We start from the raw sequence: 69,890 nt of genomic DNA on the forward strand, positions 1-69,890 counted from the left end.
TATTGGGTGAACCAATACCCAATAACCATTTAGACAGCCCTACCCTCGGTAATGTCTAATATTAGGGCACGCGTAACCTCCTTTTTTCAGTTCTGCGCAAAACAGATCCCCCCACCCCCCGCCGCTTCTGCTGCTGCCTGCTGCTGCCACCAGCCGACCACCGCCGCCGAACCCCGCCGCCGACCGCCGCCGTGCCCAGCCGCCCGGTAACTCTCTTTCTCTCTCTCTCTCTCTAGATATCATTTAATTTTAATTATATATATATATATATATATATATATAATTTTTAAATTTAATTTGACTTATATTCTTTATTTTAGTTCGACGATTTCGTTTCGCCTCTTTCTTCACGACACTCGCCGGAAACCACCACCGTACGTACGCTTCTCTTGTTTAATTATTTATTTATGAATTTTTTTATGTATTTATATGTTAATTAAATAGATTTATTTGTTATATATAGTTAATAATTAATTTATAATTAGCTTTGTTTATAAATAAATTATATGAAGCATGAATAATTTTAAATTATATCAATTGAAGCATGATTAATTTTAAATTATATATATTAATCAATTAGTATATGTTGTTAGTTTAATTTTAAATTATGAAGCATGATTAATTTTAAATTATATTTTAAGTTGTTAATTTGTTAGAATAATTTATATATGTTGGATAATTTTGTTAAATTAAATGTTATGTGCTATGTGTTTATGAAATGTTATATTATTATATATATATATATATTGTGGGATAGATTTAATCAATTTCTTAAGGATCTTCTCCCTTTGGGATAGAAATTGATTATTTCTTAAGGATCTTCTCCCTACAAATGATTGTTTTTAATTTAATTACCATGATTTTTATTGCTTTTATTTGTATTGTATTATTGCTTCGACATTGGGGGGTCGGGTAGACCTAGTATAGGCTTAGTAAATTAGGACCACTATGGTCACTATAGTTGCTGGTAGAGTCGAGCACTTGGTAGTTAGGATAGTGGGGTTATGCTGTCGAAATTTTGTTAGATTTCAAGTAATTTATTATGTTTTATTTGTTTTTTTCAATTAGAATTTGCAAGAATGAGTGATAATCGTACGTGGATGTACGCGAGATACAATGATCGTACCGCATTTGAAACGGGGCTTGAGTTTTTCCTTGAGTGGGCGTTCAATCAAACGGCGTACACAGATGGACAAGGTAACATTAGGTGCCCGTGTAAGAAGTGAAAGAATCAAGCGTATTTAGATGTACCTACGGTCAGAGAACATGTTAGTAGGCGTGGATTTGTCCTGAATTACAAAGTTTGGGTTTGTCACGGGGAAGCACCGCTGTCTATGCCGATAGAACATGCTATAATGAATGAGGATGATGGATTATACAATAACTACGAAAGGATGGTGCATGACCATGCTGGACCTAGTAATTATCAAGATCCTCCAAATCTGGAGCAGCCGCCCAATAATGACGCTCAACAGATTTATAACATGTTGGATGCAGCGGATACTCCATTGTACACAGGATGTGACACGTACTCACAATTAAGTTGGATGACTCAATTCATGAGCATAAAGACTGAAAGCCACATGTCAGAGAAGACTTACAATCAGATGTCTTCGATGATGAAAGCTGCTTTACCAGAGGGTAACAACTGTCCAGAAGACTTCTATAGTACGAAAAGAAATCTACGTGGTTTGGGTTTGCCAGTAGAGAAGATCGATTGCTGTGTTAATAACTGCATGTTGTATTGGGGGGAAACTAGTGAGCTACATAGTTGTATGTTCTGTGACCAATCACGATATAAGGACAACTTGCGTGCATCTGGGAGTCGCAGAAAGAAACAAGTGCCCGCTAAACAGATGCACTATTTTCCCTTGACGCCCCGATTGCAGAGATTGTTTGCATCTCCTGCAACTGCTGAACATATGCGGTGGCATGCGACCTCCACAGACGATGGGATAATGCGCCACCCGGCCGACTCTCCGGCATGGAAACATTTGAATTCAGTCTTTCCTGGATTCGCCGATGAGATTAGAAATGTGAGATTGGGCCTCTCTACAGATGGTTTTGCCCCATTTGCACAATCAGGGCGTCAATATTCTTCTTGGCCAGTTATTGTCACGCCGTATAACCTGCCTCCGTGGTTGTGCATGAAAGAACAATTCATGTTCCTCACAGTCCTCGTGCCTGGCCCATCAAACCCAAAGATGAAGTTGGACGTATTCTTACAGCCATTGATACACGAGTTAAAATCTCTGTGGGAGGTTGGTGTGAACACTTACGACATATCGTTGAAGCAAAATTTCCAGATGCGAGCAGCTCTGATATGGACTATCAGTGATTTTCCAGCGTACGCTATGTTGTCTGGGTGGGGTACAGCTGGGAAATTGGCATGTCCACATTGCATGGAGAATACAGAAGCATTCACTTTGCCGATGAGTGGAAAACAATCGTGGTTTGATAATCATCGGAAGTTCTTACCTCCTAACCATGTGTTTAGGAGAAACAAAACTTCATTCTTGAGGAATAAGACATGCAATGTTGGTCCACCAGAACAAAGATCAGGAATACAAATCTTGAATCAAATCGAGGGGTTAGGCTTCGTGAAGGTTACCGAAGACTTCGATGGCAGGAACGCTCAACTCGCCAAATATCAAGATGTAGGGTGGAAAAAGAAAAGCATATTTTGGGATCTACCCTATTGGAGATATCTTTTGATTCGACATAATCTGGATGTCATGCACATTGAGAAAAATGTGTTTGATAACGTGTTTAATACTGTCCTGAATGTGAAGGGGAAGACAAAAGATACAGAAAAATCTTATAAAAAACAAAGCCAAGGTTGAGGCGTCCATCGCCAATGCATACTTACTTGCAGAAATGTCAACCTTCTCTTCGTTTTACTTTGAAGATCAAATATCTACAAAGTGGACAACTTTGCCTCGCAATATTGAGATGCCCGTTGCTGAAAATGATGATCCTCTTTGTCTCGCCATATTCAAACCTATTGGGCGTTCACTTGGCCGAGGGACGAAGAGATACATGGATGAGCGCGAATGGCATGCTGCACACATGTATATTTTGAGCAATTGTGCAGAGGTTGCAGAGACATATAGCAAGTGAGTATTCTCGTTCAATTTACGTATAAGAAGTGTTCATCATATATAGGTGTTAACATATTTATTTGATTCTTTGTATCCAAGGATCTTCAAGGAGGAAAAACGATATGCAAATCCTTACATGACTGATGTAGAGTTTGAAGTCGTGTTTCACAACGAGTTTATTCTGTGGTTTAACCATTACGTAAGAGACGATAAATTTATGTTAAATATACATTTACTTACTCTAAAATTGGCTAGCAAACTTAAATGATATTTGTGTGAAACAGGTTTGTCGTCCTTGTAACGACGAGTTGAACCCTTATATTAGGTCGCTTGCAGCTGGACCATTAAGGGAGATTGAAACATACTCCGGCTATTTCGTGAATGGCTACAGGTTTCACACAACTGATCATGATAGAGAGAGTGCGACTGTGAACAGTGGCGTTTGCATAAAAGGTTCGGTCTATGGTAGTGATAGAGATGTGCTAGACTTTTATGGGCGTCTGCAAGAGGTTTGCGTGCTGGAGTATCCGGGGTATCCAATTAAGCAGACAGTCTTGTTCAACTGTGAATGGTTTGACTTGTCGGCTCAGGGAACTTCTATTGATACAGACTTCAAGTTAGTTTCACTGAACCACACACGAAGATATAAGAAGTATGATCCCTTTGTTTTGGCGAGTCAAGTAGTTCAAGTGTTTTACTGTCCCTATCCCAGTACGAACCAATCAAAGAAAAATTGGTGGTCAGCATGCAAAGTCAACGCAAGATCTAAGGTTGAAGTGTCTACTGCAGCATCTACATCAACATTAGATCAACCATTTCAAGAAGAAGTGGTTACTATTATGCCTACTCACACAAGTGTAGGCATTGAACAACCACTTCTCCTTCATCCCCTCGGTGGAGTCGTTGAGATTGAAGATGACGATGAAGCAGAAGACGATGATTCCCCGTTGACATCTAACGATAATGATGATGATAGTAGTGATGCTTATGAATAAATGTAAATGCACATTTTGGTTGAATTTGATTGCAAATTTGTTATGTTTGTTAGTTACTGTTAATGTTACGTTTCGCTATATATTTGTTAATTTAATTGTATGCAACAGGCATCATGTCTACCTCTCGAGATTTCTTGGGATTTGGGAGGCGATCTGGCGTTAATGCGCCAGAAGCTACAGCAGATACATCTGATGGGTCTGGGACGCATATTTCTGGGACTCCCGAGACTCCCAATGCTTCTAGTAGTTCATGGGCTAGAAGGCCTAGGGGCCCTACAGCTGCCGCTATCAGAGAGAGAGAGGTTAAGGCACCTGATGGGAGGACGGTATTTCAGAGGCATCCTGAGACTGGGTAAGTACATTAGTTAAAATTACTGTTTCTCGTACACCATGATTAAGTGACAAAATTACTTGTACACAGTGTTTTGTTGGAGCCCACTGGCCTGTCCAAAGCTTGCACGTGCACATTTAAGATGTTTGAAAACCCAGGCGGGTACACATGGAAGTTGACGCCCCCGGCGATGAAGGATAAATTTTTTGATGAATTACAGGTACAATTAAATTTATAATACATATAAATATATCATATTAAATTGTTAAAATGTTTGATATTAAATTAATTCTCTTTCTTTCAACAGAAAGAGTTTACGTGGCAGCCCGATGATGAGCATGACGTGAGGATCATGTGGGAGACAAAAGCCCGCAAAAGGTACTCCGACATGATGAGCGACTACAAGACAACTCTCAAGCAGTGTATCAGCCAAGGGAGAGAGATATCTAGGCCCGTCTGGATGACTCCCGATTTCTAGACTGGACTCCGGGATTACTGGCATCAGCCCGAGGTTGAGGCTGTTTCAACTCGAGCTCGTGCCAACCGGATGTCCGAGCCCGATGGGGAGGGTACAGGGATCAGTAGGCACGTGGGCGGGTCCCAGTCGACTCGTATCCTGCAGCAGTATATGGTATGTAATTAACAAATAATTAAGTATATAAATTAAATTAATATATTGACTAATATAACTTATTTATCTTATATAAATGCATCTACAGAGCTTGGATCCTGGTACTCCCCAGGATGCACCGAACTATGCCACCTTCCTCCGCCTCCACACGTACGCCGACGGAAGTTATACGTCGGAGAGAGATGCTAGAATTGACGTAAGTGTTTAAGTTTATTCAAATATTTAGTGAATGTATTTATTTTCTAACAATTATGCATTGTTATGTATGTATTAGGCCGAGGTTCATCGACTGGCCGCTGCCACAGGACGACAGGAGCGGCTAGACGAGGTGTATTTGGAGGTGGTGCAAATTGATAGGTCACGGATCTACGGCGTCGGGAGTGCCGGGCAGAGTCAGGCTAGTAGGGGGTCTATCCGCAGCACGGACAGTTCTGCGGTGTCTCAGCAGCTTTATGAGACACGGATCTCCACGCTGGAGGAGCGATTGGCGGCAGAGCAAGCACAACGCCAACAGATAGAGGAGCGCATGGCGGCAGAGCAAGCAGAACGCCAACAGATGCAGGACCGCGTGGCTCAATTGGAGGCGTTTATGAGGATGTATAATGCTCAGCCACCTCCACACCCTGATGCCGATGATGATGATGATGATGATGCTTAGACTTATGTTTATGTTTTCAAACAAAATTACATTTGCACTTTCTTTTCAAATTTATGTTTTATTGAACTATATATTTCAAGTGCTTTAATTATTAAAACTATAAATGTTTTATATATTTATGGCAAGGATGATGATGATTGCATTTAACATAAACAAATAAATTCAAATCACATTATAATAACCAAATTAAAACACTTTTGGTGTATTAATGTTAAAAAAAAAATTAATTAATTAATTAATTAATTAATTAATTATTAAATATTAATTAAATATTTTACCGACGATAAAAATAAGGACCGAAACGAACTCGCTCACTAATTAACAACATATTTAAGGTATTATCTCCACATATTCAAAGATTATAATTATATGAGTGAGTATATAGCATTTAAATGAATTAATAGATGTAGATATATCAATAATACGAGTGTTCTGTACTGGTGATCACTCGAAAAGAATTTCAAAGTTAAGCGTGCTTGACACATAGCACAAGCAAGATGGGTGACCCACTGGGAAGTCGGGTCGCCGACTGGGAAGTTCGTCTAAAGTATACAATACCGTATAAATACGGAAATAAATTGTGGATATACAATATACAATAAAATAAATAAATAAATAAATAAATAAATAAAATAAAATAAAAAAATATAAAAAAAAAACATTACCGTGGGCAAAACGCCGTCGCTAGTTACCGACGGCAATTTCCCCTCGGTAAATACCCGGCCATCCTCCGGCATGATCCACCGGCCGGCGGTAGCTTGTTACCGACGGCGATTCGCCGCCGCTAGTTAGCGGCGGTAATCGCCGTCGGTAGTTTTCCGGCAGGGTCAGTCGGACTCCGGTGGCTCTCTATACCGACGGCAAAATAGCCCTCGGTAACTAGCGGCGGTGTCTGCCGCCGCTAATTCTCCGGCTAGGCTCCGCCGTTTAACGGCGATAATTCCGGCGGCATCGCCGCCGTTAACTGCCGACGGCGGATGTTCGCCGCCGTTATTGTCGTTGCCGACGAACTGTTTAGCGGCGGGAGTTTGCCGCCGTTATCGCCGCCGGTAACACTATTTACCGGCGGCCGTCTTTTTTTACCGACGGCATTTAGCCGTCGGTAATCAACGCTTTTTTTGTAGTGTAAGTTTTAGTGTCAAATTTCGAGCCAATGTTATAAATAGAATATATTCGGGAACTGACAAATGTTGAGGAAAAAATTACTAAAACAAATCTGTAAGAAAATAGATTGAAATATAATGTCGTAATTATGACTCGTACCAACAGATGATAACAATTACTAGTAGTATTTATTTCGAGAATATTTTATGACATGTGTAGAGTACTAACATGCTACAAGTTCATATGTGGTATTTTTAGTACACGTAGCATCTTATCCTCTATATATATGTCAACAACCCCTAAATTCGAGGTCTTGTGTATCAATCAGGGATGTCTATATTTAAGAAATCAATAATGATTTTGAGACACCTAAGTGTCTAGACACCTAGGTGTTAACCGGGTTTTTTGTGATTTTTTAATTGAACCGATTTTTTGTTAATTGATGATTTTACTAAAGTATCCAACCTAATTTTACTCTATTTTTTTTCGGTTGTTTTCCAGCTTTTTCGTTTTTAATTGTTTCCTTAATTATAGGTTTTGTTGTTACCTTATTTATCTATTATTTATTTTCAAAAATTTTATAAATCATATAATAAATTCGAATTTATGAGTTTTAATTGCAGATTTTTTTTATTTATTTGTTTCAAGATTTTATTATTTAGTTTTCGAAATTAATTTTGTTTTTCGAAATTAATATTTATTTGTTTCAAATTTTTAGTATTATTTATTTTTCGGATTTGTTTTTTTTTTTGCAATTGATATTTTTTCGAAATTAATATTTATTATTATTTTTCGAAAATTATGTTATTTTTATTTATTTTCACTAATTTAGAGATTATCCTAAAATAATCCTAGATTTGATTCCACTAATTTAGAGATTTTAATTTCTCCAAATAATAATCTCAGATTTGATTCCACTAATTTAGGGATTCTCCTAAAATAATCCTAGATTTGTTTTCATTTATATATTTTTTTTCGAATATTAAAAAAAACATTTCGAAAATGATTTAAAAAACAAAGAACCAAAATAACAAGAAAAAGGTGTTTCATTTATAAATTTTTTTCGAATATTTAAAAAAAAAATCGTTTTCATTTATATAATTTTTTTGAATATTTAAAAAAAATTCGTTTTCATTTGTATAATTTTTTCGAATATTTAAAAAAAATCGAAAATGATTTAAAAAACAAAGAACCAAAATAACAAGAAAAAGGTGTTTCATTTATAAATTTGTTTCAATTTTTTTTTAAAATCGTTTTCATTTATATAATTTTTTCGAATTAAAAAAAATAGAAATAACAAGAAAAAGGGTGCTTGGGGGGATTTGAACCTGAGACCTCAATAATATGTGAGTGATACTTTGCCACCTTCTCCGATAGTGGCAACCGCATTACTCAACCGTCAGAAATAATAATAAACTAAATCATACAAAGGGGCATTGCTCGAAAGAATAAATAACATATAATTTACTAAACGTGATATAATAATTATAAACTGAATCATACAAAGGTTATATTTGTCTTTTACTATTTACTTAATTAAACCTAGATGATTAGTTAGTCGTGTGTTAATAATTCCTTTATTATTTACAAGTATTAATCGTACTTAATTATTAGTGGAGAAAAATTAAAAAATCACCATTTTTGAAAAAAATAAATAATAGAATTTTCAAGAAAAATAATACATATGGAAAACAATCTACAATTATTTTTAAGAGAATCCTAAAATAAATGTAAAAAAATGAATAAAATATAGTCGAAAAATATAAATAATATAAATTTTGGAACATATAATATGTGTGGAAACAAATTTAATTGTTTTGTAGGAGAATCCTCATATTAAAGGGAAAAAAAAAATAATACTCCCTTCGTCTCACAAAAATATGAACATTTTGTTATTTTGGGGTGTCTCACAAAAACATGAACATTTTCATTTTTATACATTATTTCCTTATTTTTTATCCATCCTTTTCATACTTATTCACAAAAAAACCATCATGGCCCACCACTACTTTTCCTCAATTAACTTATTACTCTCAAAACACATTATAAAGTAGGACTCATTTTCCATTCACAATAATATTTAACTAACATTTCTTAAGACCCGTGCCACTTCCATTTGTTCATGTTTTTGTGAGACGGAAGGAGTAATACAATTTTTGAAAAAACAAAATAAAATTACAGAAGAAAAAATAACAGAAAGAATTAAAATCGAATATAATACTAAAAAACGGATAAGATCATTTTGGAAAGGATATTCTAATGGAAACAAATCAAAAAGATTAAAACAATTTTCGGAAGAAAAAAAAAATTGGCTGAAAATAGAACCCTCAACAATCGAACAAATTTAAAAGAAAACATAGTCAATTCATAAATTTTCGAAAAAAATAAAATAAAATTCGAAAAACAAATGATATAAATTAAAAAAAAAATTCGAATTTTTTTTTATTTTCTGAACAATAAAAAATAATATATGCAAAAATAATTACTATAGGATTATGTTTACAACAATTCATAATTTCATTGAAAAAAATAAATCTCAGAAAGAAATAAATAAATAATAATTTGAAAAAAATAATAAAATTTTCATTTTTCAGAAAAAAACAATTTTCGAATAAACAAAAAAATAGGGAAAAAAACTAAAATACTAAATAAATAGGATAAGATTAGAAGTAGTTGAGGAATTTAAAAAATGATATTTTAATATAAAAATAACAAAATTCGAAAAAAAACAATTAAAATAATATATATTTTTCAAGAAAAAAAATTTGGCAAAAAAAAAAACGGCAAACAATACTGAAAAAAACAAAAATACAAAAAAAAATTAGAGTAGATTATAAATATTTGAGAAATATAAGGAAAGAATATTTTAGTAAAACCATAAATTAGCAAAAAATCGGTTCAATCAAAAATCCACATAAAAACCGGTTAAAACCTAGGTGTCTAGACACCTTGGTGTCTAAAAATCACTACTCTTAAGAAATTAGTTTTAATAGATAAAATTAATTACCTCAAAATTCTTGATTATTTAAATTATTTTTATTCATATTTCATTGAAAAGGTTTGATGATAAAATACTCAGTAATTAATGATATAAAAAAAAAAAACTCAATCCTATGAGATTTTTCCAGTACCATGCACCGTATTATTTGATGAATTGAACAATATTAAAGATTATTTGATTATATAATTCTTTAAATACGATCCGTCATATTATTGCATTAATCCAATCTATTAACCAGTCGGCCCTAGATTCCAAATTCTAAAAACATCGTTAACGTATCGTCCACAATATATATTTCAAGTAATTAATTCATGATAATTTATTAATAATATTGTGTCTTATAATTAAGTTTATATATATGGATTTGAAAAAAATATTGCAGAATCTAATCGAAGCCTTTACGAGTCTTGATAAAAGTCCCGAATTTAGTTAGCGGCAAAAAAGTCTAATTAAGCAATTCTTTGGGATAATACGTATCTACATTTTAGTGGCAATTGAATGTGAATGTAGAATATGCAATGCAGGGGTCGTGGTCGGTGGGGGCAAATGACTTTCGTTGACACTTCTTCAAACATAAATAGAATCTTAAAATTGCACTTTAATTTTTTAATAATATATACCGTATTATATTGCTAGATTTAGACTTGGTAACTGTATTTCAGGCCTAATTCCAGAGAATTTCATTTTCATTAGATAATGTCAATGCATACGTGCAATATGCAACAAAATATCATAGCAAAATTAGTCAAATCCAGAGAAAATAAATTAAGATTCTCCTTATACTTTGATTCCGTTCAAGGAGGTCGGCTACCAATGAATCTTGATTGCTGTAATGAAACTTAGTACACTCAACATCTTATTTCTTTTTCTTTGTTAAACTATTTGATGCCAAATAAATCGTAAAATATTCATGAGTTTCCAACTAATTTGTTTACTCCATGGGAGATAACTTTTGTGTGTAAAAAATAGGAATAAAATTCAGGTACTTTAATTTGCTCTAGAAATATATTTGAAGAGACAAGTATTTACCCTTATATAAAATAAATAACTCAAAATCAGTTTCATGAAGGCTACATGGATGAAGCTACTAATTGGCAGTATTTATTTTTTAATGCTAAACTGCAGAAGGAAAAGGTTCAAGTGGAAAAGTGAAATAAGAAAAAGCTGGAAAGTTTTGGGGTGTGGATATATATATAAATTAATTAATTTGTATCTACCACCCAAAAAGTTAATGAATTATTGTAAGTGCTCCAATAAATTGAAAACATAAAAACATTGTCGATAGATGCATGCCACATCTTGTGGAGAGATAACTATTTAATTAGTGGCCATGCATATCCAACCCCCTCTCACTATTTTCCACAAAATAAATAAAAAAATAACTAAATAAAATTAGAAAAAGAAAAAGAGAAATTATCCCACCGCCCAAATCAACCAAATTGTGACAAATGGACAAATTTTAGTTGTAAACATCAGCTCATTTCAGGTGCACAAGTCACTACCAACTCCTCCATTTCAATTTTTTCTTTATTTACAGATGGTCACCTTCGAAACCCTAGATTGCTTACACTGCCACGTGTCCAAACAATCGCACGACAACGTGGCGCCAAAACATCGCATCGTAATTAATATCACATGCAAACAGTCATCGTTTATTAATTAATTAACATTTTTTTATCCCTCCGGTTGCCTTAAATACGAAGTAAATTAATTTTTGTTTAGTCAAACTAATCCTACCTTTCGGAAACCGATTGATTGAATAACGCAGAGATTCCAAAGATGATTTCGTTTTCCGTCATCGTCAAAGTTGATTAAATCGCCTTCTTAAAAATTCCATTCATCAGAGATAATTAAGTATATATATATCTACATTATCATGGAAATATAATTATTTTATCTTCATTGGAATTGATTGGAAGTGTTTGCCTCCACGTTGAGCGTAATCAAAAGTGGATGCATGAAAATATTCGGGGAAGTGATAATAATTTTTTTTATAAAATAACAAATACTATAATATGATTTAAAAAAAAAAAAAATTGGTTGGAGGTGATGAAGCTTGTTTGCATTTCCTGAATCTCACATGAGGTTCTCTGCTCTATATTTAGCTAGTGTCTTACTATTTTTTAATAATTTTGATTTTTTTTCTTTGATTTTACTTTATTATGGTTTAGAATAATTTTAAGATAATTAATTAAGGTTCACTGATCTAATTGAAAAAATTTATAATTATTTTTTATATTTATTTTCTAATTTTTAATTAATAATTAATTATTAGAGTTAATTAATGTAAATGATGGTATATTCATTTTATAATAATTAAGATTCATTAAATAACGATATATTATTGTATTTTTTATAATAAATAGTAATTATAAATAATAAAATTACTATCAGGATATTATTGAACACAATAAAATACGGAACAAAGAATTCCATCCGCTTATAGAGATATGTTTAGTAGCGACGACGTGAAAGTTGATGCAAACATTGTTATATGCATTAAGCTCCAATGAAAAGTTGAAGTACTCAAAAACTCTCTTACCTTGGGTTTAATCTCGTCTACGTACGGTGTAGTTTTTTCACTTTTGTATGGTATAAAGGTCCCACCTGCGTGCGGTGTAAATATTTCTCATATTTGTGTGATGCAGAGGTCCCGCCTGAGTGCGTGTAATGACTTATTTGACTATATAATACATATATAGATACTACATAGTCGATATCTCTTGTAATTTAAAAAAAGATATTGTATATATATTTATGCATTGGAATAATAGGATGATGCATATAATATGTAAAAAATGACAAATTAGTTAGGCGCGAGATGATTAAGGAGCAAAGTTAGGAGGTTGCTGTCTCAATTAAGAATAAGATATTTACCTTTTTAAAATTAGTTTTATTTATCCTTTCCGTGTCAATGAAACACTACCAAAGTCACGAAAAAAATTAAAGGAAAATCACAATAACGTAACTAAAGCAATTTACGCTTCTATATATATGAGGCCAGCTTGTTCGTAACTTAAAAACATTAGACGCTCTAGAAAGAAATATGATCAAAAGTCTTGGGAAATAGAAAATCGGTTATAAATTTGGTTTCTTGTGTTTTTTCTTAGCTACTAATTGAAGAAAATCCCATGATTTGAGAAGTTTCTAGCACTCAACCCAACCCAACCCCACTCCATTATTATTTTCCACTATTTCTACCTCTCATATTTTCCCCTTCACTCAAAATTCATGCAACCCTCACCACACACACACGTACATACATTATATATATTGTATATCATGAGTTTCCCTACCTATCCTTCCACAAATAATTCTTTCTAGAATCCTCAGCTCTCAATTTACGATCGAACTCAATAAAACAACATTCCATTACCTTTTGTCTCCTGTTTAATATTTTCAACCAAACCTCTCCCACACGCACTCACTCACTCACTTACACACACACACACACACACACACACTACTTGAAGATGGGAGTTGCAGGAACTATGGAATACTTGTCAGATTTGCTAAGCAGCACCAAGAAGAAGAAAAAGAAGCAGCTAAACACTGTAGCTGTAAAAATCAGAATGGATTGCGAGGGCTGCGCACTCAAAGTCAAGAAAGCACTCTCCGGCGTCAAAGGTAATTAACAACTTAATTATATAAATAAGGCACGCAAACGAGCACGTGACATTCAGTGGATGATGAATCTATATATCGACATGCAGGTGCGAAATCGGTGGATATCGACATGAAGCAGCAGAAGGCGACGGTGTACGGCTTCGTAGACGCTAAGAAGGTTCTGGCAGCTGCTAAGTCGACTGGCAAGAAGGCCGAGCCCTGGCCGTACGTGCCCTATACGATGGTGGCGCATCCCTACGTGGCCGGCGTCTACGACAAGAAGGCGCCGCCCAATTTCGTCCGGGCCACCACCGACCCGGAGGTGGTCGCCTTGAACCCGGTCGAGGAGAAGTATACGCTCATGTTTAGCGATGAGAATCCTAATGCTTGCTCTATTATGTGAATTTTGTTGATTCCAGATGCATTATATATATACTTCAACTGTAATATCAAATTATGAGTGCTACTTCTTTTTGTACTGTGCATTAATAAATAGAGTTATATATCAACGTATACATTTTGCTACTGTGAAGATAAATAATACACCCTCCATCTTATACGAATGTACATGATTATTGGTAGTAAGAGTTTTATTCAATGTTAGGTGAATATGTTATCAATGAAAGAAATGACCCGCTTTTATTAGTGGAACAAGAGATCTAAAAAAAACACACACGCACTCTTGTGGAACGTACCGACATGGTAAAATATAACACCATTATAAGAAGATTTGTGATGTGAATTGTAGACAAAATATGATTAATTTATATTTTTAAAAAGACTTACAATAAATTATAGATAAAATGGGATCAATACACGATTAGAGGCATATTTTTGTCGTGTATTGTATCAAAATAAGGTCAATTACCAACTAAAAAGCATCGACTTGTGAATTATAAAAAACAAAGTTAAAATTGTAAGAGTAATTAATTTTTCTCCTTTTTATTTTAGTGGTATTTTTAACTTTACAATAATATAAAATTGATGTTTTATTTGTTCACGTTTAATAAATATATTTTATGTGATATGATGATCTTCGTATTTTTTTTTAATTTAAACTTTTTGTGAGAATTAATCTACTGGGGCATATTGATGGATCAGTTAATTAATCGGTTCAGTTGTTTAAGTAATGACGTATGTTTCAAATTTTGTGGGCGATAAGCTGTTCGTTATTAATTGGTACGTGTCTAATTAATTAACAGATACTCCATCTTTCATTCGTGCATCAAAAGTATGACATTAATTTTGTATGAACGCATGTTTTAAGAAAATTGGTGATGATTTTTAAGTAATAGAATAAAGGTCCCACCAAAAATAAAAATATCAACCATACTTTAATCTAATTTTTTTAAAAGTATACACCATACTTTTGAATTTATCAAATATCAACCTATTATTAACTAATAAAAGTATAAATAAATAATAAAATAATTACATATCCAAATTATATGGAACAAATCATAGTTAATAATCATAAAATTAAATTAAAACACAAAAAAATTAAAATTAAATTAGAAAATAAATAAAATTAAAAATATAATATAAAATAGGACATCAAATATAACACACACTGTAATCACAATTTTAATAAAAATGTCTTGACTTCAATTTCTGTCGAGACACGGGATACGCGGCTCAATTCTTAAATTTATGACTTTTGACGGTGTCCCAATTTCAAACTCCCAATTTCGGGGTTCTAACTTGGTATTAGTGAAATAAGAGCATTTTCAATGGGAGGTACTTAAGGTGGTGTTTAAATGGGAATAAGATTCAATGTACCATATTTTATGTCTCACTTTCAATTTTGTTTAATTTTATGTATATATTTTCTTCAATTTCAACTTTTTATGCTTTAGTTTAATTTTGTGATTATTAACTAGGGTTTATTTCATCAATTTAGGGTATATAATTATTTTTTTATCATTTAATTTCACTTTTATTAGCTAATAATAGGTTGATAAATTCAAAGTCATGGTATATGCTTTTTAAAAAATTTAATTTTTTCAAATAAAAATTAAATATAATTCATAGTATTATAATAAATTTTATTTTTATAAAAAATATTTTTAAAATAATAGATATAAGCATGGGACACAGTGGCACACATAAGATTGTGGGACACTGGATCTCTTCCCACTTAAATGGTGGTCCCCACCTTAAGCATCTCTTCTCTCCAATGCCACAAATATTCCTGTGCAACCGGTTGCACCGTGCAACTGGTTTTCAGAATGACACTACTTCATTCGGAAAATGACACTTGAACATTTTCGAATGACACTACGTCAACATACAAATGACACTTGAGATCATCAAGTGTCATTTGTATGTTGAAGTAGTGTCATTCAGAGACCAGTTGCACGAGAGAGTGCCTCCTCCAATGCATAGGTGCTTATGGAGGTGCTTAAATCTCCATTTCCATTTAATTCCAATTCTACACTTCTATTTAAAATTCCAAATTTTCATTAAAAATATAATTCAACAATACAATAATTAAAATAAAATTAAAGAAAAAAATACAATAATAAAAATAAAAATTACACTAATTTTTTAGGGCTCAATCGGACCAAAACGAGACCAAATGTGCTCCTTCAAATCTAAAGTGAGACAAGCATGCATCTCCGCGTCTCGCATAAATGCTTGTCATGCCACATGCACGAAATTCCAGCGGAGCAGCGGTGCGAGGACGAGCTGCGGTAGAGCTACTCAAAGCTTAGTCGGTGACATTTTCTTCTCATTCCGTTGCGTGCTCACCTTCGTCTTTGATGATCATATTGTGTAAAATGATACACGTGAACATGATGTCGCTCAACTTCTCCTTGCTCCAAAGACGCGTTGAAGCACGCCGAAAGCTCGTTCGATATCCTTGCGAGCCGCTTCCTGCATCAACTTGAATCACTTACTCTTTGCATCTGTCGGATGTGTAGGACGCTTCACCAAAACAGGCCAATTAGGGTAGATATCGTCGGTCAAGTAGTACCTACTCTTGTAGTAGGAGTTGTTGACTTGATATGTGATCAGTGGAACCCTTCCTTCTAGTCGATCGTTAAACAACGTCAATGAGTTGAGCACGTTGATGTCGTTGTTTGAACCAGAAGTCCTAAAAAATACATGCCAGATCCATAGATCTTGGGATGCATGCATCAGCTTCAAGGATGATGGTTGGCTTCCCCTGATCGCCTCGAGTGTATGCTCCTTGCTACACCGTTGGACAATTCTTCCATGCCCAATGCATGTAATCGATGCTTCCTAGCATTCTCGGGAAGCCGTGCTTCTCCTCGTGCATTGCTAGAAGCCTTTGGCAGTCGGCGGAAGTCGACCTCCTCAAGTATTCCGCGCCGAAGAGTTGGTTGATGATTCGACAAAATATGCGCAGGTATTCCAATGAGGTGGACTCCGCAATCCGTAGATACCTGTCGTACTCGTTAGCTGCACCTCAATTTGCTAGTTGACAAATAGCAACCGTGCATTTCTGCAACGGTGTGAAGTCAGGTCTGCCAAGTGCATACCGATCGGACTGCGCGGCGTTGACGATGCGCAGAAACAATGCATGCCGCATACGAAATCGACACCAGAAAATGGAGTCGGTGTAGACCGACTTCACGGTCCCGATGAATGTACGCCTTCTACGACACCCTTTTTCAAGGAAGAGGGGTTTCCGACTTCGATTCACCAATAGCTTCAACAATTTGGCAAAATTGTTGCATGAGTTGAGAGATTTTTTAGCACGTTCCTCGTCGCCATCGCTTGATGAAGAGGATGATTGTGGAGAAGACATTTTTGTAAAAAAATTTCAAGAGGTAGAGAGAATTTTTTGGGAGTGATTTGAATGAAGTAAAAAAAAAACTAACCGTTGCATTGCAACGGTAAAATGGCAAAAACAAAAATTAAGGGAAAGTCGGTTGCCAACGATGTTCTCTCACAATTTAAAATTCGAATTTTTATTTTTTTAAATGGCGCGCGTGTAACGCACACCCACACCATTTTCCCCCCCTAAGACCCGAGGCTTGCATAAGTATCGGGGGCACACCGCCGCGGCACTCTAGTGCGTGGTGCGCCCCAATTGCTGCATCGACCCGGGCCTTAAATTGCTGCGTTGTGGATGCTCTAAGGGTCTCACTTTTTAAGGGTATTAATTAAAGGGTTGTGTGGAGTACATTTGCTAAAAAGATAAATGAGATTTTTATGGACGGACTAAAAAGGAAATATGATTACTCATTTTGTGGACGGATGAAGTATATAATAAAGAGAATTTTTTTAATATATTTTTAGATACAAAAATAAATAATTTTAAAAAAAGTGTGATAGTGAACTCAAGTTTAAGAAATTTAATATTTGTAACTTGAAATGTTATAAAGAGTGCAATTATAGTGCATTTACAGGCAAAATTGCAGTTATAATCCAACATTATAATTTTAAAGAACTTGAGTCCATCTGTGAAATATTTAATTTATGGTAAAATGTAGCAGATGATGCGTTACAAACTACTAATATACAGTGGCCTAGCAATTGTAAAAAGAACCCAGGCCCATAATCTTAAAACACACAAAAACTTGAATCAAACCAAAGTCTGGACAACATAGCAGGTAAATGGGCTACACTTCGGAAATGGCCCAAAATTTCTTTTATTATTATTATTATTATTATTATTATTATTATTATTATTATTATTATTATTATTATTATTATTATTATTATTATTATTTAAATCCCCATCAAGTGAAGTACTTCAACTAAAAAGTATTGCTATAAGCAAAAAAAAAAAAGTAATATCCTTCACACGAACTGATTACAAGAGGGTATTTTACAATGATCAATGATTCATGATAATTTTCGCTGTTACATTTTTATGCCGGCATTAATTTACTTGATAAAATGCAGGACCTAAGCGTAGCAGCTAGATTATCAACTTAATTTATTCAATCACAAATAATTAAGCTCACTAATTAATTAACAACAATTGAGACCATTGATTTTGAGACGAAGCGACGCCTCCACAGCGTCGCCTACAGACAGAAAAACCCATTCTGCACCAATTTTATCTATCAATTTTGCTGCCTTCATCTTCGTAATTACTTGCCACTTCGGATTCACCACTGCTAACTACCAAATCACAAAATATCGATTTTTTTAAATAAATAAACAAATATAATTAATTTGCAAGTTAATGTGTAATTCATGAAGTTGAGAAAGAGGGTTACTTGTAGTCCTCTTGCATTGAGTTTCTTGTGCACTTCTTCTAGCGCATGAATACCCGAAGTGTCGATATTCATCACATCTGCAATAGTACATTTTCACATTTATTTCATTTTAATGTAAAATCATAAATACTATACGTAACATTCACTCAAAAGATTAACAAGAAGGAAAGAAAAGAGAAAGACTTAATTAGCTACAACTTCAGTAATATAACGGGTTATGGTCATACAAAAATTTTCGATTATATACTGAAAAAAGTTTGGTATGATTTTTTCTCATGCTAGTAGGAAGTATAGCCAAAACAAACTATTCGATTTTGAAAAATAAAAAATCATGCCACATTATTCTTTCAATTTTCGCCAAAAACTTCGAGTACGCCTAATTAAACATTTTATAAGTCATACTCCATCTAAAATCAAAATTAGTGAATATTTTGGGGGGAAAAAATCATAAATATAATTTACTACTTACTAGTCATATCGAGGATGAATACACAAAGCCGTCCTTTGGCGATTTCTTCCATATTATTTTCATCTTTTACCGACTTCAAAATCCTGAAATAGAAATCGTTATATATTTTATATGAAATAATAATGAAGCAATTAAAATTTGGTATAGATAATTAGTTGAAGTAGTAAAAATTGCATTTGAGTAATAGAGTAAGTGCAGTTTGGTTATAGTAATTTAGAATGTGGTAGGTACCTTTCTCGGATGAAACTGGCATTGGCAAAGCAGAAAGTTGCAGAAGTAATCCGGGTGATTAAGAGGCCGGGAAGTTTGATGGCCACAGGATATTCTAGTATGTTACAGAATATGTCTGTCCCTGGAACTCTCCCTACTTCTTCTGTGCTTGGTTTTATAGATATTATTATTACCTTCCCAAATGACATTATCACCTGCATTTTTCCAAACAATTCAAAACTATTTTTATTTTTCAAACTTTTTTTACTTGCTTCTTACTTAATTAATTACTATCAGTTTATGCCAAAATGGCACTACTTAGGCGTGGGAGGAGAGATTCTCACATAAATTGAATTTGGACATATATTTTGGCGCAATGTGTAAGAATGGTGAATCCACCTCGCGAATGCTATACTCACTTATTTATTAAAAGTCTTTTATAATCTCAATAAATCATTCAACAATAATTTCGTTGGAGAATGGAGATTAACATATAAATATATAGTTAAAGGGAAAAAAAATTCAAAGCACGTGATTTTTATTTTTGTTTTGCCTTAAATTGATACTTATCTGGGCCTTAAATTGATAGTGTTTTTTTTTATAAATAAAAAATATAAAATAATCTTTCAGGTCCTAATTAGTTTTGATAGATAACCCACCTATCTTCTGGAATCTAAATTTGTAACTCCTCTAGTAATATTTCTTCTGAAATTAATTACAAAAGTTCTGCTCATGGTTCAAACACCTAAATTTAACCTTTTTACCTTTTTCAATTTTGGTACATTAATGTACACCTCTTATTTAAAATATTCATATTCTGCATATATAATTCTGGATTTATAATAACCTCGTTACTTTTGCCGTCAATTTATAAGTGATACTCCCTCCGTCCCACAAATCTTGACACGTTTTTCTTTATGGGCCGTCCCACGAATCTTGACATATTTCCAAATAAGGTAATAATTATTACATTCTCTCTCCTACTTTATTACTTCATGTAATGCTATTTGGACAAAATTTGTCCGGACATAATATAATTAAATACTTTATAAAATAAATTTATTTAAAAATTTTGGTTCAAAATAAAATATGATTTAACTAGTTTTGTTGTTTTCTTTATATTATAATTTTTTTATAATTTTTTAATATCATTTTTAATTATTATTATTTTTAAAGTACACAAACTACAAATAAAATGACAAAAAATAAAAAAAATTTAAAAAATTACGAAAAAACTACAATATGGAGAAAACAATAAAACTAACTAAATCCTTTTAAACTTGAATCAAAATTTATAAATAAATTGATTTTTAAAAAATTTTAACCTTATTTTTGTCCGGACAAATTTTGTCCAAATAGCACTACTCCTTGCTTATTACTTTTATTACATTCTCTTTCATATTTTATCACTTTTATTATACCCTCTCTCTTTTCTACTTTATCACTTTTATACTTTATTAACTATACACTTAAAACACTAATCTACAACTTCTTAATTTCTGTGCCGAAACCAAACGTGTCAAGATTCGTGGGACGGAGGGAGTATATCACACGAGTTTAATCCCAACATAATATTTTATTTTAGTTGTGATTGAAAGTTTGGTCTGTAGACATAGTGGATAAAGAGGTCCTATAATGTATACCTTTCATTTTTGGATACTATGTATTTTTAACTACTATTCTTTTTTGTGCATAACGGTATATTAAGTTGATTTTCATAATTACATATAATGATGACTTTTTAATGGAATCAAATCGAAGCACGTTACACCAAACTAGCACTTAAATAAAGGAGCCAAGGAATATAATCTTGATAAACTTTTATTAAAATCTTTCTTTATGACCGTTGAAGATACCCTTTTTTGTGGTAGTCAAATTCTAAACCCTAGATGGTGCATTAGATGGGAGATTCTCTTATACATTGAACCTGGACGTGTTTTACGAGTTTAGCTTAGATTCCACTTTCAAAGATAGTGATCATGACACAATTAAACCCTAAATTCTACATGCCTTTGATCTTTGAATGTATTTTGAGACAGACAATTTGATATATTAAAAATAAGAAAATCCAGCATCTAATTAAATTTTGAAAGAAAGAAATATTCAGAAGAACAATACCCAAAAAAAAAAAAAAACGATTAATGAATGTAATTTTCATTCTTGTAAAATTTATTTTATAGAAATTGATTTTAGTACCATTATATACAGTTAAGTTTCTAGGAAGTGAGTAGCTATATATATAGTACTGTTTTCATTTAAACTAAATAATCAAATATATCTCAAACCATCACTATTTTTAAATTCTATCATAAACTATCGACCTTAATTAATTATATTATATTATTATAGTTCAAATTATGGAAAATTGAGCAAATTTATCCTTATCCCAAGAATTTGGTTTCAATACTTAAAAAGCTCAAGGATCTTCAAGAATTTGACGTCGTGGCTTGACATAAAATAAAATTATACATGTATTTTTATATTAAATCAAGTCAAATATATAATTAATATTCTACTTAGCTTACAAGTATTGAAAAATTTATTTGATAATTATTTTACATAATTTCTCGTAATTGAATAAGTTAGTAAGCTTTTATGACTCAATTTTAGTGGTCGGTATAGAATCAACCAATAATTCCAATGAAAAAAAAAAACCTATAGCATTGACCTACTTCAACTCTTCACACCTTCGACCAATTGGAACATACAATGCACACTACTGTATATATGCACACTTTGAGAATCTCCATTATATATTGGATTCTTATGTAACCCACTATACTAATAACTTCAACTCATTTCTTAATTAGTTTGGAATCTCAATTTATATATATATTCTTTCGTACATCGCTAACTTCATATCATTAATATTCCTTCTCGCTAATTACGCACATGACCTCGCACTAATCCAACATTCACTACCAACTCATACTTGCTCCGTCCTCGCCTATTTTAGAATCAATTAATTCCATCACAAACAGACGTAAAATTTCTCATTTTACCTTATTATATATCGTAATCATTTTTCTCTTTTCCTTTTCTTAATAAAAGTAAATTTACCCACTTTCTTAGTACGTGTGACATTTGTTTGAGGACGGGTTAAACATATAAAACTGGAAACATAAATAAGATGTAAGATTAAGGGTTAACATTAATCATAACTACTTGTGTTATCATTTTTCACTCCATTTTAAAAAATATTTTACACTTCAAAATCTTTCAACTATAAAAAAGTTCGATTTACGACGACGAAATAATGAATGACTTCAATAGAATCTGCATGAGTTAATATAAAATTGAATGAAAAAAAAATTCGAAAATCCTAAAATGAGACGTACCGCGACAAGTAGGCCGATTTCGACGGAACCGAAGAGAACGCCGAAGAAGGCAGAGAGGCAGACCATGAAATCCAACTTATCAACCTTCCAAATGTTATAGCCCTCGTTGAGATCGATCAATCCGGGCAGAGCCGACAAGATTATGGAAGCCAGAATCGCCAGAGGAGTGTAATACAACAGCTTCGTGAAAAACACAAGGCATATTAACACAGTCACAGACATCACAATGTTAGATATCACTGTTTCACACCCTGCGCTGTAATTTACCGCCGTTCTTGAAAATGAACCTGCACATTATACTTAATAGTCTGAGTGTAATTAATTAATTAATTAATTTAATTTATACTTATATTTTACCAGTGGCTGTGTAGCATGACGTTAGAGATCCAACTAGGTTCATGGCTCCCATGGCCACCATTTCCTTGTTCCCATCCAGGTGGTATCCTTTCATCGAAGCGAACGATCTCCCCACAGCAATCGCTTCCTGATCATATATACATACACATTTTATTTATTTATATTAAAAATACTCATTTTATCAAGTTATATGTAAAATTACCTTTTTTAGTAAAGAGTATTGCAGTTTGGACAAAATTCGTCTAGACAAAAAAAGATTAATTTTTAAAAAAAATCAATTTATTTAAAAAATTTAGTTAGTTTTATTGTTTTCTCCATATTGTAGTTTTTTTGTAATTTTTTAACTTTTTTTTAAAAAAATTGCAGTTTTTGTACTTTAAAAATAATAAAAATTAAAAAGGTTATTAAAAATTACTACAATATGGAGAAAACAATAAAACTAGCTAAATTCTTTTTTATTTTAAACCAAAAAATTTAAATAAATTTATTTTATAAAGTATTTGATCATATTTTATCCGAACATATTTTGTCCAAATAGCATTATTGTTTTGTAAAAACACATAGAAAATACCTAAATTTTAAATTAAGGGACAAAACTCTTGGAAATCAACAACACTCTTCTAATACTGAGGATCCGAACGTATTTTGTCAGCCGATAGATCCATTAACCACTAGCTAGTCGGTTGACTAATGAAAATCCACTAGGCGATGAGACAAAATACATTTCGAACAATCAATGTCAGGGCATCATTAGCTTTCACCCAAATTTTGTCCCATTGACCATTATTTTATCCCTTAATTAACTTATACTCCCTCCGTCCCGACTTTTGGTATCCAGTTGAGAACGGCACGGGTTTTAATAAAGTGATTGATGTGTTGTGAGTGGAATAAGGATCCCACATTTTATGTGAGAATTAAAATAATTAAAGTGGAGTAAGGGCCCCACCTACTTTTACTAAAAATAGAAATGGACACCAAAATGTGGGACGGCCAAAAAAAGAAAGTTGGATACTAAAAGCTGGGACGAAGGGAGTAATTGGGTATTTTCTACATATTTTTATAAATGTTGGTAATTTTTAAGTATGCATTATTAAAAGTGGGTAGTTTTATAGCCAACGTAAAAAAAGAAATGAGTTAATTGTATGGGAACTGACAGTGAGGGCTATAAGGGCGCATATTAATCCGATTTTGGCGGCTTCTCCGACATGTTGGCCTCCGAAGTCTAGCTGGTGGAGTGAGGTGGGATTCAGCCCTCCTTTCAAGTGTTTCACGATTTTGATGCCGTGCTTTTCGGCTTCGCTCAAGTACACTATTAAGGTGGATAGTATCACTGAGAATAGCGGCGCCGTCGCCGGCAACCAGAACAGTTTCTTGTTCCTTTGGCCCTGCAACAAAATTCATTTTCAAATTACTTCATTTTCCAATATCTTGATTGATTAATGGAGTGATTAGTTGTGCTTACTATGAATCGGGTGATTAGGATGAAGATCAAGAATGAACAGCCGAGGACAGAATTCAATGGATACCACTGTTGAACAATTAATAAATAATTCAATTAGAATAAGAGAGACGGATCAAAGAAATTAGATAGCCTTTTCTATTAATTAAGGGGTAATCTTGAATAAATACGAATTTTCATCCCATTCTGCAGATTTTACACATGAACTATAAGTTTTGCTTCCAAATACATGAACTAATAATTATTCTTATTTTTTACATAGTTATTAATTACTATTTTCCAATGGAATTAATGTTATTGTCACTAATTGAAATAACATAGATATTCGACTATATCATTTAATACACTGTTCGTGTAAGGCACATATACGCCTCAACATTAATTTGGGGGCAATTCAAATCAGAATAAGTGAAAATTTATGTATTTAAAGGCATGTTCAAAATCATAATTAGGTGAACGATTCATGTATTTAGGCGTAATTACGTGACTAATTGATTACTTACTTGTTGATGAAGTGCTTTGACGACAGCAGCAAGCACGGACACGACATCAGTTTTGGATGTGAAATGGGTGATTCCGAGCAATCCCTTCAACTGTTGGAGGCCAATCACAATGGCTGCGCCTCCCATGAATCCTACAATCGCAGCATGTGACAAAAAATCCACCAGAAATCCCAGCCTGAAACGCCATAAATTAACAATTAATTCCAATAACTTAGTAAAAAAAAATATGGTTTATAGAAAAACGAGTTTAAAATTGACCGGAATATTCCGAAGAGCGCCTGGAAGGCGCCGGTGAAGAAGGTGACGGTGAAAACAGTCCGTCGATAGGCCGTGGGATCGGCGGTAGGGTCCACCACTTTGGAGACCATCGCAGAGAGCAGCAGCGACACCACCGCCACCGGACCGATGGCGATCTCCCTCGAACTCCCCATTACAGCATATATCAATGGCGGAACAACACTCGTGTCTGAAATATACATAACAAATTCAATTTCACAAAAATTAAGGATTTTTTTTTTCTAGTAATTGCATGACTTACATAGGCCGTATTGTGGATCCATTTTAGCCAGATTAGCATATCCAATACTCTGCAAATTTAATTAAAATAAATGATAATATTACGCAACCAACTCGCAAATTAAATATATTGTTAAGTGTTAATCATATCTTGTGTAATCATTTTTCAACGTTTTTGTGAAAAATGTCTTGCTATATAAAATACAACAATAAAATGATAAGTTGTCTCGTTGAATTCTTATGTGAACGACAAGTCGTTTTATTGGGTAAATTGAAAAAACAATTTCACCTACGATTCCTGCAAAATGTACGACACATTATTCATCGCCGGATTTTATATAGAGGGAATTTTTTTTTTAATAAAGCTGAAAATTTTGAGTTTTAAATAGAAAAACGAAAATTACCGACATTTTCTAGAAAAATGCTAAAATTTGGAACACAAAATATAATTAATTAACCTTCTAGTTAATAGAGAAATAATTAAACCTGAGGAATGCAGAGGCTGGCAAGAGTCAAGCCAGCCAAGAAATCATTTTTGAACATTGCAGCTTTATAATTCTTTCCCCATTTAAGTATTGGAAAGAGGGATTGCAAGAAGAGAAGTAACTGATTTGGGCGATGTTGCTTCGTTTTGGGGTGAGGTAGAAGGGTCTCCTTTACGGAGCTGAGGAGTTGCTGCCAAGGCGGCGGAGGGCCGGCGGAGGCCAGCAGCCACTTGGACCTCTCAGCTCTGCCGGCCGCAGCGGCGTCAGCGTCTAGCTGCACGACGGCGGAGTGGTCAGCAGAGGAGTTGCCCATGGCGGGTTTTGAAGTGTTTGGGTGAACTTACTTGGAGTTAGTTGCTAGATTAGATGGTGGCACATCCCTTTAAATACTAGCCTTATTTGATTGAGGTTGATCGTTACACGGCATGTAACCAACAAAAGCCAATCAAATTTGTATTCTATCAATTTTTTGTTATTTTTGACATATAAGTTACATGTATATATAATACACCTTTTTCAACAATACGTAAATGATATATAGAGGAGTTGATTGGTTATTGTAAAAATTATATTTTATCCTGAGAACTCAGAACATTGCACTAAATTTATAAAATTATTGTATTTGATGTAAAATTAACTGTATTATATATATAAAAAAAAAATCCATTTTTAAGATCATCTCTAGTGGTGCCTCCCCATTTTAAGGTTTTGCTGACATCAACGTAGATACATCATCATATTCCCCTCCTCCTATTTTCACCATCCAATTTCAATTTACTCAATATTTATTTACATTTCATTTTTATATTTATTTTTTATAATTTAATACTTCATCCGTCTCATTACAAATGTCTCATTACTTTTGAGCACAGATATTAAGAAATATGTAGAAAATAGATAAAGTGGGTTGGTGAAAATTATTTAAATATTAGATATAGAGAGAGAGAATATATTGCTAAAAATGAAATGAGACATTTGTAATGGACATCCCATTATGAAAAGTAGGACATTTATAACGGGACGGGGGGAGTATAAATTAATGTGAGATATTTTTAATTAATAGGAACGCACCATGAATAGAAAAAGAAATAGAAATTCATGAGAAAAGTAGAATGAGAAAAAGAAAGAATAAAAAAAAATGCAAGCCAAAATAGAAACATCCGATAAAAGAAGAAAAAGGCAATATATATATATATATATATATATATATATATATATATTTATATAGGGGAGGGCTAGAATAAAAACACTCTTAAGTGTATAAAATATAAATGATTTTCAGCCCTCAGATCATCAAGATCTACGGTTGATTCGTAACCCTTTTGGATGAATTCGTGGTCCTGGGTTCGAATCCCAAAGGTAGCAAAAATTTATTTTTCACAATTCGTAACCATGTTGGATGAATTCGTAACCCTGTTGGATAAAATTCGTACATTAAAAAACGTTTATATTTATATTTTAAGAAGTGTTTTTACTGTAGCTCTCCCCTATATATATATATATATATATATATATATATATATATATATATATAAAGAAGAAGAAAAATGAGAAAAAAATAAAAAAAATAAAAAATAAACAAAAGACACTTAAAACAAACTAAAATATGAAAAGTAACAAATAAAATAATAATAATAATAATAATAATAATAATAATAATACTCCCTTCGTCCGCCAAAAATAGACCACTTTAGTTGGGCACGAGATTTAATAAAATTAGTGATGATTTTGATGAAGTGGAGAAAGGTCCCACTACTTTATGAGATGTGTGGTTGAGATTGAATTTGGGGTGGGTTTTTTTGTAAATAAAGAGTGTTTGTAAGGATAAAACTTAAAGTGGGTGGTGGGACCTAGGGATGGCAGTGGATCTTGGACCCGGTCCAGATCCGTGGATCCAGATCCGTAAAAACGGATCTGGACCTCAATTTTTTGGACCCGACGGATCTGGATCTGGATCTCAGTTTTGAAAACGGATCTGGATCTGGATCTTGAAATTTTAGATCCGGATCCGGCCCAGATCCGACCCGTGGATCCGTTTTATTTTATATATATTTTTTATATTTTATATTTAGTTTACTAATAATATTAACTAAATTAAAAATAATAAATAAATGACATTTAAAAGAATAAAAACTAAAAGTAATTAGATAAAACTATTTTGTGTTATATTTTTCATGATGAAAATTAGATGTTGTTGATTTTGTGAATTTTTTTTTAATTTAATTTAAAAATAGTAGATCCATGGATCTGGACCCGTGGACCCGCGGATCTGACGGATCTGGATCTGGATCCAAAATTTTCAGATCCACGGATCTGGATCTGGATCTGGATCTAGTATATGAAAACGGATCTGGATCTGGTATTGGCCAGACCCGGTCCAGATCCGGCCCATTGCCATCCCTAGTGGGACCATTTCCATAAGAGAAAAGTGGTCTACTCTTTGCAGACGTCCAATATAGTAAAAATGATCTATTTTTGGCGGACGGATAGAGTAATAATAATAATAATAAATTATATATGGAACTCACTTTCCAATAACTTTACGGGATACAATATTGCATCCCATCTCTCCTCTATTCTAATTTCACAACCTCAATATATCACCCTTCAACAATAGTTTATGAGGAATTGAGGATGCATCTCCCTTGGCACCCCATTAGAGATATTCTAATGAAAAATTCGAATTCATATGATCCATTTACCGTAATAATTGAAGAGCTGAAAATAATCAGCACATTTAACTTTTGAATAAGGGTTCTTGTTTGAACCTTTCTCCATTATATATAGGGGTTTTTGCAAATAAAATCACGAGTAATTTTAAATTTGTAATTTTAACGTGACTTTTGAAGTGTGGCGAATTAAATCATAACCTTTTCAATTTTTGCAATTTCGTCTCCTCAATTTTTTCCGGCCATCGGAGTGATGAGTTGGAGCTTATATGGATTATTTTTTTCCACGTAATTAATTTCTAACTAAGATTAAATTGCTGACTAAGATTAAAACAAAATCAAAACCTAATTCTTTTATTGAGAAAAGTAGAATGAGAAAAAGAAAGAATAAAAAAAATAAATGCAAGCCAAAATAGAAACATCCGATAAAAGAAGAAAAAGGCAAAATATATATATATATATATATATATATATATATATATATAGGGAATAGCTAAAATAAGAGCATTTCTTAAGATATAAAATAAGAATCATTTTCAGCCCTTAGATAATCAAGATCTACGGTTGATTCGTAATCCTGTTGGATGGATTTATGATCTTGAGTTCGAATCCCAAAGGTAGCAAAAAATTATTTTTCACAATTCATACCTTTATACAGCGAATTCATACGTGTTCTATATAAAATTCATACATTAAAAATTGCTCTTATTTCTTATTTTAAGATGTGCTCTCACGGTAGCCCACCCCTATATATATATATATATATATATATATATATATATATATATACATATATATATATATAAAGAAGAAAAATGAGAAAAAAAAAATTACTTCCTCCCATTTTTTGTATAGTTATATTTTTGGGCATATGTGTATATCCCAATAACGATGTTTCAAAGCATTATATTCTTTTATCAAAAATAAACAAAAGACACTTAAAACAAACTAAAATATGAAAAGTAACAAATAAAATAATAATAATAATAATAATAATAATAATAATAATAATAATAATAATAATAATAATAATAATAATAATAATAATACTCCATTCGTCCGCCAAAAATAGACCACTTTGGTTGGGCACGAGATTTAATAAAATTAGTGATGATTTTGATGAAGTGGAGAAAGGTCCCACTACTTTATAAGATGTGTGGTTGAGATTGAATTTGGGGTGGATTTTTTTGTAAATAAAGAGTGTTTGTAAGGATAAAAACTTAAAGTGGGTGGTGGGACCATTTCCATTAGAGAAAAGTGGTCTACTCTTTGCGGACGCCCAATATAGTAAAAGTGATCTATTTTTTACGGACGGATGGAGTAATAATAATAATAAATTATATATAGAACTCACTTTCCAATAACTTTACGGGATACAATATTGCATCCCATCTCTCCTCTATCCTAATTTCACAACCTCAATATATCACCCTTCAACAATAGTTTATGAGGAATTGAGGATGCATCTCCCTTGACACCCCATTAGAGGTATTCTAATGAAAAATTCGAATTCATATGATCCATTTACCGTAATAATTGAAGAGCTGAAAATAATCAGCACATTTATTTTTTGAATAAGGGTTCTTGTTTGAACCTTTCTCCATTATATATATGTATATATATAAGTTTATGGTACCTTCCTACTACAAATTGTAGTAATGCACACTGATATATTGATTTATTTATAATTATCAATTCAATGATTAAGCATATAATTAACAAGTTTATACTTTATAGTACTCCTTTCGTCCCACGAATCTTGACACATATTCTTTTTTGGGCTGTCTCACGAATCTTAACACATTTCTAAATAAGGTAATAATTAGTCCAAAAATAAAGAGTCTTAATTACATTCTCCATCCTACTTTATTACCTTCTCTCTCATATTTTATTATCACTTTTATACTCTATTACATACACACTTAAAACATTAATCTACAATTCATTAATTCTCGTGCCGAAACCAAATGTGTCAAGATTCGTGGGACGGATGGAGTATTTAAGATATATTAGATCGTTTAAAATATATACATCATAAGTATATATCGCTATAAAACACGATCCAATGGACTTCCGCTGGACCACATGAATTGTTGGACAACTTAAACCGTGATCCAAATTGTTGTACAACTTCAACTATTAGCATGTGTACAAGAATATTCATATAAGAGCATCTGCAACGGTTATACGATAGCAGCCTACTCGTGTAAGACTGCTATCGTGTAACCGATGCAACACACACTTACACGAGGGCTACACGTTCTATCGTGTAGCCCATTTGCCCTATAGTGTAAGACCTATTAAAAAATTTGAATTATATTTGGCTACCTCGATTTGCGTGTTTTTTGACGGTTCAACAAATTTTTTTTCTCTTCTTTTTCTTCTCTGTATCTTCTTCTTCCACATTTTTAATTATTAGTAAAATGTGTTATTTAAATTTGAGCAATTAAATTTAAGTGAAAAGCATAAAAATCAAAATTAAAAAAATCATGTAGGCTATCATGTAACCCCAATGCAGCCTCTTTACACCATATGCCCCCCTCCTCATAAAGTAAGCTATCATGTAGGCTATCATGTAACCCCAATGCGGATGCTCTCAGCAAAAGTTTAGTTTAAAAAATTAACTGAATTACTTTATGTTCCAAGGGTCTAATGGATCTTTGTTATGACACTTAAATTTCTTTAATTAATGTAAACTTTAGTTATTAAATTTTGACATACTTATTGTAGTTTCCACGTATTAACGTATTGGTCAATATAAAGATTTTCGTTATTTGTCATGTCACATATAGTGAAAGGTAAATCATTTTCCATGAAATTTCGACCAACTAATTATAGGGAGGAAGGGTCTCCGCTAATTAATTGACTTCCCTTTCTTCTTGACCTTGCATCAAATTTTCTTATCCTTAATACATCCTATTATTATTATTATTATTATTATTATTTTGAAATTAACAGTTTTTAAATGTGCGAAATGGAAATTAATGTATAGAAGGAAATACCTTAAAAAAGAAAAGAAATATATAGAAGGAAAGAATACTAAACGCTAAAACGCGATCGATTTTCTCCAAATTTGTGACAGGCGCTCGTGGGGTGGGGCCCTTCTTATACCGTAGTTTCTTTTCTTCTTCAAATTTGCAATTTCATAATCTTTTCCGACATTATTTTTTAGATTTATTCTTCTTCTTTTTTCTTTTTTCTTTTTTCTTTTTATCTTTTTGTATGAAATATTCTTGTGATGAAGAAACTAGTTTTCTGGGGCTGATGATCATCCAAAACAGGAATCGCCACATTTCATTCATCTAAAAGCAATTTTTTCCACTCATCTTTGAAAATGATTGCAGCCCAGAAAATTCTTGTTTACAAATGGAGAGAAATAATTGGGGAATAGGAAATGCAAAATCGTGAGGTTCACTGAACTTGGACGCATTTCTGATTGATCAGTTTATTCCGAAACCAGAGCCATTGAGTGTGCGCAGCAAAAGGTAGGTAAGTTGCTAACTTTGTCCATTCAAAACATTGATATTATGGGATACTTGTAATAATATTATTATTAAAATGTGACAAAGTTTTGCCTCTTTGGGCTAACTACTAAAATATTCTTTCAGTGGGGCGTGGGTCATTTTCTTTTTATTTATTTGTGCACTTTTAATGGCATTTGGAGACTGATGTGAGAGATGCCTTCTTTATTGAGTTGATTTTTATTCTCTTGTGAAAGATGTTTTCAGATTTTGGCATTTTTCTAACTGGAACTCAGGTTGAACTAACTTTGAAATTAGATCATTTTGATATGTGACTATCATGAAAAAAATAATTTGTACAAGAGGTCACTAGACTATGGTTTGTATCCTTAGACAATTAAACTGTAATTTTTATCAAATAGAATAGTGGACTTCCCATTTCAATATTTATGCAATTTTTATCTTTTGTGACGATTGTATCACTCAATTAATTTGAAGTGCTCAAATCTTAATGTTGAAATCTGATATCTCCTACATGCTAATTAATAGTACTGACATAAAGAGCTTATTTTATTTGATCAAAGTAAAAAAATTAGTATAATATTTATTATATTTAAATTTTTAATTGGTAATTTGGTCCATTTGATACTATAACAATAGTAAAGCATCTTTAAAATATTAATATTCAAATAAATTAATAAACTCTGTAAATTAATAAATTTCTTTAGTCCCGACTTAGGTCAATTTAAAAAATCATCAATTTTAATAAAATAATACTAATTTTTTAGAGAATCTCTTTATACATATATAGGTCTTGTTAATATTATAAATTAATAATTGTTAAAATATAACAATTATGAATATTATATTAACTTGTTAAAATATGAACCTATTGTTGAATTATTTTCAACTTAATCATTATTATGATCTTCAGTAACATCGGTCATAATAAATTGACATATACATGTATTTATTTAATTAAAATCTTATCTCTCATTTATTTTTACACTTTACAACTTTATTTAAAATTATAATTTCTGAAATTAAGAAAACACTCTTTAAATAAAACATTATTAATGTATCTATATATCAATATCTCTAAATTAGTAAAATCCTTAGGTCCAAAGGTTTTTCATTTATCTAGTTAAGTAGTTAGGTCTCTGGGATATTTATCTGTTTCAGGATTCTAAACAGAGTTCCAGATATATAGCAAATACATTTGATAAATTAATATAATTAAATAATACTATATTTTATAGTAGTTTTATATATAATGAATTAATATATAGTTGTGCTTTCAAGGGTTTAGGTTGTTGTTTTTTTTCCCTTTTATTATTAGCTTTATTTTAATATAATGAATTAATATATTCTTCTAAATATATAATACATAATTTACACAAATACTAGAATAAGGATATAATAGACAATTTATATTTTGTACCGAACATACTTTTTGTATTAGTATAGATATATAGATTATTATTACATTGGACGCTGAAACTCTAAATACTGCAAGAGATATTTAGTTATTTACCAGTAGCAAATGATTCTTTTGAATTCATATGTTACACTTAATTGCTCCGGACATATGTTTTGAAATTGATTTAATCTCGTGTTCGCTTTCAAATTAATTCGGCACTCCACATATATAATTTGCGGTAGAATTTGAAATAATTAAATTTTATGTGACATCCTGATTTAATTTGCGGTGTCTCTTGTCATTTTAATCAATTCTTTTTTGTTTTCTCCTCCGCTTCATTCTTTAATTTTTTTTCTCCCTTCCATTTGCTTCATTAATGTATAATGTGAAAAGTGGTTTTAATTTGTGGTGAATCAGAAAACTTGTTGCAAATCAAAGCTAATTCTAACATGCTGTTGTTTCATGATATTTCTTGATTAAAAATTGCTAATACGACTTCATTTTATTTTGTTTTTCTGCTCCAAATATACTTTTTTTTAATAAATTAACTGTATTAAATGAAAAAAATTAAAGGCCGCACAACATGGGACTCGAACTCAAGACCTTTAGCCTGAAGCATTAACCTGCTACAGTTAGGCCAACACACACACTGCTCCAGACATACTTTCTCCTTTGTTATGTTGTTCAATTACTTTTCTAATAATATATCCAAGTTTTAGTTATTATACATGACTAATTTTTTTAGCAAGAAATAAAGAAGTAAACTTAACAATTTATGTATCACGCACTGAGTGACATGAATGATATCATTGCCTACACAAACTATCACAAATTAGGCCTCTGTGTGTAGAATCAAAAGCAGAAATTACTATATATAGTTTCCATGATCTGTCAGTATCTGACAAGAAAAACATCTAGGTTCATTAACCAGTTAGAAAACTTTGACCTGCAATTTTCTGTCAATCACAAAAGCAGTAGAAACCTAAAAGAATATGAACACTCCTTTCAAAGATTGATCAACCTACTTTTGCTTGCTTCCATCCATTCTGTAGTGGAAGCATATATTTTGTTTTTATTTTTTCCCCCCTTTTATGATCATGGAAGAAAAGTACTCATTTAACTTTGAAACACATGTTAGAGTATGTTTGTTGGAAGAATTTATTATAAATAGAGTGACATAAAAAAATGAAGAGTTATAGTAAGTGTATTTGACAATGCAGATGGATGGCCATAGCGAGGAGTCTATGATGAGAAGCATGCCATACAGAGTTGGTGTTCCACCAAAGCAGAAGTTCTGGAGCGAATTCTGTAGCACGTTGAAGGAGACTTTCTTCTCCGATGATCCTCTCCACCCCTTCAAGGACCAGTCGAGGTCTAGGAAGTTCGTTCTTGGAATGCAGGCCGTCTTCCCCATTCTTGAATGGGGCAAAAGATACAATCTTGCCAACTTTAAAGGAGACCTCATTGCAGGACTCACCATTGCCAGCCTCTGCATACCTCAGGTTTAAATTGTTGCATACAATAAATAATTAAGGCATATACATATATATAACATTTTGATTTTTATTTGCTGTATTTGGTGCAACAGGACATTGGCTACTCCAAGCTTGCAAATTTGTCTCCACAGTATGGTTTATGTGAGTGATTTCTTGCTGATCATTGTTCTGCTCTCGAGTAGATTTTCATGAGTCGTGTTTGTCATATCAGATTCGAGCTTTGTCCCGCCTTTGGTGTATGCATTGATGGGGAGCTCGAGAGACATAGCCATAGGGCCGGTTGCTGTTGTATCCCTCCTGCTGGGAACTTTGCTACAAAACGAAATTGATCCTATAAAACATCCTTTGGAGTATCGGAGGCTCGCCTTCACTGCAACCTTCTTTGCTGGGATAACACAAGCAACACTTGGCATTCTTAGGTGATAACTCTTTTGAAATTTCTTGTCAAATGCATCTGTTTTCATACTGCGTTTTGTGTGACAGATTGGGGTTCTTGATTGATTTCCTGTCTCATGCTGCCGTTGTTGGCTTCATGGGCGGCGCTGCCATAACCATTGCACTCCAGCAGCTCAAGGGGTTCTTAGGAATCAAGAATTTCACTAAGAAGGCTGATCTCATCTCTGTGATGCAGTCGGTCTTCAGCTCCGCTCACCATGGAGTCAGTTCTCTCTCTCTCTTTCTTTCTCTCTCTCCACTTAGGATTCAAGCTCAAGTTATAATACTTGCATTATATGTATCTGCAGTGGAACTGGCCTACAATAGCAATTGGAGCAGCATTTCTGGTGTTTCTTCTTGTAGCCAAGTACATTGTAAGAAATTAGTATATATCCAATGAGAGAGAGAGAGATGATATTGAGTTGGGATTGTGATAAGGTGTTTTGTGCAGGGGAAAACGAAGAAGAAACTATTTTGGGTACCTGCGATTGCTCCACTTGTATCGGTCGTTCTGTCCACCTTCTTCGTCTACATCACTCACGCAGAGAAGAAAGGAGTGCAGATTGTAAGGAATTTTTGTGATTTCCATCAGTTTATAAGCCATAAAGTTTGAATCTTGAACTATCAAAAACAGGTGAAACACATAGAGAAAGGCATCAATCCAGCATCAGTAGGTGAAATCTATTTCACGGGTGATTACCTCTTGAAAGGCGTTAGGATCGGCTTAGTTGCTGGAATCATTGCACTCACTGTAAGCTGTTGTTTCTCTCCGAAAACCTTCATCTCTAATCATGTAGAAAAGTAGTCCAACATCTTCCCTTTATTGCACCAGGAAGCAGTTGCAATTGGAAGAACATTTGCTGCCATGAAGGACTATCAAATAGATGGGAACAAAGAAATGGTGGCTCTTGGAGCAATGAATGTTGCTGGCTCAATGACGTCTTGCTACGTCGCTACAGGTATAAAACATAAATCAAGCTCATTTCATTAAAAAAAATTGAAGGCATATAGAGATGATGTTCATTTTGCAGGCTCCTTCTCACGCTCTGCTGTGAACTACATGGCCGGCTGCCAAACGGCCGTTTCAAACATCGTGATGTCCGTTGTCGTGTTCATGACGCTGCAGTTCATGACCCCTCTCTTCGAGCACACCCCAAACGCAATCCTCTCCTCCATCATCATCTCAGCTGTCATCGGCCTGATTGACTACGAGGCAGCACTTCTCATATGGAAGATTGACAAGTTCGATTTCATCGCCTGCATGGGAGCCTTCTTCGGTGTGGTTTTCGCCTCAGTTGAGATTGGCCTCTTGATTGCTGTAAGGATTCAAAACACCTTGTCATTTCATCATATATTAGTATACAAATGATAGTATTATTTTGGTTTCATGGCAGGTCTCAATATCATTTGCTAAATTACTATTACAAGTAACAAGGCCTAGAACAGCCATTCTTGGAAAAATTCCGAGAACAAATGTTTATAGAAATATTCAACAATATCCAGAGGCAAGCAAGGTTCCAGGAGTTCTGATTGTAAGAGTGGATTCTGCCATTTGTTTCTCAAATTCTAACTACATTAAAGAAAGGTAAACTTCTATATATTTCCCATTAACATTTAACATAATCAAGAAAAAGAATTGATTTTTTTTTTCATGAATTGTATGCTACTGCAGGATACTGAGGTGGCTAACCGCGGAGGAAGAGCAACTGCAAGCTACTGGCCTTCCCAAAATACAGTTTCTTATCATTGAAATGTCACGTATGTTTTTGTGTGCGCGTGTTTTTACATATACATTGCACTCAACGTATCAAGACACCATATTTGCCCTGAAATTAACTGCACTTAAAAAAATGAATGCATCACTGGGTTCAAATCCCATAAGGGCAAAGATTCCATTTTTTACGGCGAATGCAATGAGTTTATACATTCAGTGCAATGTTCTCACATTTGAACATCTTCTTACATACCTTTGCTCCAAATATGCTTTCATTTTAACGTTGTTTGATTCCTGCAGCCGTCACGGACATCGACACGAGCGGCATCCACGCGTTGGAGGAGCTGCTGAGGAGCCTGCAGAAGAGAGACGTTGAGGTAACCAACTTCACAATGAATACAAACAACCCCAAAAAAAATGAAGTGTAAAACTTACCTTAAATTTTTCCCAACAGCTGGTTCTGGCGAATCCTGGGCCCGTCGTGATCGACAAGGTGCACGCGTCGAATCTTGCGAGTATGATCGGAGAAGACAAGATTTTTCTTACAGTGGCAGATGCCATTCAAACATGCTCACCAAAATTTGCTGAAGATGTTTGAGAATGAAGCTTCTATTTTTTTCAGCAGAGGGTGAGAAATGATTGTGCTTAGATAGTTACATGAGAAGTTGAAAGAATATTTGGTAGTGGAATCCTTCTCAGAAACTGATCATCCAAATCCAAATGCCGGAGCCCACGAGGAAGTGGAGAGATAAAAGTTTTTTGCTTTTGTAGATAGGTTTGAATTATGAAGAAATGTGAGAGATTTTTTTTCACCTATTATAGTGATAGAAATATGCTTTACCTAAAAATAAAAAATTAGATACCAATCTTGTGTTTTTTTTTTTTTTTTCTTGTTGTTTGTAGCATGGGATGTGATGAGATATAAGGATTTGCGCTGAATAAATAAATAAATAATAGATAGCTACAAGAATTGTGATTCACCAAAATAGTTGGGCACTACACTACATAGTGCTATGCACAAATACAAAGAATAAATACAGTTCACAATATGCTCCCACCAAAATCCCTAATCTGTTACTTTTTTTTTTCTTTTCTTTTCCCATTCAATATACCTAATAGAGGGTGATGGGGAATAACTTTTTCTTAACAAAAAAAAAAAGAGATAAAGAAAGAAAAGGAAAAAAAGAGAGTTAGTAATTTGTTGGAATGAAGGTCATCTTGGACCTGATAATTCAACAGCATGCAAATTCTCAGTAGAATCGAGGATCCAATCAGAAGTCGAATGAGGCGGCGCAAGGTCGAGCTCCTGCCGGAGCACTTCCACCTTCTGCCACTCGTCCCACTTCTCAGCAAGGCCGTCGCCTTCCAGCATTCTCACCACCTCCGACATCTTGGGCCGCTCCATCGGAGAACTCTGTGTGCACAGCAGCGCCACCTGTATTAGCTGCTCCACCTCCGCTTCCACATAGTTCTTCTGCAAATCAGGATCAACCAGCATTTCCACTTTCTTCTCTTTTAGAAGCCCTTTCACCTGCCAATCACCATCACATTTAGAGAGAGAGAGAGAGAGAGAGAGAGAGAGAGAGAGAGAGGGATGATATATATATATATATATATACCCAATCGAGCAACATGACATCATCGTCATTTGCAAGGCGAGCAAGATCGAATGCCCTCTGCCCCGTTATCAGCTCGAGAAGCATGATGCCGTATCCAAAAACATCGGTCTTCTCTGAAGATTTTCCGGTGGACAGGTACTCGGGAGCTATGTGTCCTATAGTTCCACGAACAGCGGTGGTCACGTGTGTATCCTTGTAATCCATGAGCTTCGCCAAACCAAAATCTCCAACGACCGCCTCAAACTCTTCGTCCAATAATATATTTGCGGCTTTCACATCACGGTGAATGATCTTCGGGTCACAGTGATCGTGCAGATAAGATAATCCTCTGGCAGATCCCAGAGCAATGCACTTTCTCGCGGGCCAAACGAGTGGTGGCTCATTTGGCGGCCGTTCTACAATCAGCGATTCATTTAGTCATGTATTGATTAGTCGAGCTTCATGTATACTCACAGCTTAAAACACATTACCTCTTAAACAGGATGCGACGCTTCCATTAGCCATGTAAGGATATACGAGCAACCTTTCAGTAGGGGTCATGCAGAACCCACGCAGTCTCAGAAGATTACGGTGCACGGCCATACTAATCATCTCGACCTCCGTTTGGAATTGGAGTTCCCCACCAGGCGTTCGCTCCTCCTTAAGTCTTTTGACGGCAACAAGTGTGCCATCTGCCAGTCGTCCTTTATATACCTTCCCGAAGCCACCTCTGCCCAAAATGTTTTTGTTGCTGAAACTATCGGTCGCAACTTGCAGCTCTCGTAGAGAGAATCTTTTAAGCTGTCCCAAATGGACTTCGGGATCCTCCTCAGCTGCAGAGTCGTGCAACCAAAATCAATTCATTTAGGAGCTAAACAAATTTAACATGAAGCTAATTATATCGTCAAAATAAGAACCTGGAACATCAAAGAAATACTCCTTTGGCTTTCTCCGACGCCACCATGCAAAGGCGATGGCAGGGGCAGCAAATAGTAGAGCTGCGCCTGCAGCAACCCCTCCAGCAATGGTTCCCATTGCAGTATTTCCTCCTGCAGTTACAATAGTAAAATTAAAAAGAACGACAAATAACAATTTTACTGCCAAATTCTCCATTAAACAAACTAAAATGCGTCAACTCAAAATGAAACCACAAAGGCAGTGAACGCCACAGATTAGAGAGTAAGTGAATGTGCTAAATTTTTTGACACGTTTTCCAGCCAAGATAAACAGACGATAAACTGGGAACAACCTGGATAAGCAGTTGGGGGCGGTGGAATAAACGGAGGGGGTGGAGAGAATGGAGGTGATCCAGGGCATGGTCGTCCAGTAACTGGGCCGCAGAGGTCAACATTATTTGCAAAACTGTGAAAGGAAACTACATTTGATTTAAATGAATACGGATGAGGTTTCAATCGGAATTCGTGCCATTACATACACCAAAGTACCTTATGGGTGTAAACAAAGAAAAGGAACCGTTATCTGGAACTGCCCCCGAGAGACGGTTGTTTGATAGATCCCTGCATAAGAAAGTGAAATGAAACACTTGCTATGACACTCCTATAAATATTCTGCACTAATAAAACACTCAAATTGAGTACTCACAGAACTTGAAGTGACGAGATATTGGTCAGTTGCATAGGTATGGGACCCGTCAAGCTGTTATTGTTTAGCCGGCTACCCTTACAAAGACATAAAACCAGTTAACAATAAGATTTTTTATACTGCAGAAGCCATCATACCAATGCACAGGAAACTAAATTATTTGGAGAATGCATGACATCAAATTGGAATTCTTCTAGTGTTCTGAGAAAAGAATATAAAGATGCCTATGAACATAGTAAACATAAGTGCCAATTTGTATGAATATTAGCTAGTCCAGGATAACTTAACGCACAGGAATCGTAATTTCGACAACTTGCCCAACGTGGCTGGAATGGGACCAGTGAAACTGTTCAAGTACAGATCCAAGCTCACCAAATTAGTAAGATTTCCAAGATCACTTGGTATTGGCCCAGTTATGTTGTTACTGTACAACTCCCTAGCATCATAAAAAACAAAAAACAGTTAAGATAAAATGTAATGCCAAAAGGCGAACCATTTGAAGAAAACATGACAAATTTAGATGTCTTGACTATGAATCTATGATGCCTGCATATATCTACATATTCATACAGCAGTTTTGCAAGACTTGAGCATGCGTATGTATGATTGATATTTTAACTGCAGGAGTACTTTCTGGTAGTGATGCTGAAAATTAAATATTATAAAATTGAAGACATTTAATATAGGCAAATATTACCTAGTATTAGATCTACAAAACAGCCAAGTAACATGTTTTCAAGCATTTTAACCAAAACAGGATTATTCATCTTCCAATTTTTTGACTTAATAGTTCAAATTTCCCCACAACCAGATCAACCTCAACTAGGATGCCTTGTGAAGCTTTACTTATTTCACTACTTTCTATGTCTAAGAGTATCACTAAATGCTAAATCAAGCTTCAAATCTGCCCTTGTTCCACTATCTATTCAAGGAAACAAGTTAAGGAATATTTCAAATTACTTTATATTTCTGGATGCCTAAAGCACTTAGTAGGACTCTGAGATTATACAGCAAGATATGTTATTTTTAGACATTTAACGACCAAGGAAATTTCAAGGGGAAGAAAACCCTTTACTTTTGTTAGATAAAGTTTTATTGTGTTTCTATCCAGTTCACTTCTCTAAGAAGGTCCTAGTATACATGAGGAATAAATTGAATAGTCAAATAAAAGTTACACAGAAATTCATTTGAGTCACGCATGTAGAAGTCATCGTTGGAAAACAAAATACAAAGATACTGCAATAAAATGAAAAACCTCCGACACCAAAATTACTTTGAAGCAACACTAATGCATGTCAATAGATTAGTCAGTGGTACATTTTTCTGTTTCATGCATAACCAATCACAGTAAACTAATCATCCAATTCAGTTCTGTAAATTTCTGCAAATAATGAACATGGCATACAGATACTGCAGATTCTTCAACAGGCCAAGCTGTGCAACCAATTGACCCGATAAAGCAGCATTCCCGAGATCACTGACACCAGAAATTGATAAAAGAGAGTTAGATTAGAAGTTCCATTAGAAAACTAAATGTGAACCTACCTAAGGAACTGGAACTGACCGTGAAAATGGGAAGATAAAACAACTAATCATAATCTTACACTCTAATTACACTGTTATCGTTGTTGCACGTAACATGGAACCATGTGCAAGGGTTGACAAGCGTGGGGTCCCAGCTTTGTAGCACATTGTTAGGATCCTCCAAGTTTGCTCTAAGGCTATGTAAAGCATCACCTGTACAATAATTTTTTTATATAAGAAAAAAACCACCTGAAATTCAGATGCCACAAGTAATAATCATACCATAAGATCAGTATCAAGACTTTGACTAAGCCCCATCAGTTCTAAAAGGCACCGGAGCAAAATCAAGTTTCCACAAGAAGCACTCAGAGTTGAACTAAGTCGGGAGACAAAAAGCAAACCCTTACTCGAGTTCAGCAGAAATGTGTGCATATTTTCCATAAAGGCACAAATTCATTGATAAGTAATGCTAGAATGTGAATGCCTCAAGAAAAGTTCATATTCCTTACTACAAGCTCTAACCAAAGATTCAATCAAATTATACGACGAAAATAGCAGTCATCTATGCATATCTGATATCTGTGGAAACTAAATGTCAGCTCCAGAACATTATCAATTGCTGTTCATAGCAAGCTAACAAAAAAGGAAGATTGCACAAAAACAGCATTTCCGTAACCACTTCAGATATTCCAATGAAATTTTTCTGGAAAGCATATCCTAAAAGTAAAGGCAACCAATTATACAAAACAAAATACTAAATTCCCCACATTCAAGAAAACCACAAAAGCTTCAAACTTTATGAACCAAACAAAGACGAAAGTCAAAATCTAGACCACAGCATCCAAGGATCAAAACAAAAAAATCAAACTATAATCTGAAAGCAAAAGAAAATCACAAATCACAAATCAACATTCAGACAATTAAGCATTAAAATACACAAACCTTCCATATTAGCATAAATGCACTTCAAAGGATAGAGCAGCAACATCAGCCACATCACCAAGCTCACTCTTTTCACCATTCCCACCAAAAAAACATACATATTTATGCGATAGATATGGTAGCTCCACCAGCTCACGAGATAATAATGCCTCAGATCCAAATAGATAAAGGCACAGCATTTAAAGAAGGATAAAAATCCCTAATTTAGCCCAACAACTCCAACATCATTTAGAGATCAAGAAGCCAATCCCAATAATTATGACAATACACAAGAAAATCAACAAAAGAGAAAGTGATGCTGGGCTATTTTCGAATGTGCGCAAAAATTTGTGGTTGGATGCTTCTGCAGTGTAGTGTATATCTTCCTCGGCAACTTAATGGCTCTCTAAACATTCTTTTCAAAAACTTGTGGAGAGTCCCCCTCTCTCTCTCTTTGGTGCGAGGTGAGAGAAAGTAGTAGAGTGGGATAAGTATGATTAGCTTTCTTTTTGGGCGTGTGTGCTCGCCTCGCTATGACCTGTGACCACTGACCAGTGATCTCGAGAGCTGCCCGAAACGGTGGGGACCTGCCCGACCTGCCCCTCGACTATACATCAAAAAGGCTTCGCGCTAATAACTGTGACTCACTGTGTGTCTGTCACCCTACATTTTATTTTTATTCAAAATAAATCTTTTCTTTTGCTTCCATTTTTAATCCTCTCCGACACAAATATCAAAAAATTGAGTAATTTATAGTGAAATAGAATAAAAGAGGTAATTTTGTACGAGGGTATATTTTCCAAAACAAATAGAAATGAAAAATACTATTCATTTCAGTTACTCCATCCGTTCCATAAAGTATGACTCAATTTTTTTTGGTTTATTCCACGAAATTTGATCTGTTTCTAAAAATGATAAAAAAATTTATCCTTTATTCATATTTTCACTTTTTCACTTTCTGCTCCCAACTAATCCAGTGAATCTTCCGCTGCTCATCTACAGAACCCGAAAAGAAACGAGCGATCAACTATTCCCAGTCCCATAGAACACTTTGTAAAGGCTCCATAACTTGAATGATGTGGAGGGAAATAGCACTAAGAGTACTCCGAATCAGGGCCAGGCGCCCGCCAAAAAAAGAGATGACGATGAGACCATCCGTGAATCTTATCTGTCAACTTCTTACGAATACCAAGGTAGTAAGAAGCTGGACGGTAACCACGAAAGATTAGGATGCCAAGATATGTGAAAGGCAAAGAACCACGCCAGAAGCCGCCAATCTCACTGATGCTCTGCTCCCACTGCCCATGACGTACGCTAATGTAGGTGTTTTGTTATAATATTGAATCTTCACTTATGTAGTATGATACTGATATATGACATCCAAATAAGGCTATATGATTTATTGAAATTGGATGGAAGAAATAATAGATATATACTCTCTTCGTTTCATTTCATTTGGCCTAGTTTCTTTTCGGATCGTCCCATCCGACTTGGCCATTTTTCTTTTTGAGTAATAAGTTTTCACTATAATAAATGTCAACACACATATTTTACATTACTTTGCACTACAATCTTACTATCCTTAATAATCGTGCCGAAAAGAACTAGGCTAAGTGAAGTGGGACGGAGGAAGCTACTCTTTTATATAAAAATATATAGAAAATATTCAAGTTTAAGTGAAGGGATAAAAAAGTTAGTAGATGTGACAAATTTTACGTGAAAATCGGTGATATTCTAACATTGATTGCTCAAAATATATTTTATCAATAGATAAATCTATTAGTTTGTTGAGTCAATCGGTTAGTCTATTAGCCGGCTGACGTTTGACAATCTAAAATATTTTTTAGCCGACAAAATACATTTCAAAAGGTCAATGTCGAAACATATATCACTGATTTTTACGCAAAATTTGGTTCATTTAAACGTTTTTTTTTTCCTTCACTTAAAATCAAGGGGTTTTAATGTATATTTTTTTTGAAAATTAGTAACATATAACCCAATTAAATGAGTATTTTAAATGTTCCCTCTTGTTTTAATAAATTCATGATTTTACTATTGTATAAACTGTGTTTTTATTGTGGTTCTCGCTTGTTTGTGTTGGAAGTTACTCCCTCCGTCCCAATTCAATAGGTTACAAAGCTTGGGTACGATGTTAAGAAACAAATAATTTATAATAAAATAGAAGAGAGAAAATAACTTTTGTTGAGGATATATGTGTGTCCAAAAAGTAGGAGAGAAATAAGAAAAATATAATTATGTGTAAAGTACAATGACATTTGATGTAAATAATGAATTATATGAGCATATTTGTTAAGTATTGACTTTCCATTTAAGGAAGTGGCCTATTGAATTGGGACGTTCAAATAAGGAAACACGGCCTATTGAATTGAGATGGATGAAGTATTATCATATATTTTTATATTTATACGTCAAATTGTATGCGTCACAAAATGTAATGTTCCTACGTTATCAACGGTATACTGATCGTACTATTTATCTTTGTGTGATCTTGTTCGATTGCTTTTTCATTGTTTTCTTGAGCAATCTGTTGGGGTAGTGGAATCTTATTCGTTTGTTGCTTTCACCAGTCTGTTGGTGATTGATATTTTTGTGGGTGTAGGTGGTGAGTGAGTGTCATTCACACTTAGAGAGTTGGTTGTTGTCTGTCTCTCAATTATTTATCGTTGTGAGGGTTTGAGAAGATATAGAGGCTAGAAAGCTTGTGAGTTTGTCGTGTAAGTCCTTTGTATATCTTATATTCACTAGTGGATAATTTATCCTGGGCGTGGCCCCCCAGACGTAGGTGTTTTATCACCGAACTGGGTAAACAATCGTTGTGCTCTATTCGTTTCTTTCTGCAGTACTTTCCTTGTTATTTTGCTGCTGCAAATATTTATGTTTTGTGTGTGCGGGATTCATGTGTATGGATAGGTGATACTTTCAGTGTTGGTTCTGACAAATGATGAAACGAATAATGACAATTTAATCTATTGAAATTAATTATACTGTCTAAATGTTTTTTCTTTTTGTAATTATATATGAAAAACCTTATAATTTTGTAATAGACTAATCACGTTGTATTGGTGACAAAATTACTCTCATTAAATCAAATCATGTAATATCGATATGCAAATTTTATTGATAACGAAAAAAAAAAAAAAAGGAGAGAACCTGAAAGAACCTTCAAGAGCACGGAACGCAAACTAAAAGTCAAACTTCGTTAAAACATTCTTAATTAAAACTCAAAGGGAACAACGGAAGAAAAGCAGTGGCAATGCTCATGAAGGACCCTCCTAATCTCATCAGAAAAACCACGTACATTTGATTAATGCAATAAAATTCATGGATATGTAGTGTTGTCAGATGCGGGAAAGTCTTTCTCGTTCATCTCTTCAACCCATTTTTTCTTTGCAACATTTGACATGGTTATCATCGTTGGGCAATCGTCTGACTCTATCATTAAATCATATAATATATTAAAAAAAGGAAAAACAATGAATAATAATTCAGGCTATATTAATGTGATAGATCAAATAATTGTTTTCGCATTTCTCCATTTCTTTTATAGCTTCTATTTGTGAATAAAGTTTGAAATTAACGTCTAATTATTATAGTTGAATAATAAGTAAAGTCACTCCGGCATGCTCAATCGACAATCATAATAATTGAAAAAGTAGATTGGGAGGTCAATCCCACTAATAGCAGAAGAACCAATAGAATCAATTTTACAAAGATAATTTATTTTAAATATTGTATTCTACATTAGCTTGTCATAGATATAACGTTGTATTTCACATAGGCAATGCCGTTTTCATAATGAATCTTAACCGAACATAATATGAGAAATATCTAAATATAGAACTCGTCCAATTAATTAATCAAATTTTATCGCACTGTTTCATGAGGCTATAACCACACACATGACACATGTACACATTAGCTATCATTCTATTTCCATAAACTATTACGTCCCACTTATCTTGACCTGTTTTCTTTTTAAAATTGTTCTAATAACATTGATCTGTTTTCATTTTAGAACATAATTAGTCTTTAATTAAAATTCATTAAATTATTTAATTTATACCTACTCGGCCCTAACTTTAATCATTCACTCCATTACTCGGCTCTCTCACTCTACGCGCCACTCTCTTTGTTCTCTTTTAAAAAATCCTAAGTCTTTGGCGCTGCCTTTGTACCGTCGCCTCTATCTCGAACTCTTCTAGATTAATTTGTTTAATAATCTCGAACTCTAATGAAGTATGCGATTTAGTGATTAAAAAATTAATAGGAACAAATAATATTTTTTAAATTGAAATATCTTGTGTGCATAAGAAAACAATAACTCCCTTTTATCTCTTTATTGATAGAAATTGGCAACAAAAAAAACTAACTCAAATAATGAACTTCGAAAATGATACTACTAATTATTTTTAATTTTAAGTTGGGGCTGCTGTTGTTGCGGCGGCGCGCCTCCGCGATGGATTGGGCCAGGACGGCGGACGCCTCTGGCGTCAACGTCTGCTGAATCGTGCTCAATCCGACCCAAAAAAAATAAAAATAAAAAATTAAAAGAAAACGGCGTTTAACCCTCCATTTAACGGAGGGGTTTAAGTGAACCATTTTTTCGAAAGTTCAGGGAGGTCAACGCGCCTTCACCGATTTTGGGAGGGTTAAGGCTATAGGGGTATCATGTTCGGGGGCTAATATGCACATTTGCCCAAAATTAACTATAATTTGAAAAAAGATTTATGTGGTTAAATACACTTATCTCTTATATAAATGTACGTAATAATTGTCTTTCACATGATATCCTGTCTTTAAATAAATAAATAGCTAAGAAATCTAAATAAAATGTATGTGGGGAACAATGTTAGGCAAAAATCTATCTGAAAACTGTCTAGAAAGTAACATGTTTGTTGATATTGCAATGTGATATCCTAAATTAAAATATGAAGCGTGGAAAGTGATGGGATGTCCAAAATCAACACGTATCCTAGTCAATATTCCGTTTACGGGTGAAAAAGAGAGATTCAGAAAAAAACTTGTTTGTCGTATCTTATCTTATTTATGGTTTTATTTGATAATCTAAGTAGTTTTTTAATACTTTCTAATTTCTATAGTTAATTGCAAAAAAATTCTACATAAAATTTAAAATTTATAGTAAAAATATTTGATAATTATATTACTCATTCCGTCCCATTATAAATGTCTCATTACTTTTTGGCACAGAAATTAAGAAATGTGTAGATGGCACATAAATTAAGAAATGTGTAGAAAGTAGATAAAGTTGCTGGAAATTATTTAAATATTAGGTATAGAGAGAGAATATATTGTCAAAAAATGAATGAGATATTTGTAATAAAACATCCATTATGGAAAGTAGGACATTTGTAATGGGACGGAAGGAGTATTTTTTATTTTGCTATTTCACCTATTTTTTGGCTAAATTTAATGATGAACTAGTCGTTTAAAATTCTGTCCAAATTTGTCGATTATTAAAATGACGTCGATTTATGAAAAGATAAAATAAGCGAAATAACATAATTTCAAGAGGCTACTTTAACATTGAGTTTGGTCGAAAAATGAATGAGATAATGAAATGAGAAAAAATAATACTCTAGTTGAGTAATTCTATTACAGATTTTAAAGTTAATGTGAAAAATGAGATTTTTTGAAAGTTCAATAATTTATATAATATTAATTCAATTTAAATTTAGGGTTAATCGCATATAAATTACTGAACTTTCAAGAAATTCTCATTTTGCATACGAACTTTAAAATTTTTATTAAAATTATTCAACTATTAATTTTTTCTCATTTTGCATCGTTGCTCATTTTTCATCGTGATGACATAGTTTAAATATACTCACTTGACATGAATATGCTTGCGTGGCATAAATATAACCGACGTTGTAATGTATAGCTGGATAAAAACGACGTGATTTCGGGCCCAAAGTTTGGTCGAAAAATGGACAAATATGTAAAATGAGAAGAAATTAATAGTTGAATAATTTTAATAAAAATTTTAAAATTTATGTGCAAAATGAGAATGTAATTAGTACATACGAAACACTTCCTCATAATAGATGGCCATCATTAATGTCTACATATTTTTTTATTTTTAATTGCAAAAGGTAGGTATCACATAATTAAGGCGAGATCTCTATATTGCACAAATGTGAAAAATAATCATATATAGACGGGACCATCATCCACACAAGACGAGACAATTAATTGCACACAGACGAAACTGAACTTAAGACTTTTTATAAATAAGAGTCTTTCAGTGCTTCGACTTTGTCATGTAAATAAAACCTCGTCGGCATATAGTGCATGTATACTAATCTAATAGTAAAATTGTTATTCTCTAAAACTAAAAATTTTAGATTCGAATATATCCTTACATGATTTTCTAAAATATACTCCATATTTTTATAAAAATATTGGCCATCATATATGTGTATTTATAAAGTGCCGGTGGTCCTTACCACGTGTGCTATTATTAGTTCAAGAATTAATATTTATTTTCATCAATTTGTTTTATTTATTTATTCTTCTTACAGTTTTTTTTTTGAGGGGATTCTTACAAATTATCATGTGTGAAGTTGTTATTGGTTTCTCCTAGGGGTGTAAACGAACCAAGCCGCTCGCGAACTATTCGGAGCTCGGCTCGAAAAAAGCTCGTTCGAAATTCGTTCGTTTTCTTAACGAGCCGAACTCGAGCCCGAATCCGAGCTCGATAAAATTATCGAGCCGAACTCGAGCCTGTACATATTCGGTTCGTGAGCTCGCGAATATGTTCGGCTCGAACCTATTCGCGAGCCTATTCGCGAATAGGCTCGCGAATAGGTTCGCGAACAGGATCGCGAACATATTCGCGAATAGGCTCGCGAACAGGTTCGTGAATAGGTTCGCGAATAGGCTCGCGAATAGGTTCATTAAATTATTAATTTTATATATTTCATTTTCTGAATAATTAAGATAATTATAATAGTTAAAACAAATAATTTTCAGTGAGTTTACATAGTATCTATTTATTAAAAATAAATTAAAAATTATAACTCATCATTAATTAGAAATATGATTATAATAATATTAATTAGTTATATATACTTATATTTCTAATTGTTTTATTAATTCTAAAAGAAGATAACTTATATAGTCTTATATTACTATTTACTAATTATAATTTAATATTTATTATATAAGCTAAATACATCTTAATTAGTCAATTAACTTTTAAAATACTTAAATATAACTTTTTATAGTTTGAAATTTGTTATATAACATAATTTTTTGTACAAGATATATATAATTAGACATATTTAGTATAATACTAATCATATTTTATACATTATATCTTTAGTATATACTTATTATATAAACATATCTTATAATATTTTTGGGAGATAAAATATAACTTATAAGTTATAACTAATCATAGAAGTTATAATTTGAAATTTATTATAATATATATATATATATATATATATAATCATACAACTAATTTATAAGATGCTTATATAACCTATAAAGATGTCTTTAATACATTAATATTTATTAATTATACTTTAATATTTGTTATATAAGCTAAATACAACTTAATTAGTCAATTAACTTATAAGATACTTGTATAACTTATAAAGATGTCTTTAATATAAGATACTTATATAAGTTTTTATAGTTTGAAATTTGTTATATAAGATAATTTTTTGTTATACAAGATATATACCAGATCGGAGTCCTCTCTTCCATTTCGGCCTAACCCCCAGCGCGGCGCCGCTCTGACCTCTCCACCTCTCCAGATCGGAGTCCTCTCTTCCCCCATCTGCTGTGATTGAGCCGCTTTCCCACCAGTCCGGCCGTCCACCTCCAGTCTCGGACCTTCCCCCACCCGAAATCCCTCTCGGCCCCTCCCCCAAAATCGAGCTCCAAAATCGAGCCACATTCGAGCCGAGTTCGAGCTCGTTTCTAACGAATAATTAACGAACCGAATACGAATCGAATTCGAACTTAATATTATTCTGTCGAGCCGAGCTCGAGCTTGAGCCGAACTCGAGCCTACCTAAAATTTTGCGAGCCGAGCCCGAGCCTACAGGTATTCGGCTCGGCTCGGTTCGTATACATCCCTAGTTTCTCCGTTGAGCAGCAAACTCAAATAATACGTCTCCCCTAAAAAAAACAAGATATTGATTGTATTCTATATATATCCTATATCAATCCATACAAATATATTATTAAAATCTCTATACATATTCTAGACGAGTTAATTGTAATTAATAAATATATATATATATATATATATTTTATTTCAGTCATGACAATATTATTAGCAGAAAACTGTTCAGCGCGCACTGATATTAACTAAGAGCATTGGCAACGGGGGTACTCGATGCCTTACTCGAACTCGAGTATTGCACTCGAGTAGGCATTGCAAGTGAGTGCTACTCGAGTTATCGAGTATGCTCGATAATTTTTATTTTTTTTTAATTCTCTTCTCCTCTTTAAAAATTTCTCTCTCCTTTTTAAAAACTAAAAAAATCAAATAGGCTATCAAGGAACCCCAATGCAGCACTACCTACTCAATAACACAACCACTATCAAGTAGGCTATCAAGGAACCCCATTGCGGATGCTCTAATACATTTTGCTAGCACTTTTATCTATATAGGCTACATTATACTGTAATAATAGCTATACGAGTATATAATAGGATCCAAAATTAGGCGCGCAGTAGTGTGATATAAGATGGATTAAAAGGGTCTTTGCCTAAATTTATTTTAAAGAGTTTGTAAGTTTTAATAATTTATAAGATTTTTTTTTCAAAAGAAGTGTAAGATGTTTTAAGAGTTTATAAAATATAATTTCTTTTTTTTTTGAGAGAATAAAATATAATTTCTCAAAAATTTATTAATATCAAAGTGTTTAAATAATTGACCTTATAATTTAGAGAGTGAACTTTGTGTTAGAGAGAATTTTGTGGTAGAGAGAAAAATTGAAGAGAAACGAACTTGAAAGTGTTTGTTATTTTTTTTTCCATTAAAGTTGGATTAATTTTTACAATTTATAAGTTATTTATGAGCTTATTTTATCAAACAACTTGAATGAATTTATAAACTTCTATATAACTTATAAATTATTTTAAAAAATTATAAGTTCAACCAAACACCTCTTAATTGACTTGCCTTTTGACTTTGAATTATTAATTACATAAAAATATAGTTTAGCTTTATGCACATTTGCGATGAACAACGAATCGCTACACACCCATACACTCATATGTAGCAATCACTTGTAAATGACTTCAATAAATTTCGACAAATGCTACGAGGCTCCAAATTAACCAATGTCGCTGAATAAAGTATTTAATTTCGATATAGTATGGTACAGTTTTTTTTGTGACAATTAAATTTTGCAGGTGTTTATGTGAAGAAACTTTAAATTTCAAGTATGAAGACATTATTATGTAGTAACTAGTAAGTATTTCCACACCTAAAAAAGAGCAAAAAAAGAAAAGGAAAACAAACAAAATATTTAAATTTTCATAAACTCTTAGCTTATCTTGAGATGTAAAGCCACGAGATCCAACGCATAGGGTTAAACCATTTAAAAGGGCCCAAATTGATATACAAGTTAGTTGCCCCTCAAGCTCCAATTTCCCTCAACCTCTTAATTTATCAAGACCAACTCTAAGTATTAATTAAAGTAAAGAAAAACTCTAATTTATTAATTTGAAAATTTTTGTTGCCCCAATATAAATTGTGCAACATAACTTATATATTTTCTCAGTTCCATTTCATTTAACTTAATTCTTTTCAATATAATTATTAAGAAGAATAAGATTATAATGTAAAATATTTAAATCTATATTTCTTATAATGAACCCCTATATATATAGAAAGTTTTCGTAAAAAATACGTATATATTTAGATAATACAGAATGCGTGTAAATAAATCGAATTAGTCAATAACTTTTTCGAATAAATTAACATTTCGTATGATCAAACAATTTTATCTGAATTTAAATACTAAAGGGGACAAAATTTTCACCGTATTAAATAGATACATCCGTTCATGAGTTATATTGATTTATTCATATAATTTATTAATTTATTCATCATTCTTTGTTATCTTAATATGTACTCTCTCTCTCTCCCACGAATCGTGAGTCACTTTCCTTTTTCAGCCGTCTCACGAGTCTTGAGTCATTTCCTTATATGGCAAAAAAAATTCTCTTTATTCACATTTTCATTTTTTTCACCTACCACACTAAATATTACTCCCTCCGTCCCATGAAGCATGACCCAATTCTTTTCGGCACACGAATTAAGAAATTGATATTTTATGTGTTAAGTGTGGTAGGTGAAAAAAATGAAAAGGTGAATAAAGTGTAATTTTTTTTTTGTCATTTTTAGAAACAGTTCAATCTTCGTGGAACAAATCAAAAAGAAAATTGGGTTATGCTTCGTGGGACGGAGGGAGTATTTTCTTAATTCCCGTGTCGAAAAAAATAAACTCAAGATTCGCGGGATGAAGAGAGTAACAATCTCCGTTAAAGAAAATCCTATACTTATTTATAAGAATTAATGTTGTACTACATTGTGGTAGGTCTTTACCATGATTTTAAAAAAATGATTTTTATTTAGATGCAAAATACTATACTCCATAAATATTGTAATTATAGTTGGGAAAAGGTGCAGATTAGCCCCTGAAGTAGTAGGCCCTATAGCGTAAAACCCCCTTAGTCACTGTGTGTGCAACTAAACCCCTGAACTCCGAGAAAAGGGTGCAAATTTCCCCCTCTAACCTAACATCGTTAACAGCCGTTAGTCAGAGGGAGGAATTTGCACCTTTTTCTCGGAGTTCAAGGGTTTAGTTGCACACACATTGAGTAAGAGGGGTTATACGCTATAGGGGCTACTACTTCGGGGGCCAATTTGCACATTTTCCCTTTTTAAATTATCTCTCATTTATCTTCTCTCTCAAAAAGTCACGCACAAAAAAACAGGGAGCCCTCCTCCTCTAAAATCTGATCGCCGCCACCGCTGATTCAAGCTCCGGCGAGGCTGGCCGAGGGCGTCGCCCCTTTCCCTCTCTCCTGGGCCCTAAACCCCGGAGCTCTCTTGGCTACACACGCTCAACGTCAAGGGCAAGCCCTAATTCTCCCCTTCCGTCCGAAATCGCCGCCGCGATATCCGGCAAACCGGCCGCCTACCGCCAACGACACCCACCGCATGCTCTCTATCTCAATCTGTGACAGATCACGAGCCCTAGCTTTTCTCGATGAGGAGTCACCTCTTTATCTCAAATACGGCGAAATCTCTGCCACCGCTGCTAAAAGGCCGGCAAGCAGCCAATCCATGGCTCCAATGCAGCCGCACCCGGCCGGAGAGCCGCCTCCTGCTCGATTCTCCTCTGAAGAGAACGAAGGATTGAACCTTAGCACCGGCCTGCCTCCACCGCTCGAATTTCGAACGAAGAGCGCCATGCACGCTCCCCATCACCACCGGCTGCTCTCTCTCAAACTTGTGGTCGTCCTCTGTGCTTTGCTTCAACAAAAGACAACGCGCGCCGCAAAAGCAAGCCAGCCGCCCCGATGCTTCGCGAGTTTGTGATGTTTGGCAAGGCGTCGGCGCCATCGCCAAATTTGACGCCTCTCACAATGTAACGATCATAACCTCCTTATTTTCGCTATTTCTATATAAAGTCGATTTGATTGGAATTGGAATTGAATTAATCGTTTGTGTTGCTGAAAAAGATGATCCAACAACTTGGTGATTCAACCGCCGTTAACGGCGGTGCAGTGACCGAGAGAGAAAGAGGGCTGAATGAGAGAGATGAGAGTTAATTAAAAAAGGGAAAATGTGCAGATTAGCCCCTAAAGTAGTAGCCCCTATAGCGTAAAACCCCCCTTTAGTCACTGTGTGTGCATCTAAACCCCTGAACTCCGAGAAAAGAGTGCAAATTCCCCCCTCTGACCTAACGTTGTTAACAACCGTTAGTCAGAGGGGGGAATTTGCACCATTTTCTCGGAGTTTAGGGGTTTAGTTGCACACACAGTGAGTAAGAGGGGTTATACGCTATAGGGGCTACTACTTCGGGGGCCAATTTGCACATTTTCCCATTATAGTTTAATAACTTGAAATCCAAAATTAAAAGTATTATTACAGCATCTTTGAATTTAACAGGGTGGGACCCTCACTACCGAGGATAGAAGCAATTAAATTTGAAGGGACCCATCTTTGAAATTTTCACTGACTCTATTCACTCACACTCCCTGTCCCAACCAACAACACCCAAAAAAAGTTTCCACAAAGTAAGAATCAAATTTATCAGCTCGTAAACAAATTGCAATTTAGAAACCCAAAAGGAGGAATTTCCCACCTCCCCAGATCAACCACTCGCAAATTCTCAGGTCCGTTTAATCTATCTCCATTTTGTTGTATTTCAAAGTTCTGATTTTTTTTGTGCTACTACCTTCTAATCACTATTTTCAATTCTGTTTTTATTGTGCTATTTTGCTCTTTAGCTCTTTTGCTTGCGTTTTAAGTGTTCATAGTTCATTTCGCAGTGCGCGTTTTTTTTTGGGTGTGTTTCCGCGCGCACAAATTTCAGTCGTCGACTTATTTGTTGATATTACTATTCCTGTTAAGTGAGAAGAGTTTCTTTTTTTTTTTTGTTAGTGGTGAATTTTATTTTTTAGCAGATCCGTTTGGAAATTGAGAGTCAGTAGTTCTTGCATTGCCTTTTCTTTTCCAGAAATTTGAAACTGTTTATCATTGTTAGGGCAATTGTATTTAGTTTACATTTCGATTCACAAAACAAATGATCTGGGGTCCTAGTACTTTTAGGTTTCTTTTGTTGGAGACTTAAATTTCTGAAAATTCACGAAATTTCTCTGGCTTCTGTATGCTTGTTTTCATTCTACATACTTGTGAGAATTATTTGATTGGCAATGTTACAAATTTTTGGAGCTGATGCTATATCTCCGGTGAAGAGTGACCTACAAAGATGTATTAGTAATGCACATAATTTTGTGATTTTTTTTTTAAAGTTATTATCTTGATCAGGATGTATAGCTGTTTCCTAATGAAATTGATTATGATCCGTCGCTAGCCTGGTAAAGCAAACTGGATGAGGAGTGGAGTCAAGTTACATGCTTGTATGATGTGAAAGCCTTGCAAACTTATAAGAAAGATTCTTCATTGGTTGATGGGTTAACTGCTTAGAAACAACACAATGTGTAATAACCACCAGATATATTAGTTGTAGTTGTTGAAAGCTTTGTGCTTGATACACCAATAAAGACACTTGCATATTTGTCTCAGGTGGTAGCTTGATGTGGACTTAGTTGCAAGTTCTGGGGAAAATAGTTAATCTTACGACGAGCATGGATAAACTAACCACCGACTGTCCATATCCTGGGTGCTTCTTCTGTGTAATGAAGGAAGGGAACCCAAGCAAGCGCAGAGCAAGTGTACTAAAATTCTTCCGGGAACTTCCTTCACAGGATGATGATAGTCAAGTTCTTCCTATCAGTGGCCTTTGGAACACAGCAATGGCACATCCTAATGATCCTGAGTTTATTGAGCTCGGAATTTTCGAATGCATGACAGCACTCATCTGGAAGGGCTTAAAGAATCGCCGTTGGTTATCTCATGACCAGAATATATATATACCTTACTATGCAGCACACATAATTGGATCATACACTATGAACATGGAAGAGTTTGCTGAAATGGCTGTGCATGCGGGGGTTATCCCAGCATTGGTTGAACTTCTGAGAGGAAGGTTAACTTGGGTTGAGCAGAGAGTGGCAGTACGAGCTCTAGGTCACTTAGCTACGTATGCCAGCACCTTCCCCGCTCTAGCAAGCCATGGGGAGATCCTGGAGCTTTCCATGCAGCTAGCAGCGAGTTCACTAGAAATCGTTTACACCCACTTTTACCAGTATGTCGACAGGAGGCTTAGTTATCACTGTGATCTTCTTACACGTGGCATGGGTGGTGTTGAGATGGAGTCGAGGAAGGCTGAGGAATGGGCTAGTCAGCTGCAGTGCTGGTCTCTTCAACTAATCAATTGCTTTGCTTTCAAACATGAATTTCTTCCTACTATATGCAAACCAGAATTTTTAGTAAAGCTTCCTGGAATGTGGGGGGGACTGGTTAATGAAACTTCGCCTGCTGGAATTGGGTTATTGCGGACAATTTGTCATCATAAACTGGGTAGGGGTCCAGTGGCTACCTGTCCTAGTATTATAGACGCCCTGTGTAATATAGCACGATCATCGGATGACTGGCAATATATGGCGATTGACTGTCTACTTGGGTTGCTTCAAGATCCAAGTACCTGCCATAAGGTAATTGTTCCTTTCTGAATACTGCTACTTGCACTTTACTATGCTTATTTTGCAGATCCATTTATAGTTGAACGTTGTATTGTATGATTGATTTACATAGCTACCTTTTTTTTTTTTTTTTTTGAGAAACTAAAACTGTTTTAACTAAATACAAGAAGCCTTATGTATAGAATGAGATGTTGTGGATTTCAACTGATGGTGAGGTTTGTGCCAAATTATTGCGATTGGTAGTTGGAAACCAAAAGTAACTATTTTTCATTTGTATAGTTGATTTACAATCAGTTTCTTGAATGGAAGTTTATCTATCGCCATCTCAACTTTCCACACTCTCAGTAGAACATTACGAATTGAAAATGTCAAACCACATTATCTATTTCATTCTGCCACAGAAAGAAAGGGAAAGAATTGAAAGCAAGTCACAGCTGTGTTTATTCCTCGAAACTGTTTTGCAGGTGATCGATACAGCCCTGCCCGCACTACTCGACCTCGCAGAAATAACTACATTAGGGGAGCACAAGAAGCTTGGAGATTCAATTATTAATGTGCTTCAGGACTGTATCCAGACACCTGGGATAGGCCGCAATTCAATCAGTAGTCACGCAAAAGAACAGGTCGAGGAGTTGCTAAACTCACGAGAAAGATTGAAATGGGAAAAAAGTATGCCAAAAGAGGATCTGCACATCAAACAGGCAGCTGCCTTAGTTGTTAAATTGGAAGGAAATTCTTTGTTTTCATCAGGAGACATTTCCGGTGCTGCTTTGAAGTATTCAGAAGCACTGGCTTTGTGCCCAATCAGGTCTAAAAAGGAAAGGATAGTCTTGTACAGTAATCGAGCCCAGTGTAATCTCTTACTGCAGCAACCTATGGCTGCTATAAGTGACGCTACCAGAGCACTCTGTCTTCAAAATCCAGTAAACCTTCATGCGAAAAGCTTGTGGAGACGAGCGCAAGCCTATGACATGCTTGGTTTTGCAAAAGAGAGCTTGTTGGATGCTATTCTGTACATAAATGAGTGCTCACAGTCGACTGATCATGATGCACCCTCAAGGCAAAATAAGGTTCCTGAGTATGCCGAGCGATTTGTTAAGAAACAAATACGTGCTGCTTGGTTATTTAAAGATGCTGCTGCTAAACACGGAGGTGTCCACTGTGAAGGTGGTGCTAGTGATGTTTGCAACCAAGAGACTGATGATTCCGAATGGGAAACGGCAAGCGAAAGCGAAATGGGAGATGATGAAAAGGTCAGATTGGCTGACAATTGGAAGAGCGAAATCAGGAGAAAAGATAGAGTCACTAAAGCTTCAAAGAAAGGTACCTTACTCCAAACACTTACCTGAATATTTTGAGATCAATATCTGTTAGTTTATATAAACTGGAAATCGATGTGGTCTAAATAAACTCATGCATATGCTGGTGCAAGTGGCTTCCACCTCATCTAGTTATGAATATGATTTTCAGTTTAAATTTGAAAAGCCTAAGCCAAGAAAGTAAGAATAAAGGGGGCTGCTTTCTTCTCTTAGTGTGCATAATTTGCTTGCCGCCATAGGCAAGTCTCTCTTTCCAAGTTTCATGGTGGCCTGATGGATGAAACTTAGTCTTTTAATGAGTGTGTGCCCATGTAATCAGTTTTTTTAGTGTATAAACGATGCTTAGTTTTTGTTTTGGAAGTATGTAAGCTGGAGGTGTTATTGCGGCGTTCAGTAAGATAATGAGATGACTCTTCATAACACTGTATCATAAACAGAGCTTCTCCTCTACATCAATCACGAGCGTCTCTTTTTTCCTCTCATATATCGTAGCAGTGCCCTTAATTCTAGTGCTTAAGATACAGTTGCAGCAAGTATCCATCTGATTTATATCCTCAAATTCGAGATTATTCTTATGTGCATTGTATCCGAGTGTCATCAATCGACATCTCGCCTCTCAATAATCACTAGTGCAGGCTTGAAATTTACAAATAGTTGCTTCCTTCCTTTTGAATACTGATGCCACTGAAACTTTCCTTTAAAATGATGCAGACATGAAGCAAGGTTACAATTTGCAGCTTTCTGAGGATGAAGCATAATCAATCGATCAGTCTTTATGTTGTATTGTCAAATAAACTCTCTCTCTCCATTTTTTCTTTTTATTGTTTTTTTTTTAAAATTTATTTTTGTTTGTTTTTTAGTATCATAGTTTTCCTTTGGGAAACTGATCAGGGTCTCTGTTTAGTATGTAACTTATTTCTTAGTTTATTCTTTTGTGTAATGCATAAATTTTGGTGTGATTTCAAGTTTAATAGTCTTTTTATTTGCCTGGATTGAGTGATTTTGTCCAAATATCCATAAACTTGAGAACTCTTGTATTTCCTACTCTATCCGTTTTCAAAAAATAGTTCAATAAGAGAACGTTACGGATTTTAATAAAAATGATTGAATGTAATATGAGTGGGGAAAATATCATTAAATATTGTGTTAATAAAAATAGTTAATTATTCTAAAAATAAAATAAAATTGTATTGTGATTGAAGAAATGAGTCATGTGGTAGAATTAGTAAAATGGTAAATAAGTTGATATATTGATGTTAATGTGATATATTGATGTTAATGTGTTGTAGCCTTGTAGGGTAGTATCTATTAATGAAAATGATTTAGTAGTATTTTTTTATGAATGTATTAAAAATTAAAATGGCAAAACTATTAGTATTTTTTTAGCGATGAGGGAGTATTTCTTAGGTATTTTTCTTGAGGTGAGTGCACCGTATATGAGTTAGACTATAATGCTTAAAACTGACTTGTGAGAATTCTAAAAAAAAAAAAAACTAATCTGTGAGAAAATAATATTTTATTAATGTACTTAAATACAGAAATAATTTCTCACAAAAATAGTTTTTAAAGCAATACATTTGAATATGAATGTAATCGCCAATTATTGGGTGCGACCGTCGCACAGGTGTGCGACGGGTCGACCCGGCTCCAAACCCGCCCTCTTGACTCGGAACCCTGACCCGCGTGGGTTTTGACCCATACTCCTAATTATTACATTTGTTTTTAATAAACATAATATATACATTTGTTCATATAAATGTATATTGACATGTATAATGTTTTATATTGAATGAAGGTAAATATTTATATTAATATAAGTATATATTTGTGCGACCAAATGTATATCTTATGCTTATTAAAAGTAAATACTCCTATTAGGGTTTAGTGTTTAGGCTTAGGGTTTAGTTTACAGGGTTTAGGGTTTAGTTTATAGAATTTAGGGTTTAGAAAATATAATACTTTATATTAAATGAAGGTAAATACCTATATTTATATAAGTATACATTTGTGCGAACAAATGTATATTTCATGCTTATTAAAAGTAATAATTATTATAAACAAATGTAATAATTTAGGATTCAGAATTTCGGGTCTGAGCACGGGTGGGGTCGGGTGCGGGTCGGGGCGGACCCGTCGCACTGGAGTGCGAACGCCGCATGCAAGACCGGCCCGAATGTAATACATTGCTAACAATTTAATTTCGCTTAAAAAAATACTAATGTGCTCGATCAAAACAAAATTCTTGTATTTTTTTTTTTACTTTTATTTTTTGATAAATTATACAAATAAATAAAGAAATTGAATGACCATACGACGATGAATTCAAATTCAAGACCTTAGATTTTGGACATTGACCATATATCTACCGCTAGGCCAACACACACGCATACAGTTTTGCATTTTTTTTATCAAATGGATTTTGGTCTGAGATGATTTTACAGTTTCAGAACTAAAAAAAAGGAAACATAGAAAATTAATGAAGATTAAGATAAAAGGTGCAGTTTTCTTGTCCAGATCGATTATCTTGACCTTTATTGATTTTTTTTGGATGAGATCATTACGGTGATGATTGTAAATTCTTATTTTTCTTAAAAAATAAGAAAAGTATAAATAATAAAAAGCCATATTTGAATACCTACCCAAAAAGGCAGTTACGGAGCAAAAGCATCTACGGATCTACGGTCTACCCATGATTTTTTACCAAACAAATTAAAGGTAATCTTATCCCACTTTATTTCGCTGATTGGAGAAATACCTACTTCAAAATCAATAATATATATTTAATATATATCAAATATTTGAATACATAAATATGCTGTGGAATGATCCTCCCAATTGACATCTTACATCCCAAATCCCCAATTCTCAATGGTATTAATATTAGTGACGGTGACTATTTATTTTAATGTTTGTAGTTTAGATTTTCCACGCGTGGGGATTTTCTTATTCTTTTCATGACCATTTACTATAATTATTCACTATAATTATTTCAATCGAAATTGAAGTTTTAATATAAAGTAGGATTCAAGGAGCGCGTAAATTGACTAATGCCATAATCATAATATGTCCCGAGCTGTAACACAATTTATATAATTTTGATTCAAAATATATAACACATTCAAAAAAACATAAATACACCTTTCAATTGATTTAATTTGATTAAATTGTTTGAACTCCATATTATGAAATAGCCTAACCACAATTATATAATGGACTGAAAATTAAATTTAAAACAAAGTTTGAATATCTATCCTTTGTCATATACGAAAACTCTTTTTTTACCCAATATATAGATCTTCGTCCGTGGATTAGTAGAATATTAGAATGTTAGCTGTCACATAAAATGACTTGACAAGTTGTAATAATTAATGGAATGTCTTATTGAGCCCACGCGTCAATAGGAATAATTTCTGAGGGTAGGTAATCCGTAGTTATCAAATATAAAAAGATTAATTATTGTGTTAACGGTAGATTGGTTTGACCACTATGAGGCGTAGCTAGGGGCTCTACATTGTCATTTCATTTGTAATAAAAAGGAAAAGATAACGTAAAGAAGATGTATATAGGTCTAAATTAATAAAGGTGGTGTTTTGCTAAAATTTTAAGTTAAACGTGTTCAATCTTGTTTATTTCACGTCTACTGACAATATGGCTATTCGTAGGAACAAGTTAATTATCAGTTGTCGGATTACTTTTGCGGATCACAAAAAAAAAAAAAAATGAAACGATGAATATTATTTTATATGATATTTTTGATAAAACACTTAAACAATGAATTAAAAAGTGATACTGGTCAATATATTAATATATTTTGTTTTATTTTATACTGGCGATCAAACGAGTCATACATCCGTAGATATTGTACGTTTAACAAGGAAAGTTTATAAAAAGGTAAAACTCGCGCGGGCATAAGAAATGTCAATAAAATAATTAACCAACTAAATATTTTGTTGCTGAATTGATATATGGGATTGTGTCGTAAACGTGGTCATATGATTTAATTTGTTTTTTAGTGGGGAAAAAGTAAACGGATTCGAAAAACAAATAAATAAACGCATAATTGGTTGCGTTAGTGAAAAAGCAATAGGAACAGGTTTTTATAATGAAAATGTATGTATGTAATTAGCCCACAGCATCACTATATATTGACGTACGTACAATGAAGTCAGACATAATAATTGATTTTTATTCATATAAGGAAAAATATAAATATAATTTTGAACATATTGATAAATATATACATAATTATGCTAAAAGTTTCTGAAGGTTAACTTTAATTAAATATATAATATCTCTGAATAAAACACATAACAAATTAATTAAAGTGATGGAAATAGATATTTTTAAATCCGGTATTTATATATGTCTAACGGGCGATGCATAATTATCATATTTTCAAATTGTGTAACTTTGAACAATTTATTATGCAAAATAGACTGGACAAATAAATGTAAAAACTCAAAACGTATAAAATAATTAATTTTTCTTTACGTGCGATATGATAATTATTTGTCAAATTTTATAACGAGGTAGTACTTTGTGAGGAATGATATATGTCTACAAATATTTATAATTATTTACATAAATAGTTCATAGTAAAATTAACAAAAAAATCTATTGTGGTCATATTTGTTAAATTTCATATATATATATATATATATATATATATATATATATATATATATATATATATACTGATGAACAATGCAGTATATACTGATGAATAACAAAATTTAAAATATTCTGCTCCCTCCAGGATTCGAACCCTGCGAAAAAAATCACCCTCCAGATACAATATCAGCCATAGGATTGATAAAATAAACGCACCAGATCGTGCCCTAGATCTCACTAAAACTAGGGGGTCTCATTGGAGCGGCCCCCTATATATATATATGAAATTTTGTTTATAGTATTCGAATTCGATATTCACAATTTCTAAAGTCTGTTCCAAACAAGACGGGAATGAGTAACTAAGCAAATAGAGAATGCCGACAATAATAGGCATGCCTACAGCAGATCTATTAATGAATCCCTACAAATCATATCGTAACTAATTTTGATTTGTTAAATTACTTATATATGTAGTAATAAATTTTGTAATATGGAAGACGTGGGGAGAATAAAGTGTATCTTTTACACAGATTTCATGTTTTCAATAGTCGTATGTCTTAACAAATTAAAATAGATTATCAGGAAAGAACAAAATAATTGTGAAAAAAAAATATTTCTTTTTTTTTTTATAAGAAAAAAAAAATATTTCTTACATAGCCTTATTTTATATAAAAAGATTTCACCCTTTGTTTTTGATTTTTCAGTGGACATCGTAGCTTTATGCGCAATGTATAAGCATGAAGTTGCCTCGAAGTAGCACGTGTTAAAATTGGCCGAAATAAATACTATTGTTAACGGCTGCTAACGAATTCCACATAAATTCCAAAGTGATCATTTGTTTTTTTTTGTTCACTTGTTTTATTTTAATAATAGTAATTTTTTTTTGTCATTTCCTTCTATCGGAAAAGAATAATGCATGGAAGCTGAATTTGCAGCGCATAAGATTCGTTCTTTTTCAGCCTGCAGGCTTAATAAATTTAATGATATTTAGTAACAAAAATGACAAAATGTATGATGAATTCATTTAATTAGTTCATAAATTTAAGGAGACTAAATAAAAAAATTTATGTTCATGAGTTTAATTAATGGCCTAGAAAAATGAAAAGGCATTTATTATATTCATAAATATATGAAATTTAGTATTTTTATAGTTATAAATTTTTATTAGGGGCATTTAAGGTAAAACACAATTTTGATTAAAGTATTATGACTATTTTATCCTCATTGATTCGGATCAATTTGATCCGAAAGGATTTATCCATAATAATAATACAATCAAAGTATCTATTTCAATAATGTCATGTTTTCTATTTTTTATTATTCAATTGATAATGCAACATGCGTGCTCATTAATATTATCATTGGCTCATTACGTGAGCTGGTGAGCGCAAAATAAGACTGAAACTATAACAAAGATAGAAATTCATAAATTTGACGTTGAAACTGTTCAACTTTTGGTTAATTGAAACAACTAATTTAGATTAAAAAACTGTTCAACTTTTGGTTAATTGAAACAACTAATTTAGATTAAGGATTAATTAACGTTGGCCCTAACGAGAAACAATGAATGGAACTTTCTTATTATACCTTGGGACAGAAGACATGTGACTAAACAAGAATTATCATCATTATTATTAGTACTTATTTTTGTCAAGAATTAGTTATGGTGGAATTAAATTAATAATAAAAAGAACGGAGCCAAAAGTGCGACATCCATATTTTTTCTTTTCTTGGGCTGCTATAGCAGCCGGTAACCAGTAATATTGTACCTACTCTTCCACACAGTTTTGTGATTTTCTTTTTTTCACAAAATTAATTTTTCCAAAATCTCCCTCCATCTAATAAAGTCAGAAAATATGCATTTAACATATCAACTTGGTGTGAATTTCTTAAAAAATGTGAACCAGCTGTGTTAATTTAATTTTTTGCTTGTTTTTTGTTGATGACAGATGAAGAGTGTTGTCAAAACCAAATTTAATTGAATGATTCAAATAGGTTTAGTAGAAGATCAACCCACAGTTTTCACAATTTTGGATGAGATGAAAAAATATAAATTTAATAAAAGATCAGTTTCGTAATTTTCTTCTCAAAAGAATATAATAATGGAGTTCATTCCAGGCATACGGCAACACACTATATACAGAAAACTGATTAAATTCTCTAACGACCATATATAAATGGTAGTAGTATTTTTTTCCAGCCTTAGTTTAATTATTTGATGATTGAGTTTTAAAAGAACGAACACAATCATGAAATTAAACAAATAATAGAAATAAATTAAGCTTCTACTCGTTCGCCACAATCATACACATTCACATGAAACAACCTCGAAAAAGAAAGGACAAAAAAAAGGAAATAACATATTCTGAAACTAGAAAACTAACTTTACCATTAATTAATTAATTAATATGAGTAGTTGGGACTAAAAACACAAACTCTCGTCGAATTCTAATTTTGTATTGGAATTAAAAGTTATTCCTCTAGATACACGTGATATTTTCTATATATGATTGTCAAATTCTATTAAATTAATGTCATCAATGGCTAACTGAAATGACAAGTTAATACCATCATAACTATCTGAAATGGTTTAGACATCCAATTATATCGTTTGGTACATTAATATTTGATCATTAATTGACACCATGTAGACATTTCAGGTGCATGCAAAAAAACAACAACAACAACAACAATATTAACGGGTCGTTTCCTGTCCGTAAACCTCTTCACCAACATTTAGTGACTCAGGTAATCCGCGAATTAAAGATAGGAGATCCCGTCGAGAATCCATCGTCAAAGTTAACGACGGGAAATACCCGTCGTTAATAATTTTTTCCTCGACTAACATAGTGACACCGTAAATAAGGCACAAAACTCTCATTTATGAGAGGTATTCGGTTCAATCCCGCATATATGCGGTATAGTATCTTTTCAACTTTGTGTGGTGTAATGGTCTTGCCTGCGTGTGATGTAGTATATTTCTCACATTTGTGTAATATAGAGGTCCTGCCTATGTGCAGTGTATTGATTTGTTTGATGATACAATATATATGCCTCTTGTAATTCAATGAAAAATTAAATCACAATTAAGCTCCATAGTCGAGTTATATATATATATATATGGGGTGCGCTCCAGTGAGATTCTCTATTTTTCGTGTAACATGAGTACAATGTATAAGACATATAATACTAATGAACAAAACTTATATCTAATGAACAAGATGTATATTTGATGAAAAATAAAATTTAAAAAATTAGTAATGAATAAGACATATAGACTGATGAACATGGCCGTATATACTGATGAACAATGCAGTATATACTGATGAATAACAAAATTTAAAATATTATGCTCCCTCCAGGATTCGAACCCTGCGGAAAAAAATCACCCTCCAAATACAATATCAGCCATAAGATTGATAAAATAAACGCACAAGATCGTGCCCTAGATCTCACTAAAATTAGGAGGTCTCATTGGAGCGGCCCCTTATATATATATATATATATATATATATATATATACACTTATTTTCTATTGTCAATCCGTTGAGAAATAATTTAAAGACGGTATTATTGAAATTTACGATGAGAATTTATGTTGTTAATAGCGCTATTTTTTTTTTTTGTAGTGGGCGGTCACATTAATTTTAATTTGAGGATAATCGACGACTCTGTAAAAAAAAATTAAAATTCATAGACAAAAAATTTGGTTCATGTTCAAAATTACAATTTAATGAAAATTCTTGTATTCAGATCCAATAAACCCTAATTAATATATCAATCAAAATATAAAACACATGCAACGTCTTTTCATTTACAACCATACTACCAACTTGTTATTTGTTTGATCAAATATTCGGTCCATACTCTGCGTGGATATATGATTATCCCTTTATTTTTGTTCATTTGTTCATGGTTGGAGTCAAATACCGGATACATATTTGAAATGATCAATCTATACATAAGTCCATGCAACTATTTTCTGCAAACGACGACCCATTATTAACAAGATATAAACAACAATTCCCTATAAAAAAAAAAATTAAAAAAAAAAAAAACGTGATATAAACAATAAGATAAAAGCGCAGCCGTCGTTTTTGTTTTCTTGAGAACAAGTCAAAACATGTAAACTACAATCTACATTATAAATACTGAACAATTCCCTTTCATTAATCTCAACAAACCCAAGAAAACTTTAGATACACTACAACACGAAAACAAAAAAAGAAGATCAGAAAATGTTGTCGACTGCAAAGCTTTTCTTCCTCTGTTTCTTAGGTATCATTCTGCTCGGAGGCGTAACGCCGAGCCATGCCGCAACTCGTCGCTATCGGTTTGTGGTAAGTGAATGAATTCATATATAATCTTTTAATTAATTAGTTAATTTTTTGAAGTAGTAATTAATCCAAACTCAAATTTATTGCAGCTGGGGAATTCTAATCACTCTAGGATGTGTACCAACAAGACAATGCTGACGATAAATGGGCAGTTCCCGGGCCCAACCATATATGCTAGAAGAGGAGATCTCGTCATAGTCGATGTTATCAACAGTGCAGACCATAATATAACCATCCACTGGTAAAAACTCATTTCAATATTTACTAGCTCCCCACTACTGAATTACTGTAATATATATAAAACTTGAGTATTAATTAAAACTAGGCATGGAGTGAAAATGCCGCGATATCCATGGGCAGACGGCCCCGAGTTCGTGACACAGTGCCCCATCACATGGGCGGAGCTACACTATGAGGTGGTGGGGCAATTGCCCCCCCTCAAAAAAAAATTAGCATACTTACTATATTAATATATATGTATAATTTTTTTTTTTTTTTAAAGTTTGCCCCACCAAAATTTTGAGAAAAAATGGGCAAAATGTGGAGATTGGAAAAAAGTTGAGTTTGATAAACTACATTCTTTTTCTTTTGTCTAACATGGAGATCAGAAAGAAAATAAAGAAGTTAAATTTGCTCAATTTCAGAAGTCTTGCAATGGAGATGGTGAAGACAAAAAAAGATGTTGTGTATTCATTGGTGTATAAGTTTATTAAACTGACACTTGTTTTACCTGTGACAACTACAACTGTGGAAATAGTTTTTTCTGCTATTTAGATTGTCAAAGTCAGCTTCGAAATCGAATGGGCGATCGTTTGATGAATGATTGTTTAATTAGTTACTTATACTAAGAAAGTAATTTTTGAGACAGTTGATAATGATTTGATATTACGTCGCTTTCAGAATATGAGTGATCATAGAGAATTATTTTTATCAAAGTTATGTTAAATTTTCTTATCATGTTCTGCCCCCCTTGTCTTTAGGGGCCTGGCTCCGCCCCTGCCCCATCAGCCCCGGCACGAGCTTCAGGCAACGGGTAGTCCTCTCCGACGAGGAAGGCACTCTGTGGTGGCACGCTCACAGCGAGTGGTATCGGAATTCTGTCTACGGCGCCTTCATTATTCTGCCGCCCAGGACAGAGACATATCCTTTCGCTAAGCCTCATGCTGAAGTTCCCATCTTACTAGGTTTGTATATATATGTCTGCACTCATTTTTAATTCCACCAATTTTAATTTTCATTTAATTGGAATTATTAAATTCTATTGCAGGAGACTGGTTTCATGGCGACGTGCAGGAAATCATGGAGACATTCCTCGCCACCGGCGGCGATCCAGAAGTTTCCGATGGTTTCCTCATCAACGGCCAACCTGGCGACTTGTATCCATGCTCAAGCCAAGGTGGATTACTTTCTCAAAAACAGATACTAGTAATTAATTAATAAACTTTTATTTTTTGAAAAAACTTGTTACTCAACTGAGTAATATTAATTTACTTTGATGCAGACACATTCAAGCTGAGGGTGGAGCCGGGAAAAACCTATATGATCAGACTAGTAAACGCGGTGATGAACAACATCATGTTCTTCAAGATCGCCAACCACAATGTGACCGTGGTGGCCACCGACGCCGCCTACACGAAACCCCTGCGCTCCGACTACGTCGCCATCTCCCCGGGGCAGACCATCGACCTCCTCTTCGTGGCCAACCAGCCCCCCAGCCGCTACTACATGGCCGCCAGAGTCTACTCCAGCGGCGGCGACTTCGACAACACCACCACCACCGGCATCATCGAGTACGTGGGAAACTACACCCCTCCGGCCACGCCGGCCCTCCCCTCCTTCCCGCCGTTCAACAGCACGGCCGCGTCCCACAACTTCACCTCCCAACTAAGAAGCCTGGCCAACGCAAAATACCCCATCGACGTCCCCAGAAATATGTCGGACATCCTGTTCTTCACCCTCTCCATCAATCTCCGGCCCTGCCCCAACGATTCCTGCGCGGGGCCCTTCGCGGAGCGGCTGATGGCGAGCATCAACAACATAACGCTGCAGCTGCCCAAGACCGACTTCCTTCAGGCCTACTACCGGCGACTCAGCGGCGTCTACACGACGGATTTCCCCGACAACCCGGGCTTCGTCTTCAACTACACGCAAACAACAATACCCAGGGATCTGGCAAGGCCGCAGAACGGGACGGCGGTCAACATTCTCGACTTCAATGCCACGGTGGAGCTCGTCTTCCAAGGGACCAACCTCGCCGGAGGGATTGACCACCCCATGCATTTGCACGGCTACAGCTTCTACGTCGTCGGATCCGGCTTCGGGAACTTCAACCGGACCCGGGACCCGCCCAATTATAACCTCGTCGACCCGCCGTTGATGGAGACCATCGCCGTGCCGGAAAATGGATGGACGGCGATTAGGTTTAAGGCTAACAATCCAGGTTTGTTAATCAATTTCTACTATTTTTACACACAT

At 33.9% G+C, this 69,890-nt stretch overlaps 9 protein-coding genes and 1 long non-coding RNA gene across 14 annotated transcripts in view; 6 read left to right on the top strand and 4 right to left on the bottom strand.

Moving 5' to 3' along the window:
* Positions 1-2,826: 2,826 nt before the first annotated feature.
* On the top strand, positions 2,827-4,111 carry LOC130994129 (uncharacterized). Its single transcript, XM_057919167.1, has 3 exons — positions 2,827-3,116; positions 3,201-3,300; positions 3,386-4,111. The coding sequence occupies exons 1-3, from the start codon at positions 2,878-2,880 to the stop codon at positions 4,094-4,096; spliced, it is 1,050 nt and encodes a 349-aa protein (XP_057775150.1). The 5' UTR covers positions 2,827-2,877; the 3' UTR covers positions 4,097-4,111.
* Positions 4,112-4,910: 799 nt separating this feature from the next.
* On the top strand, positions 4,911-5,787 carry LOC130994362 (uncharacterized). Its single transcript, XM_057919410.1, has 3 exons — positions 4,911-5,058; positions 5,147-5,254; positions 5,333-5,787. Exons 1-3 carry the CDS (start codon positions 4,975-4,977, stop codon positions 5,714-5,716), a joined length of 576 nt encoding a protein of 191 aa, XP_057775393.1. The 5' UTR covers positions 4,911-4,974; the 3' UTR covers positions 5,717-5,787.
* A 6,971-nt stretch (positions 5,788-12,758) lies between these two features.
* Positions 12,759-13,940, top strand: LOC130994467 (heavy metal-associated isoprenylated plant protein 24-like). The gene is made up of 2 exons (XM_057919511.1): positions 12,759-13,448; positions 13,535-13,940. The coding sequence occupies exons 1-2, from the start codon at positions 13,295-13,297 to the stop codon at positions 13,828-13,830; spliced, it is 450 nt and encodes a 149-aa protein (XP_057775494.1). The 5' UTR covers positions 12,759-13,294; the 3' UTR covers positions 13,831-13,940.
* A 2,379-nt stretch (positions 13,941-16,319) lies between these two features.
* LOC131010177 (uncharacterized) lies at positions 16,320-17,202 on the bottom strand. The gene is made up of 3 exons (XM_057937602.1): positions 16,934-17,202; positions 16,628-16,837; positions 16,320-16,524 (listed from the first exon to the last, which is right to left on the bottom strand). The coding sequence occupies exons 1-3, from the start codon at positions 17,200-17,202 to the stop codon at positions 16,320-16,322; spliced, it is 684 nt and encodes a 227-aa protein (XP_057793585.1).
* A 977-nt stretch (positions 17,203-18,179) lies between these two features.
* On the bottom strand, positions 18,180-26,427 carry LOC130993787 (low affinity sulfate transporter 3-like). The gene is made up of 12 exons (XM_057918827.1): positions 25,964-26,427; positions 25,500-25,548; positions 25,220-25,427; positions 24,962-25,136; positions 24,462-24,527; positions 24,154-24,384; positions 23,000-23,126; positions 22,643-22,929; positions 19,326-19,519; positions 19,095-19,177; positions 18,626-18,702; positions 18,180-18,527 (listed from the first exon to the last, which is right to left on the bottom strand). Exons 1-12 carry the CDS (start codon positions 26,273-26,275, stop codon positions 18,375-18,377), a joined length of 1,962 nt encoding a protein of 653 aa, XP_057774810.1. The 5' UTR covers positions 26,276-26,427; the 3' UTR covers positions 18,180-18,374.
* A 7,844-nt stretch (positions 26,428-34,271) lies between these two features.
* On the top strand, positions 34,272-38,032 carry LOC130993779 (sulfate transporter 1.3-like). Its single transcript, XM_057918820.1, has 14 exons — positions 34,272-34,651; positions 34,733-35,014; positions 35,101-35,149; positions 35,220-35,427; positions 35,492-35,666; positions 35,752-35,817; positions 35,895-36,008; positions 36,078-36,194; positions 36,276-36,402; positions 36,475-36,761; positions 36,838-37,028; positions 37,116-37,201; positions 37,458-37,534; positions 37,612-38,032. The coding sequence occupies exons 1-14, from the start codon at positions 34,604-34,606 to the stop codon at positions 37,753-37,755; spliced, it is 1,971 nt and encodes a 656-aa protein (XP_057774803.1). The 5' UTR covers positions 34,272-34,603; the 3' UTR covers positions 37,756-38,032.
* LOC130994645 (uncharacterized) lies at positions 34,657-37,568 on the bottom strand. Of its 3 annotated transcripts, XR_009091854.1 has the most exons (5): positions 37,411-37,555; positions 36,487-36,759; positions 36,144-36,396; positions 35,926-35,971; positions 34,657-35,796 (listed from the first exon to the last, which is right to left on the bottom strand). It is a non-coding gene; the product is annotated as an uncharacterized LOC130994645 (long non-coding RNA). The 3 variants fall into 3 exon arrangements; XR_009091858.1 differs by having other exon boundaries at positions 36,144-36,759; positions 37,411-37,568; XR_009091856.1 differs by having other exon boundaries at positions 35,926-36,759; positions 37,411-37,567.
* Positions 38,033-38,085: 53 nt separating the features above from the next.
* On the bottom strand, positions 38,086-43,432 carry LOC130993811 (somatic embryogenesis receptor kinase 2-like). Its single transcript, XM_057918849.1, has 11 exons — positions 42,824-43,432; positions 41,962-42,094; positions 41,763-41,834; positions 40,650-40,793; positions 40,358-40,429; positions 40,201-40,272; positions 40,005-40,117; positions 39,673-39,804; positions 39,247-39,588; positions 38,777-39,171; positions 38,086-38,688 (listed from the first exon to the last, which is right to left on the bottom strand). The coding sequence occupies exons 1-11, from the start codon at positions 42,921-42,923 to the stop codon at positions 38,371-38,373; spliced, it is 1,893 nt and encodes a 630-aa protein (XP_057774832.1). The 5' UTR covers positions 42,924-43,432; the 3' UTR covers positions 38,086-38,370.
* An 11,617-nt stretch (positions 43,433-55,049) lies between these two features.
* LOC130993798 (uncharacterized) lies at positions 55,050-59,463 on the top strand. Of its 3 annotated transcripts, XM_057918842.1 has the most exons (5): positions 55,058-55,216; positions 55,918-56,044; positions 56,130-57,160; positions 57,613-58,471; positions 59,179-59,463. In XM_057918842.1, the coding sequence occupies exons 3-5, from the start codon at positions 56,192-56,194 to the stop codon at positions 59,223-59,225; spliced, it is 1,875 nt and encodes a 624-aa protein (XP_057774825.1). In that variant the 5' UTR covers positions 55,058-55,216; positions 55,918-56,044; positions 56,130-56,191; the 3' UTR covers positions 59,226-59,463. The 3 variants fall into 3 exon arrangements, with proteins under 3 accessions (XP_057774820.1, XP_057774825.1, XP_057774829.1); XM_057918837.1 differs by lacking the exon at positions 55,918-56,044 and having other exon boundaries at positions 55,050-55,216; XM_057918846.1 differs by having other exon boundaries at positions 55,918-57,160.
* A 7,776-nt stretch (positions 59,464-67,239) lies between these two features.
* Positions 67,240-69,890, top strand: part of LOC130994594 (laccase-14-like) — a 3,348-nt gene continuing 697 nt past the window's right edge. Inside the window, exons 1-6 of the mRNA XM_057919647.1 lie at positions 67,240-67,418; positions 67,505-67,656; positions 67,741-67,818; positions 68,424-68,599; positions 68,683-68,811; positions 68,917-69,855. Coding sequence (XP_057775630.1) covers positions 67,317-67,418; positions 67,505-67,656; positions 67,741-67,818; positions 68,424-68,599; positions 68,683-68,811; positions 68,917-69,855 — 1,576 coding nt within the window. The 5' untranslated portion in view covers positions 67,240-67,316. The remainder of the gene's footprint in view (positions 67,419-67,504; positions 67,657-67,740; positions 67,819-68,423; positions 68,600-68,682; positions 68,812-68,916; positions 69,856-69,890) is intronic.

Source organism: Salvia miltiorrhiza, chromosome 1 (assembly GCF_028751815.1).
Source record: "Salvia miltiorrhiza cultivar Shanhuang (shh) chromosome 1, IMPLAD_Smil_shh, whole genome shotgun sequence".
Taxonomy (NCBI): domain Eukaryota; kingdom Viridiplantae; phylum Streptophyta; class Magnoliopsida; order Lamiales; family Lamiaceae; genus Salvia; species Salvia miltiorrhiza.

What these genes read in the sequence shown, in the direction of transcription:
- LOC130993779 (XM_057918820.1), top strand. Translation starts at nt 34,604, where the DNA reads ATGATCATGGAAGAAAAGTACTCATTTAACTTTGAAACACATGTTAGA. An exon ending in AGAAGAAAGGAGTGCAGATT is followed by an intron (nt 36,009 to 36,077) that starts GTAAGGAATTTT and finishes TATCAAAAACAG; the next exon opens with GTGAAACACATAGAGAAAGG. An exon ending in AGATTGGCCTCTTGATTGCT is followed by an intron (nt 36,762 to 36,837) that starts GTAAGGATTCAA and finishes GTTTCATGGCAG; the next exon opens with GTCTCAATATCATTTGCTAA.
- LOC130993787 (XM_057918827.1), bottom strand. Translation starts at nt 26,275, where the DNA reads ATGGGCAACTCCTCTGCTGACCACTCCGCCGTCGTGCAGCTAGACGCT. An exon ending in GCGCCCTTATAGCCCTCACT is followed by an intron (nt 23,127 to 24,153) that starts GTCAGTTCCCAT and finishes ATATATGATCAG; the next exon opens with GAAGCGATTGCTGTGGGGAG. An exon ending in GCCAGTTTCATCCGAGAAAG is followed by an intron (nt 19,178 to 19,325) that starts GTACCTACCACA and finishes TTTCTATTTCAG; the next exon opens with GATTTTGAAGTCGGTAAAAG.
- LOC130993811 (XM_057918849.1), bottom strand. Translation starts at nt 42,923, where the DNA reads ATGTATGTTTTTTTGGTGGGAATGGTGAAAAGAGTGAGCTTGGTGATG. An exon ending in CATTTATGCTAATATGGAAG is followed by an intron (nt 42,095 to 42,823) that starts GTTTGTGTATTT and finishes ATTATTGTACAG; the next exon opens with GTGATGCTTTACATAGCCTT. An exon ending in GATAACAGTGTAATTAGAGT is followed by an intron (nt 41,835 to 41,961) that starts GTAAGATTATGA and finishes TTCTGGTGTCAG; the next exon opens with TGATCTCGGGAATGCTGCTT.
- LOC130993798 (XM_057918837.1), top strand. Translation starts at nt 56,192, where the DNA reads ATGGATAAACTAACCACCGACTGTCCATATCCTGGGTGCTTCTTCTGT. An exon ending in ATCCAAGTACCTGCCATAAG is followed by an intron (nt 57,161 to 57,612) that starts GTAATTGTTCCT and finishes ACTGTTTTGCAG; the next exon opens with GTGATCGATACAGCCCTGCC. An exon ending in CACTAAAGCTTCAAAGAAAG is followed by an intron (nt 58,472 to 59,178) that starts GTACCTTACTCC and finishes AAAATGATGCAG; the next exon opens with ACATGAAGCAAGGTTACAAT.
- LOC130994129 (XM_057919167.1), top strand. Translation starts at nt 2,878, where the DNA reads ATGTCAACCTTCTCTTCGTTTTACTTTGAAGATCAAATATCTACAAAG. An exon ending in GTTGCAGAGACATATAGCAA is followed by an intron (nt 3,117 to 3,200) that starts GTGAGTATTCTC and finishes TTTGTATCCAAG; the next exon opens with GATCTTCAAGGAGGAAAAAC. An exon ending in TTCTGTGGTTTAACCATTAC is followed by an intron (nt 3,301 to 3,385) that starts GTAAGAGACGAT and finishes TGTGTGAAACAG; the next exon opens with GTTTGTCGTCCTTGTAACGA.
- LOC130994467 (XM_057919511.1), top strand. Translation starts at nt 13,295, where the DNA reads ATGGGAGTTGCAGGAACTATGGAATACTTGTCAGATTTGCTAAGCAGC. An exon ending in AGCACTCTCCGGCGTCAAAG is followed by an intron (nt 13,449 to 13,534) that starts GTAATTAACAAC and finishes ATCGACATGCAG; the next exon opens with GTGCGAAATCGGTGGATATC.
- LOC130994362 (XM_057919410.1), top strand. Translation starts at nt 4,975, where the DNA reads ATGTCCGAGCCCGATGGGGAGGGTACAGGGATCAGTAGGCACGTGGGC. An exon ending in GTATCCTGCAGCAGTATATG is followed by an intron (nt 5,059 to 5,146) that starts GTATGTAATTAA and finishes ATGCATCTACAG; the next exon opens with AGCTTGGATCCTGGTACTCC. An exon ending in AGAGAGATGCTAGAATTGAC is followed by an intron (nt 5,255 to 5,332) that starts GTAAGTGTTTAA and finishes TGTATGTATTAG; the next exon opens with GCCGAGGTTCATCGACTGGC.
- LOC131010177 (XM_057937602.1), bottom strand. Translation starts at nt 17,202, where the DNA reads ATGTCTTCTCCACAATCATCCTCTTCATCAAGCGATGGCGACGAGGAA. An exon ending in AACGCCGCGCAGTCCGATCG is followed by an intron (nt 16,838 to 16,933) that starts GTATGCACTTGG and finishes CGAGTACGACAG; the next exon opens with GTATCTACGGATTGCGGAGT. An exon ending in TGGAAGAATTGTCCAACGGT is followed by an intron (nt 16,525 to 16,627) that starts GTAGCAAGGAGC and finishes TGTATTTTTTAG; the next exon opens with GACTTCTGGTTCAAACAACG.